We start from the raw sequence: 69924 nt of genomic DNA on the forward strand, positions 1-69924 counted from the left end.
GCCTTGGGCTGTTCTGGCAGTCTCTGACCGGTCGGACCAGTCAGAGAGGACCGGTCTGACCGGTCCAAGCGCGTGCTGGCTAGTGTGGACCGGTCTGACCGGTCCCAGGGACCGGTCTGACCGGTCTGTGGCAGCAGCACTGCTCTTGTGTTTGCTTGAGTGTGTTACATGACATAGTGCATCACCGATTTATTTATGATGATCACACACACTTGTTACACCCCACGGATGCTAAAATTTAGGGGGAGTCTCATTTGTGCTCAATATGTGTAATTTGGCATGTGAGGCCAACTTGTGTTGAATTTGATTCATATGCACATATTGAGGGGGAGCACCAACTAAATCTGAGAATTCAAAAATTTTATTAAATATCTTTTTGTAAGCTTTAATCGGGTTGTCATCAATCACCAAAAAGGGGGAGATTGAAAGAGCATCTAGGCCCCTAGTGGGTTTTGGAGTATTGATTGACAACACGATTAAAGGACTAACTTGTTCGCATGAGATCATGAGCAGGTATTTAATTAAGTAATGGATACTAAATGAGATGGCTCATGTGTTGCAAGCAAGTGTGTTTATCCCATTGGTAAAATCTGTATGTGACAAGCAAAACAAGAAAAGGAAAATAGAGCAAGGTATTCATGGTTGATATAAAAGCTCTAATATGCGAAGGCTTGTTTCAGTTTAAAATGGGATTTAAAGTGACAAATAAAGGTTTTGTGAATGAGATGTGATATGTTTATGTATAATCTCAAATATGGAAGATCTTGTCACATGTGATAAATGGTTATAAACTAAAGAAGCAAACAAGGCAAAAGAGAATGAGACATGAGTTGATGCATATATGATGTCTCAAATTGGAAAGCTTGCATATAAGATTGAATTGAGAATTCGAATTGACAATGAAGATTTCATGCATGGCACAAATCAATATGAGTTCAAGATGGACAGCTAGGATAAAAGTAGAGGACCGAGAGGCGTGTTTCAAGAGGCTACGCAAGTGACAGCTTGGGTGGAGCAAAGAAACCGATACGGGTCAAAGGCCGGAGATCCTAGAGTCATGGAAGAGCTCTATGTTGAAGAGTGTCATTATTCAAGTAAAGAAAGTGACTTGTGAATCAAGTTGGATTTCACTCCTATACAAATCAAAGATTCAAAGTCACTAGCCCAAAGCGGGTATGCTCAAAGAATGAAGATGTTGTTGCCCTCAAAATATTGAAGAAAGGACGGCATGATCAAAATGTGAAGCTCAAGATGTGATTGTGGAAATTGTATATTTCATTTATACACTTGAGTATAGGTATGTCGTACTATCAAGAGGGATACAACATCAGTAGGTTTAGATAATACTAAAAGTGCTCAAATAGTCCCTAGAGAGAATAGCCAAAGTGAGAGAGTGATAACTGCATAAAACAGTGAGGGACCGGTCTGAGCAGAGTGAGCCTCCAACGGCTAGTTTTCAAAACAGACCGGTCTGACCGGTCTAGGGGACCGGTCTGACCGGTCTAACACTGACAGGGCAACGGCTAGTTTTGTGAGAAGGGGTATTTATACCCCATGACTTCACCCATTCGTGGGCGCTGATGCTAGAACTTTTCAGAACATCTTGAGAGCCTTGTGAGCACTTGGAGAGTCCTCCCCAACCTCTCTTTGTGAGAGTTGCTTGATTCAAGGTGAATTTTTGAGTTGGGTTGAGTGAATTCATTTCTTGAGATCCATTTGAGCAAGAGAGAAACATCCCGAGCTTTGAGCACATGAAGTTGCATCACCAACTCGATTGAAGCATTTGTTACTCTTGGAGCATCGGCTCCTAGACGGCTAGGCGTCGCCGGCTAGCTCCCAAGGTTGTGGTGAGCAGCGGCAAGTTTGTTGCGGCCTCGATCGTGTGCCAAGAGGGCGCATGGTCATATAGTGGAGAAGAGGACATAGCTTGACCTTGAGGTCACTACGAGCTTCCTCAATGGAGAGTAGGATTCACACGTGGGTGCACGGGGTGAATCCGAACTTCGGTCAAACAAATCACCGTGTCTTCATTGCATCATCTCTATTTCGGTTTGATTTACTTACCTTGCATTTATAGTTTTCAGTTTGAATTGTGCTTCCGCTCAATCTACTTGGGTGTCCTCTACTTGTGTGTAGGGACTTGTTTATATTGTTAGAAATACTCTGCAAGACACATATCCCAAGTTTCTTATAGGTTCAAGCTCGAGAGGGGACTTGTTCCTGCTGACTGAGCTGTATGCCTGCTTAGACCGGTCTGACCGGTCCAGGCAGTCCCAGCAGGGATTAAGCACCAAATTTTGAAGAAACGCCTATTCACCCCCCCCCCCTCTAGGCTACAACATTGTGTAATCAAGATTCTTTCACTATCATTCTAAAATAAGTTTTGCAACCTAGAACCAATCCTAGTAAGATACTATATTAAGAAAGTAAAGGTACATAAGTTGCAAGTAAGAAATACATAAACGTATAGGAGATGATGAAGGGGAAGCAAACTCTCAACATGAAGATTTATCCCGTGGCATCGATAGACACTAAACCACCCCTAGTACACGTTGTTCAAACATTCACTGAGAGTATTGCTTCCCGGTCAATAAGTCTCTGTTGTCAGTCGAAACCCACCGGCGAGCAGCGACAGGCAACACGAAGAGACGGGAGGTTGCTGGGGCGCTGGCAGGCACTGCTCCCTCATCGACGGCCCGCAATTCCAGCGCGTGCCGCGGCTTATGAAGACGCAGGGCGTGCCACCTGACCTATACCCGATCAGGAAGGTGCGAACGTGCTTGCAACGATTAGCCTGCATACACAAACACGTGGAAACGTAAGTCCGAGCCGTGGTCGGCTCCCCGGCACGACTCTTGCATCGGCTTTAAAGAGCCGATCGAGTCCCGGTGTCAGATTGGATCTGTATCTATCCAGATATGACAAATAAAGCAAATAACTGTAAAGCTGTTTCAATTAAATCTAACTAATCTATTCCACGATGGTAAAATCTTCACTGCTAGATCGGAACATCCTACACGTGACTGGGCCTAATGAACATAACAGATAACTAAACCATAACCCAAAACAGAGGCCTAAGAACTAGCAAGAGCCGATTCCCGGAACAATCCCTATTAAGGCTAAGATAAAGCATCTAGTACACCACCGGATCATCCAACCCGTTTGCAAGGCCTAATCCAACAGATATTACGCAAACTCTTAAAGGTAAGAGCAAACCATAACAGATTAGATCTACTAGACATAAAAGAAGCAGGGTGTTGCCTTTACGCAACTAACTCTATGCAACGAGAGCTAGTATAAGATGATGACATGATCGCGTAAAGACAACATGATATTCGTAGATGATAAGCAATAAAGCACAACAGATCTACTAAAAGCCATGCTACGAACATCGAGATAACTAGTACTACTCGCCATAAAAAACGCTTCAGTACGAGTAATACCAAGGTAAAAGTAAGAACAACGCTGCCCTGATCGCAAGACGCGATCAGGGTAGCATGGCGCTTACTTGGATGAAACCCTAAGATTAGAGGTGGCGATGCGCCGAGATTGTTGTTTGTGAGACGTGATGACATTCTTTCTTCATGAATAACATAGGGTACATATTTATAGTCCGGAGACATGGGAAACAATCTAAACTAATCTTGTCCCGATCGGACTCTATCTCTAATCTTGAACTAATTCTATAAATACATGGCCCATGTGGCCCAAATGCTCACGCAGTAGCCGATTTACAAGTCTTCTTAATCTTCTAATTTAATCTCATCTTGCTTTCGGCCCATAAATTAATCTTGTTAATTTATGGTGATAACACATACCTCCCGTGTTTTGGCAATGATAGTTCCAAAACCACTCCGTCGCTTCATCTTCCCGTTAATGCTCATTGAACACACTGCAACCACCAAGGAAGACGCAACGTCTCTGCAACTGGCTCCTCGTAGAACGTGAAACTGCCGATCCGTCTTCCATATTTTCGCTATTTAATCTCACCCCGAATTGGCTCTTCTTCACGGCAAAACTCATTCTTCCTCTCAAAGCCAGTAGCGCAGGAAAAAACCCCAATCCTCCAGCACCAGTAGCCATGGCGATCTCTTCCTCCTCCGACTCCAACTCCTTCGGAGACTCTTCCTCCTCCTCTTCTCCTTCTTCTTCCCCCCTCCCTGCTTCTTCCATCGACTCCATTCCGGAGAGTCGGGAGCTGATGCCGGAGTGGGACCCAACCGCAGTGTACGAAACGCTGGCTCCTCTGCACTGGGATGCAGAGGAGTTCGACTTCGGGGTCATCTCCGAGGAGGACGAGCCCGAAACTGAAGGAGAAGACCTCAGGCTCCTGTTCTAGGAGGAGTCGGAGAGCGGCGATGAGGAAGACCCCTCTTCGGACGGAGTCGACTCCTCCTCGGAAGAGGAGATCGACTCCCCCTCCGACGACGACGAGCCGATGGGCGGAAAGCCCTTTCGGTACCTCGGGTCCTCCGAGGAGGACAGCGAGGAAGAGAACAGCGGCGGCGGTGACGGCTGGAGCGACCTCGGGTCCGAAGGCGGCAGCAGTGCCTTCAGCAGCGACGACGACGACGACAGTGACGACGGCAGTGATGCGCCGGCCCGGAGTCCCAAGCGCCGTAGGTACTAGGTACCTACGAGCAGTAGAAATAGGTAGTATCGTAGGGGTAGGATCACAAAGCCGAAGGATTAATTCCTTTGTAACAATCGGCTTTTCCTTGTAATGATCTTTCTTTTTAATGAAATCGACTTCCCCTTTAATTTTGTGTGTCTGATTTCTTTCCAAAAAAGCCGATGGCAACGCAACAGGCTTCTATAAATATCCAAGAGCCGACGAAATTCAATCTAGAAGCAACCCGCATAAGAATAGAGTATCACTTCCACCTTGAACCGAACTCGAAACAAGCTCTTAAATCCAAACATAATTCGAAAACCAAGCTCTACAAATTCGAGCAAGAACTCTCCAAGCACCCGAAATTCGAATCAGAACCCACAGCAACCAAACCCCAAGTCAACGGATCTGTGCCATGGCAGATTTTGTAGCTCAGACGACAAGCTCTGCAATCGATGATGCGGTAATCTGCGGCCTGAAGGTAATATTCGGCCTAATCATTTAGTTTTCTTCAGCTTACTAAGCCCCTGAAACACTAAACTCTGAAACATGACACCATATGCATACTTCTGAATTTCTGAACTTCAGGTGTCAGACATTCTTCTGGCACATCCTTCCAATCCAAAATCTTTCTGTCTTGGCCCACGAACTTTCGAAAACCCCATAGATTTGATCTCTTGTGAAGCAAATAGGATCCCTTTCGTGAGTCAAAACATCGATCTGAACCTCTGGGTCGACTGCTTAAGAGCCTGGCCTAATCCCCCTGAGAGCTGGATTACATGGTACAGCAGAGTAGTAAAAACTTATATGCCCTTGTGGCAGGATTTGAACATAGCCGATGCACTTAGCTTATCACTATCACCCCTTGACAAAGATGAAAATCTTCTGAAAACCATCGGCTATTTCTGGTCTGATGCTCTGAACTGTTTCCTCTTTGGTCATGGACCCATGACCCCTACTCTGCTGGATGTCACCATGATCACTGGCCTAGACATTAGTTCTCCTAATCCTGCTGCTCACAAAATGACAGAAGTCCCCTTCAAACTTTCTTCCAAGGCAAACTGCACAAACTGGGGCACTTATATGAATCAGCACATGAAAACAAAAGGTCCAGTGACTGAGAAGGAACACACAGCCTTCTTAAATCTTTGGTTAAAACACTTCATCTTCTGTGGTCCTTCTTTAGCTCCAACTAAGAACTATCTTCCCTTGGCCTATCACCTGGCCCATGGCAATCACACCGGCCTAGGAAAACTTTTCCTTGGAGAAACATACAGATATCTCCATTTGATGACTTCTAACCTGCTTAACCAAAAGAAACTGAGAACTAGAGGCCCTTGGTGGTTTATTCAGTTGTGGGCACAACTGTACTTTCAGCACCAGATTCCGAACTTCCAAGGCCTGACCAAGAACTCTTTTCCTGATGAGAGTGGCAAACCAATTAGATGTACTAGCTATGGCCAAGCTTTATTCAGTCTCCCTGGCAGTAAACTGAATTCAGTAGATGCAGCAAACTGGTTTAAAGTTTTCTACACAGGATTGGATAATCCACTCTATTTCCCATTTACTGAATCTGAATCCTTTGAGAACCCAACTGCCTTCAGATTAGACAATTTTGCCGAGGATGACAGCACTCGGCATTTATACTCTTTAATGATCCGACCTGGCTTCCTTCCTGTTGGCATTAGCACCTCTAATAGAATTATCAAGCCAGGTTATGAATCTTACCAACTAGTCATAGCAGCTCGGCAATTTGTCCTAGGACAGGTCCCTCCCCACTTCCATATTCACCACTTGGTGGAGAGCAGAGCTGATCTGCCTGATGGTCTCACCAGCTCAAGATGCTACAGCATGTTCGATGACCTCCACATTCCAATACCAGCCGATCTATCCTTTGATCCTTCATCGATCGATTTTAGCACATGGTGGGGAATGTGGAAAACACATGTATTCAGGAAAGCTCTAGGTCCTCGACTGCAGCAAATTGATCCTGAATATGTAATCCCCGAGGAAGAGGTACTGAATTTATGCACTTTATTCTTTCTAGATCATCCATTCCTCTACTTGACTAATCCTGCTCACCCTGTTAGCAGCAACAGGATGGTCCAGAACCTATGACCAGCAACGGGGAGCCATTCCACTTTCTTCCAACTGCCCCTGACGTACTCTTCTGCAAGGGATCACCACCAATGAAGAAAGTGATAATGACCATTCAGCCAGACTTACTTCAGTCGGCTTCCAAACGAAGACAAACTTCTGCAAGTGTTGCCCCCCGAGTCTTGACCAAGAAAAGGAAGATGATTACGAGGCGAGTCATCAAGAAACCAGCACCAACTTCCCCGAGCCCATCAGAGTCCAACACCAACCGAGTGATTCATCTTTTCTGAAACTTCATCCTTATGCACATATATCCTGGTTGACCGTAATTTTAATTTCAGAACATGGCTGAAGACACCCCCAATGCAGAAAGCCCAGTACAACATGAGATGACTGCAAATCCTAATGTACTGATAGAGGCAAGCGAGGGGCAAGCCAACACAGTCAATGTTCTTGATGTTGACACAAGCTCTATTAGGACGATCGCTCTTGAATCGCCCAACGCTTCTTCTTCAGAATAGGTAATGTTACAAGAACCAATTCTGAATCAGCCGATAGCTTCACAAATGCATCTTGCTCTAACTTTAGATATGCCCATAGAGCTTTGATATTTCAGGTTTGCTTTCCTTTGACCCGGCATTAATGGATCTGACTATTCCTGGAGCAGAAACACAATCTCTGCAGCAATCGGCTAATTTGTCACATCAGCTTCAACTCATCAAGGATCTACTATCTGCTCCGATCACTGCTCTGGTTGATGATTCCAGCAAGATAAAAGAAATTCTCGGGCAGATAGAAACCCAGCTTCCAGAATCACTTCAAGTCAAACTTTGGCCAGCCGGCCATCTCCTTTTCTTCCGAGTAGAGGTGAAGGCAGCTCAACAAAGAATAGAAGCACGTCGTTCTCAAGCTTCTCTGAAGACTGACATAGCTCAAAAGTGCAAAGCCCTCAACCAAAAGAAAGCAACTCTGGATGCTAAAGCTGATATCTCCGAGAACACAAGACAACTCAACCTCTTCGAAAACGAACTGATGGAACTTGAAGAAAAGGTCCGCAATACCCAAAGACTAATCCAAGAGGAGAAAGCTTCGATCGCAAACTCTAAGCAGGAAGCCCAAGAAATGACTGAACAGATACGGGAAGACTTTGCAGAGATAAGCACCTTGAGTCGGCAGATAATATCAGGCGATGACAAGGACGATGAAGAAATCATTGCAAGAGCTGATGATGTACGTGCAGACGCCATCCATGCCCTAGAAAAATTCCTGAACTAGTAGAACTGTTCAGAAAACATTTGACGTGGCCTATTAAACCTGAAACTTGTACTCATTTAAAAACACCATAAGTCGATGGTCACACATCGGCTGTCTTGCTTCTCATATGTATTTTTACTAGCCAACTCAAAGTGTTGGCTTCTCATTCATTTTTTTTTTACCGGCCAACTCAACGTGTTGGCCTATCTCTCTTTTTTTTACTGGCCAACTCAACGTGTTGGCCTTTTCATGATTACAGCCAGATGGATCTCATCGGCTCTTGTTACTCGCTTTCCCACATGCTCGGGAAATACTTCTTGAGGTGTTGACCATTGACAGCAACAGGAAACTTGACGCCGTCCAATTCCTCGAGCACGTATGCATTCCCAGGCAAAACCTGATCAACCTTGTACGGCCCGTGCCAAGTTGGAGACCACTTGCCATACTTTTTATCTTTAGTTCCCAATGGTAAAACTGCCTCCCAAACCAAGTCCCCAACCTGGAAATTCTTTGGATTGAGCTTCTTGTTGTACGCACGAGCAACTTTAGCCTTGTTTTCCTTAATCTTCTCCAATGACCAAAGCCTTAGCTCTGTCAGATCCTCCACATTATCGTTCATCAAGGCTGCATACTGTTCAGCAGATAGATCATTCTGAAACTCAACACGCCTTGATCCGGCCGTGATTTCCCATGGTAACACAGCGTCTTGGCCGTAGACTAAATGGTACGGCGATGTCTTGGTGGACCCATGACATGAAATACGATATGCCCACAAAGCTTCTGACAACACCTCATGCCAGCGCCTAGGATATTCATCGATCTTTCTCTTTATGAGCTTGATGAGGCTCTGGTTGGATGCTTCGGCCTGTCCATTAGCTTGGGCATAATATGGAGATGATCTGATCAGCTTAATTCCCATGTCATCGGCGAACTTCCTGAACTCCTCTGATATAAAGACCGATCCTCCATCGGTCGTAATGGTCTGAGGGATCCCAAATCTGTGAATGATGTGCTCTTTGACAAAGCTGATCACATCTTTTGATGCTACTGACCTCATGGGCACTGCCTCTACCCACTTTGTGAAATAATCTGTAGCAGCTAAGACACATTGGTGACCCTTGCTAGATGACGGGTTGATCTGACCAATCATGTCCATGGCCCAACCCCTGAATGGCCACGGCTTGATGATAGGATTCATTACTGATGCTGGCACTATCTGAATTTTGCCAAACCTCTGACATGCCTGACATCCTTTGTAATATTTGAAGCAATCTTCAAGCATAGTGGGCCAGTAATAACCCGATCGCCTAATCAGCCATTTCATCTTATGAGCCGATTGATGAGTACCGCAGGCTCCTTCATGAACCTCATGCAAGAGCCGATTCGACTATGAAGGTCCCAGACATTTGAGCAGTAGTCCTTCCAAGATCCTGTAGAACATGTCATCCCCTATCAGAACATACTTCATAGCTTTGAGTCTTGTCCTCCTGGGTGCCCCCCGAGCCGAATCCTTCAAATAATTGAAGATATCGGCTCTCCAGTCTCCGGGTTCCAGAAACTGAACCACCACATCGACTCCATCGGCCGTTTCCTTGTACCCAGAAGCCATTTGTGCCAAATCATTGGCTTCATTGTTCAGAGTTCTACGTACCCAGTGGAAATTGATGTACCTGAATCGTGACATCAACTCACGGCACTGCATCCATATCGGAAAAAGAGCCTCGCTCTCACATCTATATTACTCCGTGAGCTGAGAAATCACCAGCTTTGAATCTCCAAAAATTTCCACCACTTCTGCACCAGCTTCGATGAGTAGTTCCATCCCCTTGCGAACGGCTTCATATTCCAATAAATTATTGGTGCATGGGGCAGTCATCCTGATGGAGAAGGAGTAAGTCGCCCCTCGAGGCGACACCAATAGAATTCCCACACCACATCCATCATCACAAGCCGATTCATCAAAAAACATAGCCCAAGCACGAATAAATAATGCAGCAATATCAGTGTTGATCCTGTCTGCAACAAGATCCGCCAGTGCTTGTCCTTTGACTGCTTTTGCAGGCTGATACCGAATATCGAACTCTGACAATGCAAACATCCATTTTCCAAGCCGGCCTTTCAGGACAGGAGCCAACAACATGTGCTTTATGACATCCGATTTGCATATGACAATTGTTTCCGCCGAGAGCAAAATATGACGAAGCTTTGTACATGTAAAGTATAAGCAAAGGCAAAGCTTCTCGATTTTAGGATACCTGGTCTCGGCATCTAACATGCGCCTGCTGAGGTAGAAAACCACCCTCTCCTGGCCGTCGTGCTTCTGGAGTAACACCGAAGCAATAGAAGTGTCACCCAGGGATAGGTACACGTAGAACGGCCTATCTAGCTGAGGAGGAACCAACACTGGAGGCTTTGACAAATACTCTTTGATTTCATCGAAAGCTTGCTGTTGTTCTGCCCCCCAATGAAACTCATCATCGGATTTGATCTTCACTAAACCCATGAATGGTTCAATGCACCCAGACAGATTAGAAATAAATCGTCTGACAAAGTTAATTTTACCGATGAGCTTCTGCAACTCTTTCTTCGTAGTAGGTGGTTTCATCATCTTCACAGCTTCTTGACTCTTCAGGCCGATCTCGATTCCCCGTTCATGCACCAAGAATCCCAAAAATTGACCGGCCGATAAGCCAAAAGCGCATTTCTTTGGGTTCATCTTGAGCCCAAACCTTCGAGTCCGCTCCAAGACTTGACGCAGATCTTCTAGATGCCCCCCCAGCTGATTTGGATTTGACCACGACATCATCAATGTAGATTTCTACCAGTTTGTCGATGAGATCATGAAAAATGTAATTCATGGCACGTTGGTATGTTGCACCGGCATTTTTCAGTCCAAAGGTCATAACCAAATTTTTGAACAAGGCGACCGCGCCTGGTACTCTGAACGCGGTCTTGTTCACGTCTTCTGGGGCCATGAAGATCTGGTTGTAGCCAGCATTACCGTCCATAAAACTCATCATTTTGTGGCCGGCAGCCGCGTTGATCAATGTCTCTGCAACAGGCATCGGGTATTCGTCATTTGGCGTCGCTCTGTTGAGATCTCTAAAATCGACGCAGACACGCCATCAGCCATCCTTCTTTTGCACCGGTACCACGCTAGAGATCCATTCTGCATACCGTCATGGCTTGATGAACCCAGCATCCAACATCTTCTCCACTTCTTTCTTGACTTCTTCTAGGACTTCGGCCTTCATCTGACGTGCTCGTTGCTGAAACGGCCGAAACCCTTTCTTGAGCGGGAGCCGATGCTCGACGATGCTTTTATCTAGATCGGGCATCTCAGTGTAGTCCCATGCGAAACAATCCCAGTACTCTTTCAGCAGTGCAATCATCTCCTCACGCAAGACTGGATCCAACTTTTTGCTGATAAATGTCGGCCGTGGCTTATCCCCAGGACCGATGTCAACTTCCTCCAAATCGTCAGCTGATGTGAACTCGTATCCTAGCTTGCCGTTGTCTGAAAAACCAGCTGCGAACGCAGGCGAGTCTTCATTATCGACAAGATCGGCGGCAAGCACAGGGAGATGACAAGAAAAATTATTTGGCCAACCGCACGGACTGGCCGCTTTTATAATTCCATTTTCATTCGGAACCAAATAGTCGATGAGTGGCCAACTGCCAGAGCAGGCCATCGTACGTACATGATGTAACAATTCCGACCCCCAAACAGGATTTTTCTATTTTTTGGGGCCGGTCGCTAGGACCGGCCTCTCTATCTCCATTACATCCTGTGGCATGCCAGGATGTGTCTACTCTGTGAGGCCAGTGGATAAGACCAGCCTCAGTCCGTTTTTTGTCGCTTCGATCCGATCACAATCTTCCAGGGCGATCCCTGAGATCGGCTCTTGTCCTTCCGCATCCCAAGCGTTCCTGTCTGCGAGTGAGACCTCGCTGGAGTCATCTGCACGGACCACCTCTACTTCATCGCCATCCCATTGGACGAGATACTGATGCATTGTGGAAGGGATACAACAGTTGGCGTGAATCCAATCCCTCCCAAGCAATACCATGTATGTACTCTTGCTGTTGACGATGAAGAACGCAGTCGGGATCGTCTTGCGGCCCACTGTCAACTCCACATTAAGAACCCCCATTGCCTCTGATGGTTGTCCGTTGAAGTCGTTGAGCATCACATTGGTCTTGATTAGGTCGGCAGAAGAACGCCCCAACCGGTGCAGCACTGAGTACGGCATCAGATTGACTGCAGCACCGGTGTCAACCAACATCCTGTTGACGGGTTTGCCGTTGATGAAGCCCTTGAGATACAGCCCCTTCAAATGTTTGTAGCTTTTCTCCTTGGGCTTCTCGAAGATGATCGGCTGTGGGCCCAGATCCAGCTGTGCAACAGGCAAATCCTCCGGTTGGGGTGCCCAAAACTCTGATGGGAGCACGAACACCATGTTCACATCAGCCGATGGCTTCTCATCGGCTTTTGTCTGCTTGGGGTGCCACTCTTTTCTTGGAGGGCACCTTTCCTCCCTTCGCGGTCGCCTGACTGGCTCCGCGAGATCCGGACGTGCCTTCCTCAGCACGTCGAGGTACTTTGCTTCCGCTTCTTCGAGATTGCGCAGGCGCTGCACTCTGCGCTTCTGCGAGCGATTAAGCCTGTCAGGACACCACCGTGGGCGATGGTACCTGTCTTCTTCTACTGACTCGGAATCACCCCTGATCGACCGCTCAACATGTTCGTCGTGACACACCTTGGGTCCCAAGCGTCGAAACACCGAAGTACCGCCTGACTGGCGTTTCCGAGGCCTGCACTCCAAACAATCGTCTATAGTGGGCAATTGGCTCATGCCAGAATTCCACAAGTACCTGAAGAACAGGCAATGCCAGTGGTCGCATACAGCCTGGCGCCTTCCCAGCGTCCTCCCTGTGCGGCACTCGTACTCCTCTTCTTCCGATTCGTATTGGCGGCGCAACTTGTACTGGTACTGGTACTTTTCCAGAAGCCGATTAGAAGCTGGAAGCTGGTTACAGATGTGACGTACTTGCTCTTCAGTCACATGTTGCTGTTCCAGCTTGTGTTCATCCTGCGGCCGTTTGCTAGAAGCGGCCTCTCTCCTCTGCTTGTCATGGCGGCGCATGGGTCCCACCATGTTGATCTGGAATGCCAAATTCTGGCCCTCGGATGCGAAATCTGACAGCTCCACCACGTTAGCTTGTGGGAAGGGCTTCGTGTCAACCTTCATCATGTGTTGGGCCAGGATTAATCGGCCTTGCTCGATAGCCGATTGAATCTGACGACGCAACTCCTTGCATTCACCTGTGGCATGAGTGAACGAATGATGCTATTGACAGTATAGTCTCCCCTGCAGCTCTTGTGCCGTCGGTAGCTTGTGATTCTCTGGGAGCTTCAACTGCTTCTCCTTGAGGAGCAGATCAAATATCTGCTCTGCTTTGGTCACGTCGAAGTCGAAGCCCTTCACAAGCCCCTGCTGTTTGACCCACTTGCACGGGACAGGGTTTGCCCCCCGAGTCCACTCTGCCATGGCCACTTCTTGCTCCTCGCCAGAGTCATCAGATTCATCCGCCTGGGCCACGTTTACATGGTGCTTGAACTTGTCCTGGTACAGCTCAGGATGGTAAAGTTCATATGCCGTAAGCTTCTGCACCATGTGTGCCAGTGAGGTGAACTCCAACTGAAAAGCCAGATCCTTGATCGGCTTAGCGAGTCCCAGGACAGCCAAATCGACTGCCTCCTTCTCTGTGATGCGCGATGAGTAGCACCGATTCTTGACCTCTCTGAAGTGTTGTATGTACTCCGACACAGTCTCTCCTCGCTTTTGCCTGACTTGGGAGAGGTCGGCAATCCCAGCTTCAGCAGCCTCTGAGTGGTACTGGGTATGGAACTGATCTTCCAGCTGCCTCCAAGTTCGGATTGAATCTGGGGCTAATGACGCGTACCACCCAAAAGCCGGGCCTGTAAGAAATTGGCCGAAGAACCGGACCCTCAGAGCATCCGATACTGAGATCATCCCAAGCTGCGTTAAGTATCGGCTCACATGCTCTATGGAGCTGGCTCCCTCTGACCTGTTGAACTTTGTGAACTCAGGGAGCCAATACTTGGGTGGCAATGGGATCAAGTCATAGTCACTTGGGTACGGCTTGGAATAGCCGATCGCTTTTCTCTTGGGCAGGATGCCAAACTGGTCCCTCAGTATTGCACTGACCTGCTCCACAGTAAGAACTCCTGGGGCCGATGGCTCAGCACTCGGCCCAGTAGCGTACTTTGCCAGCCACGCTTGTTTCTCTGCGTCTGCTCCAGAAGCTCCTGGGTTTACCATCTGCACCGAGCATGTTGGATTGACGCTGTCAGGGATGTAGGCGCACGTATAGCCGTGCGGGATCTTCTTGGGTGGCTCGGTGAGGAATTGGCCTTCTCCAGGATCACCGCCGATCTTGTGGACGACGTAGATCGGCGAATTTTGTGGTTCTGGAGCCGCAAATGAGAACGGCAATAGCGGCCTAGAATGCAGTGCAGCTTCCTCTGTGTGACTCCCCAGGGTTGGTCCCGATGGAGAGTACTGGTTCTTGATTATCTCCTAGATGATGCGATGTGCCACATGCTCGAGCTCGTTCATCAGGCTCTGAGAGTGCCGATGAAGCGTATGGGCCACCATTGTAGTTCATCTCCTGAAGCAGGGCCCTGGTGTGCTCCTCTGATGGTATAGACAAATCTACGTTGTCGAGAGCGCCTTCAGGTGAGAACCCCTTCCACTTAATGCCGTGGTTGCGGGTCCTCTCAAAAGAGCCGATGAGATCGGCTTCCAACAGAGCTTTGATCTCATCGTACTTCTTCATGTGTTCAGGAGGGAGCTCTTCATACGTGATGGGCTTGCGAGCGGATTCTTGATCTTGAGCTCCAGACATTGTCCCAGGGCACGTTGTTGTCGAGAAGTGTCCCACCGGGCGTGCCAGAATGTGTTGTCGGTCGAAACCCACCGGCGAGCAGCGACAGGCAACACGAAGAGCCGGGAGGTTGCTGGGGCGCTGGCAGGCACTGCTCCCTCGTCGACAGCCCGCAATTCCAGCGCGCGCCGCGGCTTATGAAGACGCAGGACGTGCCACCTGACCTATACCCGATCAGGAATGTGCGAACGTGCTTGCAACGATTAGCCTGCATACACAAACACGTGGAAACGTAAGTCCAAGCCGTGGTCGGCTCCCCGGGACGACTCTTGCATTGGCTTTAAAGAGCCGATCGAGTCCCGGTGTCAGATTGGATCTGTATCTATCCAGATATGACAAATAAAGCAAATAACTGTAAAGCTGCTTCAATTAAATCTAACTAATCTAATCCACGATGGTAAAAGCTTCACTGCTAGATCGGAACATCCTACACGTGACTGGGCCTAATGAACGTAACAGATAACTAAACCATAACCCAAAACAGAGGGCTAAGAACTAGCAAGAGCCGATTCCAGGAACAATCCCTATTAAGGCTAAGATAAAGCATCTAGTACACCACTGGATCATCCAACCCGTTTGCAAGGCCTAATCCAACAGATATTACGCAAACTCTTAGAGGTAAGAGCAAACCATAACAGATTAGATCTACTAGACATAAAAGAAGCAGGGTGTTGCCTTTACGCAACTAACTCTATGCAACGAGAGCTAGTATAAGATGAGAACATGATCGCGTAAAGACAACATGATATTCGTAGATGATAAGCAACAAAGCACAACAGATCTACTAAAAGCCATGCTACGAACATCGAGATAACTAGTACTACTCGCCATAAAAAACGCTTCAGTACGAGTAATACCAAGGTAAAAGCAAGAACAACGCTGCCCTGATCGCAAGACGCGATCAGGGCAGCATGACGCTTACTTGGATGAAACCCTAAGATTAGGGGTGGCGATGCGCCGAGATTATTGTTTGTGAGACGTGATGATGTTCTTTCTTCATGAATAACATAGGGTACATATTTATAGTCCAGAGACTTGGGAAACAATCTAAACTAATCTTGTCCCGGTCAGACTCTATCTCTAATCTTGAACTAATTCTATAAATACATGGCCCATGTGGCCCAAATGCTCACGCAGGAGCCGATTTACAAGCCTTCTTAATCTTCTGCTTTAAGCTCATCTTGCTTTCGGCCCATAAATTAATCCTATTAATTTATGGCGATAACAGTCTCATAAAGGCTAGGCCACTAAGACTCATGCCAAGTTCTTGGTCACCTTGATGTCGTATCCACTAAGGAGCTTCTCCACCAAGGGTGGGGTCTCGATGTCTCCCGCACAAAGCCGTCGTCGCCGCTCCACACCAATGCAAGTCGGGGAGGGGGGGGGGGTCGATAACTTGCCGACGAGCCACCAAGACTCCGAGGGCCAACACACCAAGATTACAGTAGTTGTTCACTGTAGAACCAACCATAAGGCAGCAACACCTTGCTCTCTCACTCTCTCTAGACTTAACCTAGCACTAATACTCTCAAATCTTATGCTAAAAGTCTTTAGATATGATCAATTAGCACTCTAGTGGATTGGAGATTCTCTTCAGTATCTGTATGGTTCTCCTGAACTCTAGCAACCTCAAATGGCTCGAGGGAACTCCTTGTATAGGCTAGAGATCGTCTCATAGCTGTTATCTGCCATTCTGCCAAAAAGCTTAAAGCATTGGATAATCCAGTCAGGACCACCGATTCATTCGGTCACACTAAGCATGCACACTAGCCGTTGAGTCCCCTGGCCATGCTGCCAGGCGAGCCGTGCTGCCCGGCAAGCCGCTCGCGCGTGTCCGCGCCCGGCCATCTCCGAGCGGCGACTTAGCCGCCCGAGCCCACCCTGAACGCGCCCTGGCCGAGCCTCCCTCCCGCTGTTGCGCTCCTCTAGGCCGCGCCCCCCAGGCCCGCCGCTGCCACCGTCGCTAGGGCACCAGCTTCCAGACGCGAGAGAAAACAAGAGGAAGAGAGAGGTCTAGCTCGATCTGGTTCGTGGAGAAAAGATAACGGATAAGGGGTATGTTTGTCTTTTCGTAGGGTTTTTGTTATTTTTCTAATTGTTTTATTCGGGATGCAGCTATCGGTGTTAAAAATAGAGGTAAACAGAGGCTTCGTTTCTAAATAGTTTGGGTAAAAATGCAAAGTGAAAGAAAGTGGGGGTCCAATCACAATTGGGGTTCAAAGTAGGGCCAAAAACATCGTGGTCCCTTGTTTAATCTATGTATATAGTTTCTTTGTGATTTCCATATATGTCCTAATTTTAGCCATGGAAGGCATTGTGCACTTCAGTTGGCATCATCAAAATAGAATATAGGATAGTTGGCTTTGGAAAAAGAAGTGACTTGATGACAATCTGTCCTTGAAACTTTCACTCAAAAGAAAAACCTTGTTCTTGAAAACCATCTCAAAATAGAATATAGGATAGTTGGCATCATCAAGACGAAACTTAGATAAGACCTATTCCCATCTGTTGAACCAAAAGTATATAAATAGTGGTATACGGGTCGGGCATGCCCATTCTTATCACTTCCATCTCTTGCATGCCAGAAACTCGTACCGAAGACTTTGCACAAGCACTGCTTTTCAGCACGAGTCATAACTGCAGAGTAAGGCAAGAATCCGTTCTCTGACCATGTACATCCATCGAGATTTCTCAGAAGCACAATGAGTCCCATTGATGCATGGCTCTGCAGGTTGGCTATACATCGAGCAAGGCGTTGTTCAGGGGGATAAAATGGCGTCAGGGCATGAAGATGGTCCTGGCTCCGGCCAGGAGGAGATCAAGAAGCCATCTGCTTCCACCTTCCACCCCACTCTCTGGGGTGACTTCTTCCTTTCTCACAAGCCGCCGACTTTGCCAAAGGTATATTTCTGCCTATGCTGAGCAGTTAGACAGTTACTTTGCTGTTCCCTCAAAAAAAAGTACTGCTTTTCTGTGGCACATTAATTAGTAAACTTAAGATGGGTATATTTCTGCCTATGTTGATATGTTGTACCTTAAGATGGGTTAAGTTGTAAAATTGTTAAATTAATGTTACTTAACCCCTTATCATGTACGTGAATATCTTCATACTCCCTGGTTAAGCTTAATAGAGGGAAAAAATGTGTTAGTTACATCAGTCCATCACATTACGTGGAGCTTAATGAAAGGACATTCACAAGGACATGCCAAGGGGCGTTAGATCAGCTGGTCAAAGCACTTCCAAGGCACCTCATAGGTGGGGGGTTCAAATCCCCAGTGGGGCGGATTTACCCTACCTGTGGGGAAAAAAACCCCTCGCTGTGCTCCCTAGCTTGGGATGGCGATCCGGCACGGGGTAATGGTTTCCCGACGGCCCGTGGCTGAGATGCGGTTCCGGCCTAGTAGCAACGAATATCGCCAGGCCCAAGCTCGGTAAGAGCCGGGGTTTCGGGGGGGGGGGGTGTTGGTCGGGTCTTAGGACCTCCTCCTTAATAGAAAACTGTGGGGTGGTCTTCCCCCACCGACCGAGTTTTTTTTACATTTGCAAGGACATTGGCACCATACTTTGATAGCCAATTTTTTATTGACAAAGAGCATTGCGAAGTTATAATATTATGGAACTACTATGAATATGCTAGGTAAAACCATTTTCAAAAGCTCAATCTAGCTAGATATATTCAAACAGATATCAGCATCCAAATTTTAAACATACTGACCACACGCAATCCAAAAGTCCAAAATTCAAAGCAAGTGAGTGTATATATGTATAGCTAGATCACTACTCATGTATCAGAAAAAAATATTTTTTACTATTTATTGCTGTATTATTACAAAATGAGAAGAAGTATCATTTTAATTAATTATCATGTCAATTTTCAAATTGACTGTTTAATAACTGAACAGCTTGTCCATAGCATGATGTATTACATCTCTGTCCAAGAAGACATGAATAACACACGGTTTTTAATTAGAAACTTTCAACAACTGTAGTTATCAATAATTACTATGTCTTAGAAAAAAAATTGTGGATTTCATATCAATTCTAACCATATTGCAGGAAATTCAAATGAGGGAAAGGGCTGCAGTGCTAAGGGAAGAAGTGAGGAAGATAATCAAAGGCTCAAATGATTTGCCAGCGATGTTGGACCTTATAATCACGCTGCAGAGACTTAGTCTTGACTACCACTACGAGGATGAAATCAACAAGTTGCTGCACATTGTTTACAACTCTAATCACTACGATGGTGATCTAAATATAGTCTCTCGTCGATTTTATCTTCTGCGTAAAAGCGGTTATAATGTGCCATCTGGTGAGGTTTATCATATCTAATTAAGCTGTCTAATATAAATTTCATAGATATGGTCAACTGATTGTAACTGTTATACAACTATATGCAGATGTATTTCTAAATTTTAAAGATAAACAAGGGAATTTTGTTGATGCTGATATTAGAAGCTTGTTAAGCTTATACAATGCAGCATATCTGAGGACTCATGGAGAACCATTGCTTGATGAGGCAATTTCTTTCACCAGAAGATGCCTTCAAGGTGGACTAGAAAATCTGGAATCGCCACTTGCTGAGGAAGTGTCATGTGCCCTTGACACTCCTCTTTTTCGAAGGGTCGGGATTTTGGAAACGAGAAACTATATACCCATTTATGAAAAGGAGGCTACACAAAAGGAAGCAATATTAGAGTTTGCAAAATTAAACTTTAACCTTTTGCAGCTTCTTTACTGTGAGGAGCTAAAAGACGTCACAGCGTGAGTTTATAGAAATATCTTGCTGAACATAGGCTGGTCTCACAGATTAAATCATTGTGAAAATCCGTTTATTCTTATGTATATTCTAGGTGGTGGAAGAATCTCAACGTTGAAGCCAACTTTCATTTTGTAAGAAATAGGATAGTGGAAATGTATTTTTGGATGAATGGAGCATGTCATGAGCCTCAATATTCTCACTCCCGAATTATACTTGCAAAGATGATGGGCTTTATTACTATATTAGATGATTTCATTGACACATATGCTACCACTGAAGAGAGCATGCAACTTGCCGAAGCTGTTTTCAGGTCAGACTGCCCTCACCTACTCAAATATTTTCTTTATTCGTTTAATTATATTAGTTTTCTGAGTGTATAATTAGCCCAATTATTTGGTTCAACAGGATGCAAACATCACTGTTGTTCATGTATAAAACTAAAATGTGTTGATTTAATTAATGGGAACTAGAAGTTGAACAGGATGTAAAAGCACAAAAGTAAATTTAGTACTCCAATTTTCTTTCGTACGTATAAGCTATTAGCATGGGATTAAAATATTTTATAAATTAAAATATAAACACAAAGGCAAGAATATTGTAACTAGTATTCCTAAAAACTAATGTGTGTTCTCTTAGAGACAACCATGTATCTGTCATTGCATCTACTACCATTTTAATAGAATGTGCCTGTTTTGTTTTGTTTTTTTTTGAAAAAAATATATTTTACTCCCCTCACAAATTCGCTTTGTCCGCTTAACCCCCTGAATAAAGTTTAGGCTCAATTTACTTCCCCTAGTTATTTGAATTGGTCTAATCTGCTCCCTAATAAGATTCATCTTTTTAGTTTATCCATGTACAAGTGGAATTTTAATTTCAAATTTTGCACGGTGACTTATAATATGATGCCCTATGCTAGAAAAATACAATATGAATTTTTCATGATTATTTGACATGCAGAATTGTATTTCTAAGATCAATTTTGTATTAAAATTCCCTAATCTATTAAAATAAACAAGAAAAATTCTTAATATATTTCTTTAACATAAGGCATTGTGCTTTATATCCACTAAAAAAATTTGAACTTAAAAATTCAATTTGTACACAGAGAAAAAAAAAGAGAAATCTCATTAGGGAATAGATTGGACCAATTAAAATTGTTCTGTGGAGTAAATTGAGTCTAAATTTTGCTTAGAGGGTTAAGCGGACAATGTTTCTAGGAAGTTAAGTCATAAGTGTTAACATTTTGCTAAAATGCAGGTGGGACAAGGATGCCATAACTTTGCTTCCAGAATACACAAGGGATTTCTACCTGTTCTTATTGAAGACATTCTGTTCATTTGAGGAGGAACTAGGAACTGGAAAGAGCTACCGTGTGTTTTATTTAAAAAAGGCGGTCAGTATTGATATTGTATATGATGGTCGATGGTATCAAAAATAAAATAACATAATGTTTCTTGGGTTCATTTTATTGGAAAAATATGTCTGTGCTTGTTTCTTGAAGTCAACAGGGGTCTAATAAGAAAGCCCACCCGAACGATTTCATTTCCTCAAAGGCTCAAAGCATGATTACAAGATCAGGCAAACATCCTCGTTGCCAAGGAGGGTGATTGAGATACAATTTTGATAGAAAGGGGTAGGGGGCACAAAGGATTATGATCGAGCACACACACCAAAAGAACACAAAAGATATTGTTTGTCTTTGTTAGATAGGGCAGTCATTATTTGTTATTTCTCCTTATACATATTCATTTGGTATTAAAAAAATTTCATCCTTTTTTTGAAGTAATATCAACATGCAAAATGACCTGGAACACGTGTATATTTTGGCACAGTTAAAGCAACTAGTGCAAGCATACATTGAGGAACTTAAATGGCGCGATGAAAATTATATACCGGAAACATTGAGTGAACATCTTGGACTTTCAATGAGAAGCAGCGGGGGCTCTCCAATACTATGTGCTTCGTTGGTCGGAATGGGTGAAATAGTAACAAGAGAGGCACTTGACTGGTTTCTAAGCTATCCTCAGCTTGTCAGGTCGTTTGATACATTTGTACGACTTTCAGATGACATGGCATCAACTGAGGTACTTCTACATCTTTTATGCATTTCGGTGTTCATTTGCATTATCTTTATATTATTGTTGCATTTATCTCATGCATATTATTGCTATTTTGTTTTGTGTCATTATTTATCAAGAAGACACCTCTCTAATTTTTATTTTTGGTTTGTGTGATATTTATCCACTTGAACATCAAGTTGCAACCCTAGATAATAACACCATAATTCCCATGGCATTTAACCCCAGTTGACTCAATCTTGAACTGTATTTCCCTCGGACAATATTCATCAATAATACTAAGCCAGTTCCACAGAAAGTGAGAGGAATAATTTTCAACATACTAATCCAGCGCTAATTGAGCAGTGGACCATCATTTATTCTTCTACCACGTTTTGCAGCGTGAGCAAAAAGGGGATCACAGTGTCTCCACTGTCCAGTGCTACATGAAGGAGCATGGAGCAACGATGCACGAAGCGTGCAAAAGATTAAAAGAACTCACCGAAGATCTATGGAAGGGCATGGTACAGCATCACCTTGCAAGCACCGAGCAAACAGAGATCGTGTCATGTATGGTGCTTAACTTGGCACGAACTGGAAACTACATGTACCAGAACAACGTCGACAAATTCACCTCTTCGCACACTATCAAAGAGGCGATAAGGCGACTCTTTGTGGAGCCAATACCAGTGTGAATGTACCTTGTTATGTTAAGACTAGAAGAGACCAAATAATGAACTCTCGTACCAGATATTTGTACCGTTTGGATTTTCCTTAATCTAAAAAATATATTTGTACCGTTGTCCGTTGGTCAAAACATACAATGATTTATTTCTTGGGCTATTGATATTGTTTGGGTCTCGCCGCTGTAGATTTGGTTCCAACAAGCCTACAAGGATGGTTTCTGGGCTAAGTGAGTTGTTGGGCTCAGTACTTGACACCCCTGCCTCCGTCCAAAAAGCCGAATAATGCCAGGCCCAACAATGGCTTCTCGTTTCCCTTGCCACAACTCATTTCACCTGATGTTCATGCGACCAATTCACCTGCACTTTCTCCCGTTTGTCTGTACTGACCTACGGTGTGATCGTCAATGAACTGTTTACCTGCACCCTTATGGCTGCTCAATTAGTTCAGCTATGGACCTATATATATGGTGAGAAATTTTATGGTGCTTGGAAATTTTAAAAACTGTTGAAGGGTCAAGATCTAAGGGTTAAAAAGTGAGAGGAACCCGCTACGTAGATCCTAATAATATAAGATGTGGACTGGAATCTATAATTTTATGAGCTAGGAACCACCTCAAAAAATAATGCTAAGAATATTTTTGGTGGATTGATTTTGTTTTTTCAGCCAAATGTATATCGTCAAATGCAGTCATTGCCTCGTATGCCATCTCAGCTCCCTCCGCTTCATCTCATCCTGGCCTGCAATGGCGGCAGCGCCCCTGACACGACAAGAGATAAGGTGGCAGGGTGTGTTTGTTATTGTGCTTAGAGGAATAGGTATTAGACTTGTAAACAATTACTAAACTACCACGTTTATTAATCGTCATGTTTTACGGTGCTAATTCTAAATCAACGGTCCACGTTATTTTAGAGAGGAGGAACGACCTAAGGTTCCTTCCAAGCACCGTAACAAGTCTCAAATTTAAATAGACAATGGCATACGGCATACTGAGTTACCTATGAATTGTTGTTTCTAGCATTCCTCTTCTTTGATGAAGAGTGGCTGGGGCTGGGCTCAGTCGTTTGGAGGATCATCAACCACGGCATCATGCCCCAAATTCATCCAGCGCAACTGCTCTAGCTTCAGTCTTGATTCCTCCAAGGAAGTATCTTCTGGATTCCCAGTTGCTGTTAGGGCCTGCTTTGTACTCCATTGAAAACCTTGACAAATGCCGAATGTTGGAGCGGACATAAACCAAATTATCTGCTGTTTTTGAATTAAGCCTATTTCTTTTCACATTGTGGATGTATGAATAAGTGCCCCAGTTTCTCTCAGCTGAAAAACTACTGATTGGCTGAGACAGAACCTAGCTTGATGGCAAGTGATGCCAAAAGTGGAATCTCTGAGCCGTAGTTGGCCCACCAGTCAATGGCTCCCATAGTGGTTGCATCAGTTTGCACAGCCGGGAATGCAAACATTCCTTTCTTCATGTGAAATGCGGTAAACACTTCTCGGTAAGTCTTTCTCTCAGCAACACATTCTGCTATTCTACGGAAAGCTTCAACCACCCCACGCATGACCTCCTTTTAATGAAAAATATGCTTAGACACGGTCGCAAAAAAAAAACCCCACGCATGACCTCTTTGACTTGATTTGGAGCTTTTCTTGGTTCACCTCCAGGAGCAGGTGTTTGCAAGTACTCAAGGTCATAGTTTTAAATTTACATGAAGTTTTGTACTGATTGAATATTGTTTGCACTTTGCACTTCAACAGGAGCGCAGAAGGTAGGGAGGACAGAAGGAGTGCTGCAAGAGCAGGAGCGCGGACAGCGGGAGCAAGGAACGTGGCGGCCGTCCGTCGTCAGTCGTCTTGCTTTTTATCCAATATAAAATATTTAGTTTTGGGATTCAGATTTCAGTGTGTCAGAGTCAGACTACTTGTTGATTTCGAATTTTGCATTATTGGAGTGTAATGTGTGATTTGGAATTTTAGATTTCATACTCACGGTTCATGCACCATACGCCGATCCAATATAAGTTAGATCATGATCCAACAATATCTATATCGTCCTGAGGTCATTGTCCCATAAACATTGGGGACGTGACTCTCGACCCCAAGCACCGTCCATAGACCACGGAGTCACGTGCCAAATTTAGGATTCTCATTCGTAATAGGTATACTCCAAATTTAGGATTCTCATTCCTAATAGGTATACCCCTCGTACCATAATTCTATAAAGTACCGATCTTCGACCCGGTCGACCCAGGAACTTTGTGACTATGGATGCAACGATGGCGTCCAGTGGTGTCTACAGGCGGCTGAAGCAGTCCCACGTGCAGAGGCTGGGGATGGCGCGGCGGAGGCTGTGACGCTAGCGCAGGAGACGCGGAGCTCGCCGCTTAGCCACGTGCTGCGGTGAGGAGCGTGGGATTGTTGACGAGCGGGTACACGTGGATGGGTAAGTTAACTCTGCGGTGAGAAAGAATCGCTTTTCGGCAGAAACATTTTTCAACATGTGATTTTTATAGGTCGGTATGCCTCCTATCTCCCTCGATCCTGATAGATGGACCTAGCGTGAGGGGTACGACCGACTCAATATGGGTGAGAAATATTTTCGATTATTTTCGACTTTTATAATATATAAGTTTATAGTATAGATAGATGCATGCATGTCAACAACGGTGTGATGTCACTCCCCGTAGAAGGCCTTCTCGAAGCACTTTATGTGCTCGGGCTCCATAGCGAGGAGCACGGTGATGCCGTCGTCGCCGTTGGCGCACGGAGTTACCAATGCCTGGCCGGGCGAGAACATGTGCGCAGGCGCAACGAGCCCTGGTGCGCCGGAGCCGAAGTCGGCGCTGTACATGGGCATGCCCAGCCAGCTCACGACCCACAGGTCCCACGCCGGCACGCGTTGCTCGCTCTCGCTCGCCACCGCCTGGCCGCTGGCGGCGTCCCCCAGCTCCAGCTCCAGGTAGTCCACCAACGACCGCGCGTACGCGTCGTCCACGCCGTCCACCGCCCTCCTGATCGCCGCCGCCACGGACCCGAGCGAGCCGTCCAGCACGTCGCCGACCGGGGCGGTGACGAGGCCGCGCACGAGGGCGTTGCCGAAGTAGCCATCCGGGAGCGGCGGCCTCAGGCGGCGGCGGACATTGACCGGCAGCCCGAGGTGGGTAGTGTCCGACCCCGCCGGGGCGGCGGCGGCCCCGCGCGCGACGCACACGCAGCGCCAGAGGTGCGCGGCGACGGCGGCGAACGCGGACACGCCGGACCCGCAGCGGGACCTGAGGTCGGCGAGGAGCTTGGGGGAGACGGGGTAGACGCGGGTGGGGGAGGGACGCAGGCGGCGGGTGGGGAAGGCCGGGGAGTAGTCGAGGTGGTCGGAGGTCGGGCATGGTGGGCGCCGAGCACGGAGGAGGGTCCGGTCGTGGACCGGCAGCGGCCCGCACGCCGCCGCCTCGGCGCCGACGGCGAGGCCGCGGGCCAGCCCCGCCCATGTCTGGATGAACTGGAAGGAGCTCACGCCGTCCGACACCACGTGGTGGATGGCGGTGCCCAGCACCACGCCGCCGCACCTGAGGAGAGTCACCTGAAACATGGCCACTGGGCAGGACGCCGCGTCGTCGTCATCAACCGGCTCTGACGACGGCACAAAAGCTCTCCGGATCTCCGGTGAGGGCGCGTAGCCCTCGAAGATCTCGTCGCCGGCGAGGTGCTCCGCCCTGGCGACGACGAAGAGCGCGCCCTCGCCGTTGCAGTCGATCTGCAGCCGGCCGTCGGGGGCAGCACCACCGAGCCGCCCGGCCAGCGGGTAGAACGGCACCAGCGCGCCGGCCAGCGCGGCCTTGAGCCGGTCCGGCGCCAAGGAGGCGCCGCCCTGCCCCTGCGCGGATGCCGGGTAGTAGTAGACGAGCGGCGTGTGCCTCCTCGGTACGACCAGGTCGAGGTTGGACAGCCACAGCGGCTGCCGTGGCGTCTCCTCGCTCGGCGCCACCAGCGCCGTGTCCACCACCTCCACGGGCATCATCGTCTTCATCTTCGTCTCCATCCCACCGCACCTACGGTGACACGCACTGTGCAAGCTACAGTGAAGAATTCTTTTTACGCCTCTGTGTGTGGGTGGGGATCAGTGAGCGAGGAGCCCACGCCAAAATTAAAGCAGCCAGCGTACGTGTATCCCGCGAGGAGGTGATGCGTCCACCTGACTACAATCCCATCCCACTGCCCCTAACCCGCCGCCAGCTGTTTTGGCAAAGAGAGTTACATTCTGTTACAGATATATCCTACAGTGCATTTTGCAAAACAGGACCCGAGCGTAGGGAGTGAAAATATCAGACGCAGGCCCACGCTACATCCTCCACCATTTCTCATCCACTCATTCCCATCATCTTTATCCACTCGTTACCCAAGCTGCGACAGCAGCCGGACTGCACCCTGCAGGTCGTGAGTTTGAATTTTGGTTGGGCCAAATTTCAATTTGCGGGTAATAAAATCCTCTCGCTATGCTCGTGCGGGTCATGACCCTCTCGGATATGGGTCAAAGTTCGGGGATTTTTTCGCAGTGGAAAAAAGCCGGGTTGCTTCCTCTTAATGAAAAACGGTGGGGTCCGTTCAAACCACCCCCACTCCCGGCAACATTTTTTTTTCATCCACACCAATCTCCCCCTCCCTCCCTCTCTCTCACTCATACGCTTGAGTCCCAACCTGTAACCTCCCGGGGGTGCCCCGCGCCGACCACTATACAAGCTCGAGCCGGGCGCACCCTGTGCTGGCCGCGCGCTCCCGGCGGTGAGGGTGAGCCGCAAAGGCCGCCGCTCCTCCCGCGACTTCCCCCGTACCAGCTACCGGAGGAGCTCTTGGCAGCAGCCATGGCAAGAAGCAAGTGGGGGCGCACGTGATGGGGCCAGGCTACCGCTCCCCCACACCTACCCCCTCCCCCCCAACCCTGGTCACCGCTCCCCTGCAAGGGGTGGGCCACACCGGCCTCTAGAGGAGCTCTGGGGGGCAGCCATGGCGGGCATCTCTGGAGGTTGAAGAGGATCGAAGGTTGTGGCGAGCACAGGTGGTCATGTGGAAATAGGTATCTTATGATGTTGCAGTAGATATTTTAAAATGTTGCAAGTATTTTATGCGAATATTGCAAAAATAGATTTGGATGTTGCGATATTGCGCACATTTGACATGGATGTTGTCTATCCGGGTGTTGCATTTTCATTGAGATTTAGAATATTCTATATAACATGAAACAGATATTGCGGCAGATTTTTTTTTGCTCATTATTGATGGATGGATAATAAAAAAATTTAACATATTTTGATGTTGCAAACGCTAATTTTTTATTGAGATTTAGAATGTTCCATACAACATGAAACAGATGTTGCGGCGGATTATTTTTGCTCATCATTGATGGATGGATAATAAAATTTTTCAATATATTTTGGTGTTGCAAACACTGATTTTTGATGGTGCATATGTTGATTTTCTAGTTGTAAATGCTATTTTTGGATGTTGCGTGGACCGTCCGATGGGGGATGCTTCCATCGGACATCCGGACGCTAGCAATGTCGTTTGCAAAATAGCTACTGAGCATAATCGCGTTACACTTAAAAATAATGCAGAATATATTTAGTTTGAAGCTTTATAAAAATTAGCAAACATGTATTAAGCCAGTTAGCGTGTTCAGTAGTACCTAAGAGCATCTCTGTCAATGGCCCTCAAAAGAGATCCTCTACTTCTTGAATATTTTTTTAGGACTAGTTTTTAACCTCAACTTTGGCAGTTAACCTCAATTTTAGCAGTGGCCATCTCACCCTCATCTTTTAGTTTAAAAGTTAGAATCTATTTGTCAGTTGATGAGGGACTCCCTAGAGACCCTTCAGGAGGAAGAGATTTGGAGGCCTTCTCAAAATTGAGGTTTTAGTTGAGAGTTTGCTGGAGTGTGATTTTTTATTCCACCCTCCAAATTTAAGATGGAGGGCTTATTTAAAAAAATTGCTGGAGTTACTCTCCCTTAATAAATAAGCCAGCAGGCTGGCACCATCAAATAGTTATGCATATCTATCATTGATCGTTCAAATAATTGACTTGACTGGTGGTGCAATTTATGAGCTGAAGCAACTTGTGGAGAGTAGTTTCATGTCCATTCCTTTGTGTACGCTCTCCTAGATCATGTAACAAAGTTTCCCATGTACTAGAATTGCAAAGGAGAAAGAGTGTTGGAGACAAGTTTTAGTAAGAATTGTTTCTGCTGTCAAGTTCCTTGCTAAACATAATTTGGCTTTTCAAGAGAAAAATGAGAAACTATATCAAGATAACAATGGTAACTTTTTTAGCATAGTTGAAATGGTGGGTGAATTTGATCCCGTGATGCAAGACCATATTAGACGGATTCAAACCAGTGAGATTCATCATCATTATCTTGGGCATAAAATTCAGAATGAGATTATTTTCCTTTTTTCAGATTGTGTGAAACAAGCTGTATTAAAGATTATCAAGGATTCGAAGTATTTTTTTCTATGATTTTAGATTGTACTCTAGACGTGAGCCATGAAGAACAAATGACTCTAATTATTCTTGTGTCAATATGTCGAGGAATGTTCCAAAGGTAGAGGAGTTCATCCTAGAGTTCTTGAAGCTAGATGCCACATCAGGATTGGGTCTTTTTAATGAATTAAAGAATGATTTTAGAGGACAAGGCTATGATAATGGTTCAAATATGAAGGGCAAACTCAAAGGTGTTTAGAAGCGGTGCTTGAAATTAATCGAAGAGCACTATACATGTCGTGTGCATGTCATAGTCTAAATCTTACTCTATGTGATACGCGAAACTCTTGCAGGTAAACACCGTAAACTATTATTTCTATTATACACTGATTTAGGAAAAGTATGATACTCACTATTTGTTAATCTTGCAGGCACGCTATTCTTTTTTTTGTATCTCCAACAGATATACACATTGTTTGCAAAGTCTACCAAAAGGTGGAAGATTTTGGTGGACAATGTCCTAGGATTGACAGTTAAGTCATGGTCTAATACACGCTAGGAAAGCCAAATAAAAAACGTTCAAGCCATCAGATTCCAAACTACTCAAATAAAATCAGCTTTAATAGCTCTAGAGAAGGCTTCAACTGATGACTGTGACTCAATGACAATTAGTGAATGCCAATCTTTGGTGAGTGCACTTGAGAATTTTGAATTTTAGTTGGTTTGGTTATTTGGCACTACATTTTATTATCTATAAATAAGGTGATCAAGAAGTTACAATCTAAAATTGTGAGCATAAATGCTAAACATATTGAAGGTGGCATATCATATTTCAAGATGTATAGAGATGAAGGTTTCACTTCTAGCATGGATACAGCAAAACACATTACATCTGAAATGGATATACAGCCAAAATTTTGTACAAAACCTCAAGGAAAGAGAAAGAAACATTTTGATGAACAAAATGATCAAGATGAGGAAATACAATAATCTGTTGTGGACTCAATTAGAGTGGAGTACTTCAATGTTATGATTGATGCTGCAATTTCTTCATCAACTACTAGATTTGGACAGATGAAAGAATTTGATAATATTTTTGGGTTCTTGTTCATCTCAGAAAATTTGAAATCTTTGGATGAAACTGATCTTTAGTTGCACTGCAAGATTTTTGTGGAAACATTTTCTTATAATAACTCATCCGATGTTGAGATCAATGATTTTTTTTCAAGAATTAAAGGTGCTGCAAGTGACTTTGCCAGATTCTTTGATGTTAGTGCTTAAGATTATAGAGTTTGTTATGGTTTTCTATCGAATCCTCTTAACTGTACTTATGACTGTAGTTTCGGGTGAAAGAAGTTTCTCAAAACTGAAGTTGTTGAAGAACTATTTGAGATCAACAATATCACAACAACTGCTTTGGCTCCACGGCAGCCGGGGACTGGGGACCGGTTCCTGGAGGTCCCCACAGGGGCACCCAAGGCAGCGTCACTGGTGCCGAATGGCTTCTGCCGAGCCTGGAGAGGGCGTGGCGCTACCGATGGTGGAGGAGATGATTGTCGGTGGCCCCGACAGTGGCGAGGTGCTGGTGCTGACAGTGAATCGATGCTGCGGAGGGAGGTAGAGTCGTGGGTGCATAGCACAGTGCGGCCCGTTGCCGCAGTAGCCTTGCGTTTCCAACGGTCTTCATTTCTTCCTTTGTCTTTTTGTTCAAGAGAGTGAATCAGGCGCTGCATTCATGGAGATTTCTTTTGATGGGGTTCGTCGTGATTTCGAATGCAGATCTTATATGGCCCTATGTAGTCTGTAATGATTGACCCTTTTCCCCTTCTTCATCCATGTCTAACGAACTTGTGGCCGTTGTTGCCAACTCTGCATCTGTGCTGACTTTGCAAGAGGTGGATGTTTTTATCCTCGGAGGAGGATGAGAAGGAGGAGTTGATCCCATCATCGGAAGAACGGTCCAGGGGCATAGCTACAGGGGTGAAGCTAGAGCTAATGGGTGGGGGTGCCGTGTGCACACAACTTCATCAAGATATAGTGACTCATACTCTCATAGTATAACTAATCCGCAATTTTTAACATCAAAATTGAACTTCAATAATGGCAATATCATTTTAATCACTAGTCAATACATTATACATACACAAATAGGTAGAGGATAGGGCAACAACACTTACCAACAGTCGCCATATATAGCAAAATAAATAAAGAAACACGACATTGATCACTTTAGCCAAAAGCCCGAAACATTGACAAAAGAATTTCCATATAGCAAAATATATGATCCAACCTAAAGGAAAAAAAGAACAAATAGGTCAATTATTTAGCGAACAAATATGCTTTATGTTTTTTCTCACTATATTCAAGCCAATGGCCAAACTCATCAAACCATTCTCCAATAAATCTTCTTTGCTTCTCTTTGTCTCCAACCTTTTGCAAAGGGAAATCTATTGTGCGAGGTTGACAAGGTCCATTCTCTAAATATTTTTTTCTCACCTTTTCTCTAAGGTTAGGATGATTAGAATCAATTTCTTTCCTTAAAACCGGGGTCATCCCAATTGATTTCATCTTCAGCCGAACAGCTAGCTTTCCGTCTAAAATACCTCTCCATAATAACCTATAATATATTCATTTGCATAACCAAAATGGATTCACATGATACAGATCAAAAATGATAAAATGGATACCTAATTACCTAAACAATAAACTAAATAGTCAATACGAAATACATATGCTGCTACGCTACGCACCTAGAGTCTGGAGAAAGACACGGACAGCAGTCAACAAACAGAGAGCAGAGACGACGGTTCTTGAGGTGCCTCTGATGGTCTCTGCTTAACTGACATCGGAAGAGGTGCTTAACTGATGTCGCCTTTCACAATCCAGAGAGATGGTCACTGGAGACGCCAGACGTCGTCAGTTAAACAGAGAGCAGACGACGAGATCGAGAGTTCAAGACGGGCCGCAGACGCCGGGAGACAGGGACAGGGGTGGCCGGCGGCGGCGCGGGCGCGTGGTCGCTCGAGTCGTGGAATCACAAGCGTCTAGGCGATGGGCGATGGCGTCTGGCAGGCGAGGCGATGGTAGGCTCGATCGTTTCAATTAGCGAAAACAAAAGGGCGGGCGACGGGAGGCACAGAGTCGCGGCCTCGCGGGCGCGAGGGCGGCGGCGTGAGTGTTCCGTCGAAAGCTAACGTGTTGGCGTAGCGTGGGATGGTAGTGGGCCTTTGACTTTCTGGACCTGAGGATGGAGGGCATGGGGGGTGCCTCGTGTTGGGCCGGAGGGGTGCCAATACGGCCGAGATCTACATACTATAAAGGATTTCAAGAATTCTGGGGGTGCCTGTCTGGGCACCCACGGGCCAATATTGGGCTTCGCCCCTACATAGCTAGCACCATTGATGGCTCCTTGAGCTCCTTTTAATCAAGCAAGGAGGAGCTTGTGGTAATGACAAGCATATCCGTGACAGCAAAAGCACTCAGGGAGGTTCGGAGGAGCGTGGAGAGGTGGGAGGCGGAGGTCGAGGGCTATAGTGCTGCAGCGCTAATAGCGGTTTCAGATCCGTGCCGCTAAATCATATAGCTCGCTATTTAAAACATTATTATGGTGATTGGCCGATCAAGCCTTCGATCGTCACTATAGGCATGGAGGTGTGTGAGTATGGTTCATGTTTTGTGAATTCTAGAGAACTAGTCACAAAATGATTAAATGCCATAGGGTCATGGTGTCACACAAATCCAATCACGCGAGCGAGTATGAGCGAGCATCCGGCCGCGTGGCGCGTGCAATCATTTCTGCCCTCTCGCTCGTGGCCCTACAACTACTTTTCTTTCCCGAGGTTTTTCTTTTCCGCATGAAGTGTCTCTTCCCTCAAATCCAATTACAGCGGGTGTTGACAGTTTTGTAAGGCGCAAGCTATGTACATACGAATGTTTGTCGTGCACATATAGGTTATATAAAAGCCTTTTTGTCTATTTAGAATCCATATGCTCATACCAGTTGCACACGTGAGGGTCTTAGCCACAAACTTCTATGTGCGTGCGTTGTGAATGTCTGCGTTGTGTTGTGTAATCTCAAAAAAAAACTCTATCATCAATACGGTTAATTAATATCAGCACACACCAATGTGATTTGCCTGGTATCAATTACTTTCCTTTTCTTCCTTTCTATTTTTTTCCTTTACATTTTGTGATACATGGTATTCGCTTTCATTTTCTTTTTCAGTCTTTTTTCGTTTACCTTCTTTACGTTGTGCTTTCAAGATGTTCTTCTGACAAATATTTTGTACAAAGTATGCTAAATAGTTATATCGAGAAGTAGTATTTTTTACGCACGCATGCCGAACTTATGCATCAAAGTTGTGTGAAACTTTTTTCATAAAATTTACATGTAAGTTATGTTCAACATTATCCTTTAATAAGTAGGCTGAAATGTTGTGGAAGTTATGTTAAAAAATTATTTTATAAAATATTGATTGGCAAAGGTTATGGGTAAGAGTTATGCATATCGTAGAAGATGTGCCGAGAAATTATCATCTAAGAAGTTATGCTGAAAAAATTTATAAGTAAAAGTTGTACGTGTCATGAAAATTATGTTAAAAAATCATTTTATAAAAATTTGATTGGAAAAGATTATGTGTAAGAGTTCAATTTTTTTACAATGGTTGGGGAAAAAATGGATGGTTCAGGAGGCTCGATCCGACGGTTCAGAATTGATAAGCATCAAGAGGCACAAAAAGAGAGGCACCTATAGGCATCTGATGCATACTTAATAGTGGGCCCATAAGCACCATATGCCTATTAAATTGGTGGGCCCAACTTTTAAAAAATAGCTGTGATAATTTTATTTTCCAAATTATTTTATTTAATCAAGGGTAAGATAGTAAATCAATATAAGTTGGAAGAATATATGGAGTAGTATAGTTGAAGGAGATGATTTAGTGAATTATAGTCTCTGGTTTCGATTTGTCGTTCATCCAGCCGGCGCCGCTCGCGTTGACTCGTTCGTTTCCGCGGTCGGTGGCGAGGATGATCCCCGGTCCAGCTCCAAGGGGCCCTCGCCGTCGCCGCCCGCCACCTCCTCGATCTCATCCTGCAGCGCCTCCTGCCACTCCGGGTGCGCCGCCAGCATCAGCAGCGTCCACGACAGGCCCAACGCCGTCATCTCGTGCCCGCCGAAGAAGAAGGTCTTTCACTCGTCCACCACCTCCCGCCGCGTCATAACCTGCCGCGACAGCAGGTCTTCCTTCTTGCTGTTGCCACTCTGACTCCTCGCATCGGTTATCTCCATGAGCAGCGCGCCGATCTCCCGGCCGAGCTTCCACGCCTCGTACGTCCCGCGCATGTGCAGCAGGTGCGCCAGCGGAACGCTCACCAGGCGGTTGGACTGAACAGCATGGCCTGTAGCTTCTGGGACACCCGCGCGACGGCCTCATCGCCGTCGTCCAGGCCGAAGCTGGCCTTGGCGCCTTGCTTGGCAACGATCTCGGCGGCGTTCCGGTTGGTGCCCAGCCAGTAGACGAACACCTTGCCGAAGGCTTGGCGCCGCCGGGCGAAGTAGGGGAACACGGCGGCGTGGACGTCGCAGACGCTGATGCTGATGCCCGAGGGATCTTGATTTTTGACGCGACGGGCTGGAGGCGGTGGGGTGTGGCGCCCGTGGGCTTTTGGGAGGCCAAATTACTGTAGCGCCCTTCATCAAATAAATTTAATTAAAACAACTAATTTGGATAAGCACTCATAGGCATTAAAAGGCACCCACAACCACCGTAAAAGAGCTCGTAAGAGTTATGCATATCGTAGAAGATGTACTGAGAAATTATCATCTAAAAAATTATGCTCGAAAAAATATCATTTGATAGTTATCTGTAGGTACATGTCTGAAATGGAGCGCTCATAACCCCAATTAGCAGAGCCGAGCCGGGGTGGTTAACGGAAAGCTTTGCAACAATTAGCGGGACTCAGGTCAATGAGCTCGAAACCACAATGGCGCAGGTGCACTTCCCTAGCACCAAAACAAAACGAGAATGGTCCGTACGTGCGCGGGTGATTGAAAAGGGAAAGCTAATATTATCAGAAATTGATCGCTAGTTTTCAACAGCGAATTAGCAGACCTCAAGGGTATGTGGGGGAGGCACGGAGTGCGACCGTCCAAATTAACGCGTGCGCGCCTGAACGGAAGTACACCTTGATTACCGGTGGCGGTGGGAAAGGAAAGGGCTACCGGAAAATTACCCGCTACCACTGGTCTTGGCGCCCGCTCACGAATTAGCTGGCCCCGTGGTGTCAGTGTCACCATGTATTCGCGTGGCTAAAGATGTTAATGGATGGAGGCTTCTACGGAAATAATAGACTGAAATGGAGTTCTTCTGTTCGCCAATAAATCTGTTTATGTATACAAATAATGTATCATTCCATTGTCGTCTAGTCCGGTTAGGATACCTGACTTTCACCCAGGCGCGGGTTCAAATCCCGGGAATGGAACATTTTTTGTTAATTTTTCTTTACGTGATCATCTTTCTTAGGTAATCATCAAACTCCCTGCGCTGACAATTACTCCATCCCCGACTGTTCTCTGAATGTCACGATCGGTCGATCATGCAGCAGCAGCTGACCTGTGCAGAAAAGTAGAAAATTGGCCTTGTTTGGTTCCATTCCAAGATTCTAGCACGCGATTTCCGAAAAAAAATCTTATATGCATGGAATACTAAATGGAGTCTATTTACAAAACTTTTTTCAGGGATGGGTGTAACTTTTTGTGACGAATCTAATAACGGTAATTAATTGATGATTGACTATAATAATGCTACAGTACCATCCTCTAATTACGCGGTAAATTTCTAGCGCAGGAGTTCTGAAATTGATTTTAAAAATTACCTTAATTCAATATCTCTAATTAGCGGTCAAAGTTGATACAAATCCTACCATAACACAAACTAAACAGAGCCATTGTATGCATGCTCAACGCCGGGCACAGGGATAAGAAGAACCTGCAAGCTCAAGCCGTGTACGAGCCCAACTCCAGCAGGCAGCAGCAGATCAACTTGTGGTTCCTCGCACTCCAAACACTCGTGAACATGACGAAAGGTTAGAAAACAATAATAATATTTTTTATTTAACAGAAGAAAAGTGATTTCCCAATCTAAAAAAGAAAATAAAAATGATTTCCCTGTCAGTCTTCGATTTTTGCTGAGCTTTTCGGGGCTACATGGGCTGCTTTCAAAATTGGGCCGGCCAAGAAAGTTGCCCGCGAACTCCTCCGTGTTCTGGGCCGGCCCAACATGTCGGCCCACGGCCCGCCCCACCCGCACCTCCGCTTGCCGTGCCGGGCCACGTCACGCCAGCCAGCCACCCACCTCAAACGAATCCAGCTGCTGCTTCTTCCTCCTCGCGCCGTCCTCCTCCCCCTCCCCAATCCGCTCGTTCCCGGAGGGGAGGACGCCCCGTCGTGCCCCGGAATCGATCTGTTCCCTCGGTGAGGCGCGCCACCACGCCCCGGCGTTTTCTTTTCTTCCGCCGCAAGTCAACGAGCCCTGTTCTGCAATGATACAGGTAGGATTTCTTCTTCGTAATCTTTTCGCGGCTCGCCGTGAGCGACGGATCCAATCTGAACCTTCGCTCCTGCCCGCCAGTTCGTCCCGGATTCGGTTGCTTCACGGCGGGGCGTTTGCTAGTCCGATCCGTACGCCTGTCCGCGTCCCTGGTCCCGCCGATTGAAATAGGAATCCGTCTCCTCCGTCCCCTGTGCGGCGGCGCAAGGTCGATCGATCGAGCTGTTCCTCTCCGGTGCGCGGAGCGGCGCGGAGAGTTCTGGTCGTGCGTTGTTCCTGGCAGGGGGGAGGATGGAGTCCGGGAGGAAGCCTCGGAGCCTGCTGGACATGTGCGTCCAGAAGCTCATCGACAACCTCCGCTACGTGGTCAGGGTCGACGGCATCGAGATGGAGCTGCTCAAGCGCATCCTGCCGCACTGCACGCTGGAGCAGCTCACCCGCATCGAGAACCGCACCGAGGTAGGCAGCCCTGCAAATGCCCTCCTCTCTTTCTTGTGGAGATTATGTAGATCGTCGTTTTGTGTGATTCTGTGGCTTGCTTGCTGGAACAGATGGATATTAGCCCGGTAACCGATTCGCTGTGGAAGCGATTCTATCAGCGGGAATTCGGCGAGGAGCATACGAACATGGTCATCAAGAGGATGAAAGAGAGTGGAGGAAGAGCGCGTTACACATGGAGGGAGCTCTTCAAGGTAAAACGCTGCCTCTTTCTTTATTTGCCTGTACATTTGGTTGCCTTGGAGGACCTGAAAATAGTCAGCAAGGGAATTAGAATTAGGAAACAGATGTATGTAGGTGTCTATACTCTTTTTAGTAAAGGTTATCAATACGATTGGCAACAGATCCTCTCAAAAGAGGGAAAAGTGAGTAAAGCTTAGAAGCTACACTGGATATGTGTACATAATTGGTTATTGGGGGGTTTTATATGTTTAATACTGTGATTGAATTCATCCAGTAGTAACTTGTACCTGTAACTTTCAGGCGAAAACAGAGAAGCAAAAGGAAGTTGAAGATAAGATGCTTGAGAAAATTGCAAAGAAGTTTCAGGCAGAGAAAGCTGGTAAGTAGACTTATCATGGTCAGTTTTTAAAAGGTGTCACCTAGCGCCTAGGCGTCCAGGCAGACAGGCAGACCCAGCTCGCCTTTGGCAATAGCCACGCCTTGTCGCCTAGGCGTCCAAGCGGACCCAGCTCGTCTTGACGCCTGTAAAGCACTGTCATGGTGTTAAATTTAGTTGTACTTGCCCATTGGCAGTACAATAAAAGTATCACTAATGCTTTTCTCCTCTATAAATTTCATGCAGAGAAACAGAGCAAGCAAATTAAACTTTGTACAAAGGTGCCACCAAGCAGCAAAAGAAGTTTCTTTGGAGGTGATTTCCAGTTTCTGTTTCTGCTGGATATTGGCCTGCAACTCTATTCTTTCCAGTGTTAACCTAAGATCTTTGTTTTGTAGGGAGTGGACCTAGCAGTCTATCCAATTCCAATTACAAGAGCCCTATACTGAAAAAAGCCAGGATAGAGGTTAACAGGTAATTCTTGTTACTCCTGAGATTATGACCATAAATTGAAATTGCTATTTTTTAATGCATGTTTAATTCTGATTTGCAGCCATGCAAGATTGCAATGTGCTATGCAAAAGAATAATTTTGGGAGGTTTGTACCATCATTGTCTCAACGTACTACATAACGATTTTCAGAAAATGCACTTTCAGGTCTGACAATTCTGTAATTTCAACCTCTCGTGTTACAGGCCATCTCAGCCAATAAGGACAAACTCTGGACAGACAATGCGAACGACAACGATTCATAGACCCAATTCAACCATCACCATCACCAAACCGATTGGTTCAAACAGGCAAATTCAGAACAGCATACCCAAATTCTAGAGAGGTTTTGCTGCAAATGGCGTGCTCGACTCCAGTGCTTGGCTTCTGCAGAAAGAATCTCCTTTCTACGAGCTGTGCTACTTGCCATTTCACGAAGCTCTTGTGCCCAAAGAAACGGTGTCTTAGTTTTTGCCCAGCTGAGAACTTGCATTTGTATCTTAAGGTGCAGCCATTTGGCAAAAGAGAAACGCACCAACTGTAACATATAAGGGCAGTATCAATACTTGTAAGTCATTTTCTTATTAAAGAAAGAAACATGTTTCTTGGTGTCTCTGTTTAGCAGACTGGTTCATGAATTTACAGAGAATGTCTAAAGTTGATAACGAGAGAAACCCTCACATTAGCCTTCATTTCTACATCCAATGCACTACAAAACACTGATGCGTGAAATGTCAGACAGTTCATTGAGCTTGGAGGCATCAAGTGAAGAATCTGTAGAATGGTAAGTTTATATTGAACTATTAAAGAAACAATTACAGTCTTGCAATAACAATGAAGAAAATATATTTTTACATGAGCAAAATTCATCTGATAAGAAAATATGGGTCAAAATTTGAGGCCACTTGGTTCTCTTGTTTATCTGAGCATCTGAACCTCTCATGTGACAGTTTTACAAGCACATAAAGGTTAGATATCAGAGGGTTCTTGAGGAAGGGTGTGATAAACCCATTAAGGTTTGAAAATTCTTGCAAATAAGTTACAGGACTGTCCTGTTGCTCCAGAGAACCTGATGGTGCGAGCACATATAATCCTAACAGATCTGCATAAACTGATATGAACACATCCTTATGGTTGCCTATGCCGCCAATCCAATCAGTTTTCCCCTCTTTCTCAATATAGCCACTGGTCAGTGATGTGAGCTGATTCAAAAAGATCTCCCGCCAGTTCTGCAGGAACAATTCAATTTTTCCTCCTGTTTCCATCTGACATTTGGACTGCAGAAGCTTCTGTATATTAAAACAGCAGATTTGACATATCAACAGCTTTTCCTCGTGATGATTATCTATTTCTTTATCAAATATCTGACGGACCAAATCCCCATGGGAGTTCAAAGTGTTTCCAGTATCCAAGACTATCCTTAACAAGCACTCGATGTATTTCAGCCAGTGGCCAAACAAGGAAGTAAGATAGTCAAAGCTCAATTCAATAACTCTATCAACTTGCAGTGGTGTGGAATCATCGCAGAAGGAACTAGCTGAACCATTTGCGATTATTTTCTGTACATTATTTGCAAGGTTTTGTCTCAGATAGGTATCTTCATCCTCCAACAACTTAATGCATATCAACCACAAGTCAATAATCTTGCATGCATAAAGACTCATAAATTCAGAAACACTAGCTTCAATGCATTTCTCTTTGATATGCCCTTCATCACATTCAGAAGGGAAGCACGAGTTGGACACAGATGAAGCAACAAAGTTCGCTTCTTCAAGAAGACCCGAAGCAACAATTGCCTCAGCAGCAGCACGCCGAGCATTCACAGTTTCCGATGGTGCACTTTGGTTCTTGACAAGAGTGACAAAGAAGTTTACTCTAAGCAAGGCATCAGACAATATATTCCCTTCATTGATTCTGACAAATAATGTAGAGAGCTCACTAGTCTTAAGACCATTCATTTGAAGAGCATTCCTGAGTAATTCAGCAAACCATTTCATGCACATACCCATGCAACATAGAATTATTTCTCTGGTTTTTGCATGTGACATGGTGTTGTTCAAATGAACTAGTCTGTTCCAGAAGGATAAAATTGTGCAGGAATCTTCTCCTTTGTTGAATGGGGATTCCATGTTCCACAAAAAGATGATCTTTAGATTATAATAAAGGCACTTGGGGTGGTCTTCCGCAAATAACCGTTCCATTAAGACAGGCTGCAGATTAGCTCCTGCCCGTTGGTGTAAAATGCTTTTACTATGGCCATGTCTGATTGATTTTGTGAGCTGAAGAATCCTTTTCAGCACTGTAATTCTAACATCATATGTCGGATTAGCAAGACATGACATAATCTCCTTGTGTAGTTCAGGTAGGGAGACTTCCTCCCTAGGCATCACTGAAATGATTGAAGTGGGTTCACCAAGTATGTGGAACTGAACATCTTCCTCAGAAGTTTCATCATTTCTTTTAGAAAGACCAACACAGCTGAAAAATGATTCAGTTGCTTGCTGTTGAAGTTCAATCCGGGTTGGATCATGGAATGCATACCGGGTTAATATTGCACTGCTCAAGCACTGGGAGCTCAACTCTAACAGTAATGTCTGGATGACTTCAATATGTCTGCTGTTCCCTGTCCTTGCAATATCAAGCATGAGATCCAATACCCGCAAGTAAGATGTACTTACAACAGGGCATGAGCATAATTTGGTGCTGCCAAGCCAAGAACATCTTGAGAGAACATCAATTAGTTGGCCAATAATCTGATCTTTCTTGCAACTGTCTGTCAGACCTCTAAAGTTGTTATTCAGAAGAGAAGACAGCTGCAGCAAAAGGCCATGGATTGAATTAAATGAAAAAGACCTAGAAGCCTGAAGTAAATTTCCATTTTCCATATTAACTAATATGGGAGGGTCAGAAGACTGAACACTGTGGGAAACCACTTCACGATTTGCACTAGCCAAATTATCCAGTAGATCGCTAACAACTTGCTGCAGCCTCTCATTAGATACCAAACCAATTAATGCCCTTGATGCAAGGACACGAACCCGGTAGTTACTCTGGGTAGCGCTTCTTTGGATGAAAGGCAAAAGCGAAAAAGGGTCTAAAGAATCGTCAGTTCCACAGCTTATAGACGATGGCTTCAGCCTTGATAGAAGAATAAGAATTGGACAAAGGCTAGGGTGTATGGCTTTCACAATATGTGACTCCAAATTGTTAGAAACTCCATCAGCTAGCAGTTCAGTTGCAGTTTTTAGTTCACTAGAAAGGAAAGGATGAAGTGCTGGGTACCTACATAAGAAAGCAAGGCATACATTTCAATAAACAGATGATAGACATACTGAACTACAAATTAGTTCGATCACTTTGACAGAAAGAAATAATGGAGATAATGCCAAGTTCTTTTTCTGTTGATTCATTAATATACTCCCTCCAGTTCAAAATACATGTCATTTGAGAATTGTGCAAAAGGATTGAGAAAGTGGATCAAATGACATTCTTGCCCAACATTTATACTACATTGGAAAGAGAGATGTCATTTATTTGTGAGAGTGATAGCATTTATTTAGCAAAGGTAAGAAAGGAAGAAAATAGGGGAAAGTGCCTAGAAGGATGACATGTATTTTGAGAAGCTGAGAAGGCCAAAACATGTATTTACTATTTAGTATCATGTAGAAAACACTGAAGTGCTGAACCAGCAAAAAGGTTACCCAACATATCAAAGTTCTGTTTTTCACAAAATATAAGTAATGCAGTACACATCAAATGACCACAACCACATAGATGTATTCAACTTGCCTGTGGAAGAATTCAAGGCCAGTTAATGATCGTCGTGCTGATTCACGTTTCTGCACATTCAGAAACCCAACCATGCGACGAACCAGTGCAGTGTATGCAAGGCAAGCTGCGTTGCGCACTTCCCAGTAGGGAGATGAAAATGCCCGGATTGCAACTATTGTTGCCTCAGCACTGAAACCCGAAGTGTCGGTTGCCAAATTTGCATCATTAAAGGCAGCTCTAAGCACATTGAACACATGCACCGTGGGAACAACGCCCTCATCTCGGCTTTTAGATAGATTCCCATTAGAATGAGCACTTGCAGCAGTTCCTGATAGTGATTCACATAGCTCTCCAAGACCATCTTTCGTTATTCCAGACTTCTGGTTGCTATCTTTCTGAAAAATAGCTAAAGATGTCTTAGCAAATTCTATCAACCATTCTAGTGCCCTTGGAAGTAGCTTCTTTGGTGTTCCTTCTGGCTCTGCAAGGAACAGAGCGATAAACGCAGCAGGTATTCCTGCACTCCTTCTTAGCAAATCATCTACAGTTTGCCCTTTGGCTATTGTCCTATCCATCAGTAGCACCATCCAAGATTCTGTCATTTGGCATAGCCTATATACGAAGACAAAAAAGAATCCTCAGAAAGAAGGATACAAGTCACTAGAAGGTTATATTACACATAATAGGCAACTGTATATTCTAGTTTAGGCAAATATAATTCAACTCCAGTACTAAACACATGCAAATCTATAAACAGGTATTCAGGTTCAATAGAAATCACACTGAAGTACCAACATTTATTAGGCCATGGCTCCATTACCAAAATATGCCATTCATAGTGACTCAAACATCTGTTTGAAAGCAAGGTTTTACAGACAATTAAGAATTTCAGCCTTCGCAATGTGGCAAAATTATTGGTGTCCAGGGTCAATGTAATATGCACCGGCATACAACTCAATTTATTCAGGAGGTATGATTGTACAACAGTGATGAAACATTTGGAAGGTGCATAGTCCCATTCTCACAAAAACAGGATTGAATAATTTGAATATAATAAACAAGAACTCTAGCATCAGGTTTATGCACATGAAGTCTCATTCTTTAGGTGAAGAGATGCAGCAAATGGCCTCAGTGAGCATTAAACATACCTTGAATCATTTGAGCAAAGGAGACGATTGCAAAGGGCAGTAAGCCCAGCCCTTGTCTTATCTATTGCACCATTATGCTTCATTTTAAGAAGAACTTGTAAAAAATGGTCACCCATTTTCTCTAGCTGCTCCACATCAAGAATTTCTTCTGACATGCTTGTCTCCTCAGTACTGTCAAGTAAGCCATCCTGAGATGAATTTGAATGAGAGCAGCCAGGCAACGGAATTTTCCTGATGATGGTTCCAAAAAGTAGGCTAACCTGAAATGGAAAATGGAAAAGTTACATCATAGAGAAGACATTTAAGCACAATAAGAGAACTAAATTGCAACAGTAATATGAAACTGAAATAAAGTGTGCAGCTTCTTGAAAACACGAAGTCGCCAGTCTATGAACTAATCAAAATTGTGGCCTCAAGCCGGACGAGAAGCCTTTCAATAAATGCAACATACCAGTGGCCAGAAGCATATTTTCTGATAACATTCCTACTAGAAAATTAGAATTTGTAACATACTTGCATTACAATTATAGTTATATAGTATATCATAGCTCATAGAATTTGTCTGGTTGCTTGACTTATCTGGAAAAGGAACAAGAAAAATGGATTTGCTGAAAAGTAAAGGTGAATATGTGGTAAAGAATCAATTCATCACCTCCTTCATAGCAAGCCAACAACCAACCATAACAACCTGATCGGCTGGTTTGCCATTACTCCCTGGTTTTGCATTCTGCTCTTCTTTTTCTGCACCAGTAGTAGGTTGATCCTCCTCATATATATCTGAGAGGAAGGAACCATCATCAATCACGTCATCCATATCGTATGGCATATACCATGCATCAGAAGAAACCACCCAGAGAGCCAGCGAAGTTATACGCATTATGAGTTGAAGAAGCCTTTCTATCAGGCACCTCATTTCAGAAACACACGATTGCACTACCTCAGAGTTCCAATCCAGCTCATCGAATGTGTAACGCAGGGTGAGGAGAACTCCATGAACAAAGCTTTTCTTGCATGCTTTGGAAAGATCCTTCTCACCCTCTTCAACAACAGTACAGAGCCATTGAATGAGTGAAGAAATATACTGTGCAACTGGGTTTTGACTAATAACAACTTCTGTATCTCCGTCCGTAGATTGTGTGTAACATTCAAGGCAATCACTCTCTTTAGAAAACACAAGAATGACTCCAAGCTCCAAAACATACTTCCTAAATATAAGACGGAAGGTTAACGCACCGGCATCACTTTCCCGGACTCGTGGGCTTAGTACAAGTGTTTTTGCCCATCTGATAACATTATTTATGGATAAACTAGAGGAAATTCCAGGGAGTGGTGTTGGAAACTGCAGCAGAATGCGAAAGGAGTTTTCTCTGAGCCTGTCCCAGCTATCAATTATAGACCCTACAAATGAAATTGTTGAATCTGGCAATATTATGCTGTCATTGTAAGGATAAAGATTGTTCTTCCCTTCAGAATGGCAAATAGGCCATACATCTAATAGTGTAAGAATAAGCTCCATTGCAATTGTTTTCCTTTCGTAAGGGCCAGATGGGTAACAAGAATTAAACAGAAAGGAGCTCAGCCACTTCATGAATTGGAATAGATCTTCAGCCCTCTGGATAACAGCAACCTTAGGAGCATCAACAGAATCAGCTCCTTCAATACTAGAGGTTGAAGATGGAATCCATGATCCCTGTTTTACCTGTCTGTCAAGTGCTGTTCGTACCCTAGCAAAAAACTTCCGAAATAAACTTGTCCATTTCATTTGAAATGCTGTTGAGCTACAACGCATATTCAATGGGACTGCCTCTTTAAGCAAGCTCAGTTCCAAGGAGGATGGAAGACTTGATGTCTTCGGATTTAGAAAGAGAGATTCAGCAGCATCTATACGGAGACTTTCATCACTGTGTGTCAGTGCCAATGCAAACCAATTAATAGGCAGTGTAACATTAATTCCTCTAACAGATATAACTGCAGTCCCCCTGTTATCCTCTTTCTGAGGCTGTGACAATTTATCAGGATCCAAATCAATGTCCCCTTCAACAAGAGCTAGGTTTCGAGAGACTTTGAGCAGTGAAACCAGTGCAGCTATACACTGATCATTTTTCAAAACAACATCTAGTTCAGTTGCTTTTGCACTCGGGCCAACTGAGATGAACCCAAGCATTGTGAATATGCTATCTGCATCAACTTCAATAAGAGCAGGTAAAGCATAAGTATTTAAGTTGGAACGCAGTTTTGAGTTTCCAGATACAAGTCCCCGCATCAAAGGAGGCAAGCACAAAACTCTGAAGGCATCATACCCTTGATCGACACCATCATCATTCCAACATTCATCTCTTAAAGTCTCCAGGAAGGATTTTAAAAATGTTGTCGCAGCACAACAAACATCATCATCTATGTATGCATAAGCAGTTTCTGAAAGCAGGTTTGGTTTCAAACTTAGAAGAGATTTGGCACCCAATCGCTTTGTCAAAGAAGCCAAAGGGACATATCTCCCTTTACATCGTGGGCCCAAGCGAAGTAAATCATTTGCAATGTTGCTCAGGAACAATTTGTTGTTGAGTCCACGGTCTTCAGATGGAATACATGATTCAATATCCAATAGGAGATCAAAGATCAAATGCACCTGTTTTACTGTCTGACTCAAAGGATCTTCCAGGTTGCGCCATATGATTCTCAATATACGGTTGATAACATTTCTTGAGAAAGGTTTATAGTCTCCAGAGAAGTCAGTGGAATCAGTTAAAACAGAAGTCTTTATCTGCTGCAAACATATTTGTGTCACTGTAAGAGCATGGAAATTGAAGTGGCTGTCAATAGGGTTCTCACAATGCTTGCAAAGCTCAGGTAAAATCCCATCATACAATACAGTCCATAAAGATCCACTGGAATCAAGTTGGCGTACGTTGAGTACTGTCCTTGGAATAGAAGTCAAAATCCCTCTTAGCAAACAAAGTCTACTCAAAATGGAAAGATCTCTGATTTCTTCACACAGATTAAAGTCAGAAAGCACATCATGCATGGATAGATCTTTTCTATCTTCATGATCTGCACATACGCCAAATAGACCGTGAGAAATAAACCAGGAAATCTCCTCTGCGCTCATGAAAACCTGAACTGCAGCACAGAAACTCACTCCAGAGGCCACCAGGCAATCCCTTGAAAAGGCAGATGACTTGAGAACAGATAGTATTGTCCTAACAGAACTATTGAATACACTTGACGCTTTGTCAAGGCCAGTAAACTTAGACGGGTACCGTTGCAGCAAGTAGTACATGCAAGACATGGCCTCCTGGCATTGCTCCATCACGACTGGAGATGGCCGTGACCCTTCACCAATGTCTCTAGTCACTCCATCAAGCCCATCAACAATATCCAGTGCCATGATCTCTGCACACCTCTCAACAGCCTCATCCAAAAATCCCAACTTTGGGTACCCAATCAGTGACAAGGCTGCCCGGGACACCAAAAATCTCTTCTTTGTCTTACTACCAGAGCCACCATACTCCTCACAGAGCAAGGCAAAGCACCCACTGATAACTGGAGAGAATTTCTTGCACTTGGCAAGGACCGATATGAGCGTCCGGTGGAGAGGGAGGGAGTTCTCAAGGAAGAGGATTTCCAGATAAAGTTTTGTGGCGGCAAGCACTGCATCATCCGATGTCCCTGGAGCAGACAGAAACTGCACGTATGCTGAGGCAAGGTCTTTGACCACAACCACTTGAGAGTAGGTGGAGGTCAAGGAGATCAAGTTGTTCAATTGCAGAAAGAAATCGGATGAAGTTATATCAGCCGGTACAAGAGCTAATGCCTCATGGTAGTGCTTGGGGAACACAATCGAGGTATAGGTGTACCGGTGCCGATGCTGCAGCGACCGCCACTTTGCCGACATTCTTCCCCCAAATTAGCCCCTCTCTCAATCTGAAGGATAACAATGAAAAAAAAATTGAAGCTTGCAGCAAGATGAAATTGGACTTAAACAGGCATACAAGAGAAGAGCAAGCCGATTGATTCACCTGAAATCAGTACAGCTCCACCAAAAACCTTCCTCCACAAATTGGAATACAAGTAAAAAAAACTTGCCCCACCACAAATCTTCCTCCCTAATAAACGACAGCAAAGCTCATTCAGTTAACTTTCATCCACAAAAACACAACCAAGAACTACTTGTGCTGAATTAGAACACGCCTCCCACCACTACTAGAATGAACAAGCAATCATTAGCTTCTCAAACACAGGGAGAATCGGCAAGTGAATAACCTTTAGCTTCGTAGACGGCCGTGTCGCTCCTTCTGTAGGGCGGCGGCGCCCGGCGAGTGCAGCAGCTGGGGAGCCCGACGAAGGGAAAGCGGGATTCGGCGGCCACCGAGCACAGGAAGCGGCGACGCCGTGCGAGCTCCCCGCTGCCTAGCTGGCTGCTGCAGCGAGAGGAGGCGGGCGCGGGGGTTTAGGGTTTGGGCCTTTCGATCTCTCTCTCTCTCTCTCTCTCTCTCTCCTCTACCCCTCTCCTCGATCTGACCAAAATGCCCCTGCCCCTCCGCTCCCTGCCCGTGCTTTGAGATTCGCGCCGCGCACTCCCCGTGCCGTTTGACCTCGTATCGCTCGCGGACTCGCCGTCGAGCGCCTCTTTGGAGATGCCGCCCGCCGCCGCGGCGAGCTGCCCCCTCCTCCGGCGAGCTCCGGCGGCCCCGTTCGCGGCCCTCGGTGGCGCTCTATCCCGCTCGGGAATGGCGCGGCGTCTGGTGGCAGGGAGCGCTGGGGGCGGCGGGCGGGCGCCGGCGTACGGGGGGCTGCTGCTCGACGCCGGCGGCACGCTGCTGCAGGTGGCGCGGCCGGTCGCCGAGACCTACGCCTCCATCGGCCGCCGCTACGGTTCGTACGCCTCCAGAGGACCCACCGTTCTCGCTCTTGGGTCCCTCTTGGTTGTCTCGCTTTCTCCGCCATTTCGTCGAGCACTTGGCGTTCCTGACGTTGGTCGCTCTCCAGGTGTGACGAAGCCTGAGAAGGGCATCATGGAGGGGTTCAAGCGGGCCTTCTCGGCGCCATGGCCGAAGACGCTGAGGTACCAGGTAACGGACATTAGACGCCCAGGAATTGCCTGCGTGTGGTTGCTCTCTGAGGTGATGTTGTGTTTGACTTGGAATGTTATTGCAGGGAGATGGGAGACCATTCTGGAGAATTGTAGTAGCGGAAGCAACCAATTGCACTGATGATTTACTTCGAAGAAGTGTATCAGGTATCACCCCAGTAGGCCAGTACTGTTCTCAGTCTTCTGTGAATGTGTAGTCTTATTTTGTAGCTATGGTTGTTTGGATGAATGCTGTGTTTGTGTATGATGGTTGATCGGATTATCTAAGTATGTATTCAAGTGTTCTTTGCCTTCTTAAAGAAATCTGTGATCTCACATACTACTATGTTGAACTTGAGCAAGTAATCACTAATCAGGCAATAAAGTTCACCACTCAAATACCATTCAATTTTTCAGTTGAAGGAAACACTCCATTGTATTGGGGTCTTGAATGTTCAAACCCAGACCGTGTGGCTAATGAATGGATTATTTCTATCTTTTAGCATTATGCACATGGAGATGCTTGGCGTTTGCCTGATGGAGCAGACACAACACTGCGTGAGCTGAAGGATGCTGGAGGTCACGCCCGTGTACTTATTCTGTTTTCAGTTCCTGATCTTCAATTTAGTTTCTGGCTTTCCACATTGGGACCCTTATCTTATTCTAGTCTATCAGCAGTACAAATGGTTGACATTAATGTGTCTCAATTTCAGTTAAGCTAGCTGTTGTATCTAACTTTGATACAAGGCTACGGAAATTACTTAAGGACCTCAATGTCTCAGATATGTAAGTACCTATGAGTTGTGCTGTCAAGTTCAGTAATTCACTTGGGCTTGAATATGATTTATATTTTACATATATACATATATTATTTGCAAGTAATGGTTATATGTTAACAGATCTTGAGCTCTCCAGGTTTGATGCCATTGTGGTATCATCAGAGGTTGGATATGAGAAACCTGCTCCCGAAATCTTTAAGATAGCACTAGGTAGAGACAAAATAGAATTTGGTCTGTGAAAGATAATAGAAATTTTCTGTAGATCTAAGAATGCTCTTATTTTTTGTTTGCCAGATCAAATTGGTGTGGAAGCCACCAATGCAGTGCACGTTGGAGATGATGAGACTGCAGACAAGGCAGGTGCTAATGCTATAGGACTTCAGTGCTGGTATGCTGATATCATATTTCAATCATGTTAAGTCTTTTGATTCGTTAAAATGTGATCTGCTCACGGATTACTGTGCCGTTTTTTTGCCGCAACTATTTTTAGGCTGTGGGGTGCTGATGTGAAGACATTTTCAGAGATAAGGGACCAAATTCTAACAACAGATGATCCTCAATGAGTGAAGAGTTGGCATGTCACGGACTTGTCACGGCAGCGCCCCTCCCTCCCTTCCCAAAACAAAAAAGTCCTCTTTATTTGAGATTTGCATTCTGCTTTTATGAAATAAGCTTATTCCATGAGTAAAAAGTACTGTCATACTTTCCGACTTTCTCGGCGAAAAAGATTGATTTGATGAGCAAATGTGTGAGTGAGTCATCAGTCAGTCATGAGTGCTGACTGTGTAACAAGTAAATATTATTCTTAAGCAAGAACTGGTGAAACACACACATGTGAAAATGGATGTAAAACACCGCTGCTGCGTGAGCACATGGACCTCCATGCAGACAGCAGACATGGAATATACATGGAGCAGATTATTATCACAAGACTTGCACATGGATCAACAGACTCCTGGTGGTATCGTGGACACAGACACTACACCAGCCGGCTGGAGATCAGTCAGAAGATGATGTCCTCGTCCCTGTCGCCGTTATCGAGCATGCCCGCCGCAGTGCCCATGGAAACGCCACGCTTGAGCGCGACCGCGGAATCCAATTCCGCAGTCGCGCGTTGGGGTGCTTCCTGGCATGCGATTCTGGAGCCGCGACCGCGGAATCCAATTCCGCAGTCGCGCGTTGGGGTGCTTCCTGGCATGCGATTCCGGAGCCGCGACGCAACGACGGAGCTATCGGCCCCACCCACGTGACAGACAGGTATTAATTTGTTTTCTCTTTTTATTTTCTGTTTTTTCCCTTTATATTACATAATAGGAAGTGTTATCTTTTATTTTTTTCATTTTTTCTTTTACTTTCCGATATATTTATTCCCATGCACATGTATTAGTAACATTTGTTTTCTTTTCTTTTTCTAAGGTGCTGTTAAACTAAGTTCCTTTTTTCAGTATTTTCATGGGAAGTTGGATAGTGAACTTATGCATAAAAGTTGTGCGAGAAGTTTTTCTAATAATATTATCGTGGGAGTTATGCTAAAAAATATCATCCGACAAGTTTTCTAAAAAAGTTATGCATGTAAGTTGTATATCGTGAAATATCTTCTGAAAAGTTGATTGAAAGAAGTTATGAGTAAAAGTTTTGTGTATCACGAAAGTTTGCTGCAAAATATTCCCTGACCAGTTGTTTGGAAAAAAAATTATATGTAAAATTTTTGTACATAAATTATAAGGTTTCAAAACTAGAAAATTGTGCATGAAAAAAGTTTTCTGAAAATGAAACTTAGTGGGCTGTCGGAAATCGGGCGCTAGCAGGCTTCCTGGCACACATTCCAATCTGGCCATCGCGCGCTACTTATCTTTCCAACAATCGATCCGACAGCCGCGGCGACCCCACAGCCGCGGGCCGGGATCCGGAAATCCAATTTCACGTGCGAGCGCTAGGGAGCGTTCTGGCGCTCGATTCCTGATCGACAGTTCGCCTTCGCGTGGGTTAGCCCATCAACGATTTTTGCGTCATCTCTCTTCTCTTTATCCATTTCCGTTCACTCTCTTTCCATTCCTCTCTCATCTCTTTTCGGATCACACCATTCCTCTCTCATCTCTTTTCGGATCACAGGGGAGCTGATCCCGGCGAGGTTTCGGGCGTCAGTTTTTCAAAAAAGTTGTTCAGAAAAAGTTATAAATATAACTTAGATAACTTTGTCTAGTAGCAAAACTTTTCTAACCTTTTCTTTTCGCTCAAGTTTTTCATCTTTTCTGCATAAGTTATATAAACAATTTTTTTTGTTCAGTGTTGCATTTGCACAACTTTTTCTCCAATTTTACTTGTTATACTTTTTTTCTCAGAAAAGTTAATTATACATTTTATTTCTATAAAAGTTATGTATGTAAGCTTGCTATATAAATATGTTTAGTATTATTATTTTTACACAAGTTTGTTGTATAAATACTTTTTATTATAATATTTGTGCATATTTTTTATTTATAAATTTATGTATATAAATTATATATACAATTTAGATAGGCACGGTGGATGATCAGTCACAGAGGAACCACGCTGGGCGCGGAAAGGAAATGCAGGTGCTGCGGTCTGCGAGCGGAAAGCCAGAAAAGGAAATGATACTTAAGTCACATATACGTGTGGTTAACTAAAAAAGGAAATATATACTTTGTCCAAAATCGTTTGCTACTTTGGCTGCTGGCGCGTGTATTAGCCGGCCCCAGCGCAACCTCCCCGGCGGCCTTGTCCTCAGCATAGCGCGCGGCGGCCTCCTGGCGCTCGAGCTCCCGCTGCTTGTACCCCTGGATCTTCTTGAGGCGGAAGAACTCCTCCCGCTCGTGCTCGTCGAGCTCGCCGCGGATGTAGGCGATGGTGCTCTCCAGGCGCGGCTTCACCACGTTCTCCAGCGCGTTGACGCGGCGGTTGGTGGTCTTGATCGCCGCGTCCAGCGTCAGGAACGACGTCTGCAGCGAGGCCAGCACCTCCAGCGCGCGCGCGTGCGCCGCCCGGCACGCCGCCACCTGCTGCCCGCCGCCGGCGAGCCCCGCGAGCGGCGCCGCCTACGAGGTGACCGCGTCGCCGGCTGCCGGGAAGGTCTCGAAGCGCGGGAGGTGGACGCCAGCGATGTTGTCCTGGTGCGCGCGCACGCGCAACCTGGCGGGGCCCGAGACGGACTGCTGCACGGCGTGGCGGAGCGGCGCGCCGGCGACGTAGAGCGCCTCGGCGAGGGAGAGCGAGGCGGCGCGCATGGCGTCGCGCATGGCGTCCTTGGCCGACACGATGCGCTTGAGGATGGCGCTGAACTGCACGGTGAGCGCGTCCGACTTCTTCTTGAGCAGCGCGTGGCCGCGGGTGGCGCCGGCCAGCCGCGCCTTCACCACGCCCAGCGTCGTCACCGTCGGCACCACGTTCAGGCGCTGCCCCTGCCCCGCCATCCCGCCGCACTTACACCGTTCAGGCTCGCCGGAAGCGATCACACGCTTGTTCTTCTAGAGCTCTGCTGTGTCGTCCACCGTGTCCATCGTGCCCATGTGTGTGTACAGGCAGGCCTACCTGAGCATTGTTTGATTGGATCGCGTCATGGTTCAAGAAAAACTGAAAGCGATGGGGTCACGGCCTCACGGGATATAGTAGTATATACTCCTATATAGTACATACACACACACCTCTCTGAATGAATATTTGTCATGCTAGGGGTACATTAGAATCAAACAAACGAAATCAAAATAAAAACGGGTGTCTCTTGGTGTTGCAAAATGTGGTCACTTTTCATGGCAAATCGGCATAAGTTTTCAATTATTAATCAAATAGAGGACAAGCCAAAACAGTATTACAGGTTCAAAAGTGTTACACAGATGTTGCAGTATGACATGTAGGCTGCAACACACTTCTGGAACCTGCAAACCGCTGGCTATGGACAGGACTTGCCACTTCATCACATTGCAAAGTGGATAAAATAATTTAGTAGAATATCATCCAGACATCACTTCGGTAAGGTCCAATCATCCATCATACCAGAAAAAAGTAGGCCACGACAGCGATCGGACCGCCATTCTGAAGCAACAAACATCAGATGAACAGTCAGCAACATATCTATCACCATTAACATGTAAACCGGCGCAACATGTCATGTCACATAGAGAAGCTAACTAGCTACCACCTGGACAAACGCAACAAAATTCAGTTTAAACTATACTTGTCCGGGGAAGCAGAGAGAGACCCATTTCCTTCTTGCATAAGTACATGGATCAAGGTCTGTTTATATGATACCGGGTAGCATAAAATGAAAATCAGAATGCAAGGGGGGGTGGTTCTAGGCAAGATAGCGGTACATCTTCCTGTCCGTCTTGTCCCGCTCCAGGAACTCGCGCTCAATGAGGGACTCAATCCGCTTCTTGATCACCACAGGGTTGGGCAGGAACCTGGGCTGCAGCTGCTTCGTCACCTCAGTCATGATGCTGTTGTGGTCAAGAACCCGCCTCGACTTCATGATCCGCACAATGGCCGCCTCGATCTGTGGCTTCCTGTCCTCCTCGACCCGCTGACGGGTCTCCAGCTTCTCAGGGTCCGTCTCCTTCTGCGCCGCCACAGTGCCAATCTTCACCTTGAATAGCTTGCTGGTGAACTTGTCATTCACACAGAAGCTGTCATTGTCGGCAATGTCCCTGCTCATGGGCTCCTTGCGCAGGACCTGTTTACCCTTAACAAGAGCCAGTGACTGGAGGCATCGCTTCAGGTCAACAGCTGGTATTGCTGTAGACTGCTCAATTTCACGGTAAGTCAGGACATCTGATGAGTTAAATAGCATGAGAACGCACATCTGGTAGGTTGAGACATTCAGTTCATGCTTGCTGCCATTTCCAAATGTTGCTTTGATGTCAGCATTCCCCATGTTAGTTTGCCATGTCAGCCTCCTGCCATTGTGGGTGCCAAGGTAATATGCCCGAAACTTCTCAGAGACAGCAACTATCTCAGGGGGCAGGTTGCAGGTATTGCAGGTTTGTGTTGGCCATGAACCAGTGGTGAGTATCTGGACAGATATCGTGGGGTAATCTGCCAGATCCGAAGTAGATGCATAAAACCCTTGCGTAGTATCCTGAGAGGTCTTCAAATCAGTGAACATGCCCTCCAACTTCGAAGTAAACTGGTATCCACATTCTGTCTTCAGCTTCACAAGCATGCTCCTCTCAGAATCATCAGAAGCAGTCTTCCCAGATAGAAGACGCTTTGCTAAGTGTTGCTTGTAATACTTCTCAAATAGATCCTTTTCTTGCAAGTACCTAAACAGCATCATCACCTTGTCCAGGACAGTCTCAAGATCCTCCTCATTGGCCTCTTTCACCCCCTTCCGCAGTTTGTCATCAACAAACAGTGATATGAACTCAGGGGATCTATTGTTTAAGTTGATGAAGTGCTCAAATGAGGAATTCAGAGCATTCAGGAAACTCTTGTCACTGTTAAATGACACATTGATGATATTGTCATACTTATCCTTCTCATTTAGAAGCCGCTGGACAAAATCAACTGGATCTTTCAGTCTCTCTGGGTCTGTTACCAGACTCTTTCCAGTATCCTTAATGTGAGACATCATCACAGATCTAATCGTTGTGAGTCCATCAGGAACATGATTAAACAGAGTGTACATCCTGGTCAGGTCTTCATACCTGTCTTCCATAAGCATATTCACAAGCCCTGAGTTCTCCATAAGAATCAACCTTTGCATGTGATTTGCTAGCATCTCTTTGACCACAACAGCAGTAATCTTCTCATTTGTTTTCACATCCATGTACTGTGAAACACGCTCTGATTCTTCACTGAGGCGTCTCTCAGCCAGCTTCAGATAATCACCACAAGAATAGCAATCAATGAATTGCTGTGACTCACCACTATAGAAACTAGCAGACACCTCAAGAAATGGCCTTTCAAAATCATCCTGATAAACAGAAGACCCAAGATTCATCAGCATTTTAGTCGTAGTCCTCATCAAGCATCTATTTATCACTTCACCGGTCCTTTCTCTATGTATGAGTTCGAGAAGTGTGTCAAGCAACCTTCCCTGAATCATTGGAGACCGAACTATGGTATCCCTCCAAAGCTCCAATCCAAGATCAAAGACAGGTGTCTTTTTATTAGTGGGAATATATGTCCTGTCCATGTACATCAGGATGTCTCTAATCATTGTCAATGCCTTATTATGGTCATTCCATTTTCTCTCTAATTCTTCCAGGAACAAACCACCTTGAGCTGCCTCTACACATGTACGCATCTCTTCAAGATGCCCTTTCATATTTTCTGTGAGTTTTTCATAAAGCTTAGGACCAAACTTGTGCAGTACCATGTTATAAGCAGTCCTGTCATAATATAAGAAAAATGTTATATTCACCATTTAAAGACATAATATTAACAACATGAGCAACAAAGGATATTTTGAAAAACAAATATTTGGGAGAGAACTGAGAAGACTTGGGGTTGTGTCTTGGGGTTGTGAGATCTTGGTGATTTCATGCAATTGCTATGTTACATTTCTTGGAATCATAAGCTGATGCAAGGTTCATACCAAGCACCCAAACATAGCAGCAGATTCTTTTTTAAAGCATAATTATTTTGGAAAATGATATCAGCAGATTATCCTGACAAGAAAAGGTTCTACAGACCACACATACAGGAAATTCACTTCTCTGTTTAGACAGCAAACTTACAGAAGAAATTTGAATACTGTTTAGCCAAGACTTTGCATTTAATAACAGGTGCAACAAAGAAACAAAAGTTAACAGGGAACAAGGATCAATCATGGGCATGAACTTCCGAGGACCAGTATGTGAGGTATGATTGTTGAGTTGTCACAATTTGCTGTATGCACAGGCTTATCTATAGCACCACTAATGCATGCACAGACTTATATATAGCACCACTGATGTATTTGCACACCTTTTGCACAGTTCAAAGGCTGTGCAACATGCTGAAAACAAAGGCCATAAAGTTGGCCATTAAACGGTAAATTGAATCAGAGATACACACAGCTTACAAATCCTATTCACCAAAAAAAGAAAGAATTGCTAATGAGAGAAGGTTTCAGAGACAAATGTCAACTATCCAAAAGCATCAACCTTCCAAACTAAACAGACAGGACCAGTTGCCAAAAGTTAACTAAACAAGTTCCTTTTAATAACATTCATAGTTGCATGCATCTGGTGCTGAGAAACTAGCTCTTCATAGACCTCCACTAGTCCTCATGTGCTGCAAAGGTATCATATGTATGCACATTCTGATCAATTCCTAAATTATATGATTTTTTTATTTCCCTCAAGATTCATGTTTCTTAGCATCTACGTTCAATAGCCTGTGGCCATCATCCTCTGGTGCTAAAATTAAACATTCACAACTTAAGAGAGTTAGGAAATAAGATGAGGACCAAAAGGGCATGTGTTTTCCTATTACATTGCTGAGTACATGATCCTAAATTGAAAGACTAACTTCATAGATGGAACTAGCATCAACCCATGTTTCTATGCCGACTCTTTGTCAGCAAGATCTGGGTCTGTTCTGTATGGTTTTGGGTGTGGCAGCAATCTGTTTTTAGAAGAAAAAAAAAACAATATGACTGCACATAACTGAATGCAAAAGTCATCCCAACTAGTTGTGGGATTGCTATTGCAAATATAGATCAGTTTCATCTTAGCAAGCATGTATATGAAGTCATAAAGCCTAGTTGCCATGGGGAACTAGCAAGACTCAAAGCAACACGCACCAGAACTCCTAGGCACCTATGCAGTGGCCAGCATTTGAAACAAAATAACAAGTAGCACGTTGTAAGGCTGGAAATTAAACAAATATTTATATAACAACAGCAATCCAGCATATCACACCAGGCCATGCATGGATGGCAGAACGACTAGCAGAGTGTGGTGGGCTGGTGGCACACCATAGCATCATCTTCAGAGTTCAGCAAACAAAGTAATGACGCAACCCGGCCACGTGTACTACTAGGCGCCAACTGGATGGGGGTAACGAAACTCGGATATAATAGATGCATATAACTAGAAGATAACAAACTAGGAAGTCCAGGAACACAAGCACAGGATTATTATGGAAGTTCTCTAGTGTAGACAATAAATAACATTAACGCAAGTCTAGATGGCAGTTCCCATTGGTTCAGCACTATTGTAGCCAAAGGCTAAAAATGGATACATCTAGCTTTTACCAAAATTTAACAGTAAATGTGCATACGGCTTTGAAAAAGGTTGAATTGATAAAAGATGCTAATATCATAACGACAAATTATGGTTACAGGACAAGCCTTAGAACATCAGTAACTATGTAACGACAGATTATGGTTACAGTACAAGCCTTAGAACATCAGTAACTAAGGCCCACTGATTGAGATTACTATTAAGAAACATTCACATATCATCACCTCACATGCATACCACAGATAAAAGGATCAATTATTATAGAATAATAAATCAGGGATCGCCAATCAGCACAGCAATCAATCGAACTTTTGCCACAATCCAATTCACCCGCAATTATACAGCACGACCAACCAAATCGCAGGGGGGACTAGATCCAACAGAACAGGAAGAACAATTCAGGGTGGGGCTGGCACACAATGTTAACATCAACCCATGCTTACATTCTACAATGAGGACCAAAAAGGCATGTGTTCTCCTACTACAGCACTAAGTACATGATCCTAAACTGAAAGACTAACTTCATAGATGGAACTAAAATCAGCCTACGTTTACATGCTATAATGGGAACCAAAATGGCATAGTGGCACCACGGACCAGAACTCCTCAGCTCCTAGGCATGTACGTAGTGGCTAGCATAGGAAACAGAATAACAAGCAGAACCTTGTAAGGCAGGAGATTAAAAGTAATAAACATATTATAACAGCAATCCAGCATATCACACCAAGCCATGCCCGGATCATAGAATCCAGGGTTTGGTAAACAAAGCAATGACGCAACCTGCCTACTGGACTCCTAGGAGCCAACTGGGTGGGGCAACAACAATCACATAATGGATGTATATAACTAGAAGGTAGCAAATTAGGAAGTTCAGGAACATGAGCCCAGGATTGTAACGGAAGTTCTCTAGTCTATCTAGACTAATAAATAACATTAATGCCAGTCTTGATGGCAGTTCTCATTGGTTCAGCTGTATTGTAGCCCACGGGCTAAAAATGGGTGCATCTATATTTTACCAAAATTTAACAGCACATGCGCATACAGCTTTGAACAAGCTTGAACCAATAAAAGATCCTAATATCATAACAACAAATTCTGGTTGCAGGACAAGCCTTAGAAAATCAGTAACTAAGGCCCACTAATCAGGATTACTATTAAGAAACATTCACAAATCATCATCTCACATGCATAAAAGCAGATAATGGGATCGACTATTATAATATAATAAACCAGGGATCACCGATCAGCACAGCAATCAATCGAACCTTCACTGCAATCTAATTCACCAGCAATCATACAGCACAACCAACCTAATCGCGGGGGGGCTAAATTCTGAGGGAACATGGGGGACGAAAATTCAGGATGGGGGTGGCACGCAATGTTAACATCAGCCTATGTTTACATTCTACGATGAGGACCAAAAGGGTGTGTTTTCTCTTATTACAATGCTAAGTACATGATCCTAAACTGAGACTACCTTCATAGATGGAACTAACGTCAACCTATGTTTACATTCCACAATGAAGACCAAAATGGCATAGCAGCAACAGAACTCCTCAGCTCTCCTAAGCTCCTAGGCACCTACGTTGTGGCTAGCATTGGGAACAAAATAACAAGTAGCACCTTGAAAGGCTGGAAATTAAAAATAAATATTTATATTACAGCAGCAATCCAGCATATCACACCAAACCACGCATGGATCACAGAATGCCAAGCACAGTGTGGCGGGGCACCATAGTATCCTCTCCAGGGTTCAGCAAACAAAGTAACGGCGCAGCCTGCTGGCCACGTGGACTGCTAGGCGCCAACTGGGTGGGGTCAACGACACTCCGTCATAACGGATGTATATGAGTAGAAGCTAATAAATTAGGAAGTTCAGGAACACGAGCACGGTATTGTAACAGAAGTTCTCTAGTCTAGACAATAAATAACATTAACGCAAGTCTAGATGGCAGTTCTCATTGGTCCAGCTCTAACGTAGCCCGCAAGCTAAAAACTGGTGCAGCTAGTTCTTACCAAAATTTAGCAGCACACGCGCATACAGCTCCGAGCAAGCGGGAACCGATAAAAGATCCTAATATCATGGTGATAAATATTACAGGACAAGCCTTAGAACATCACTGACTGAGTAAGAAAGACCCACTAATCAGGATATATTCAGAAACATTCGCATATCGTCATCTCACATGCATACAAGTACAAGCCCATAAAAGGATAACAAAGGATAAAATCAAAAACAATCAGGGATCGCCGATCAGCACACCAATCAATCGGGCCTCCACCGCAATCCGAATCATCCGCGATCATACAGCGCGACCGACCCAACCCGCCGGGGGGACCAAATCCGACGGAACAGGTGGGGAACGAAAATTTCGGGGGATGGGGGGCGGCGCGCGGCGTTCACCTGTAGAGCTCCTCGAAGGAGAGGCCGCTGGCGTTGTGGTTGTAGATCTCGCGGATGGCGTCGTGGAGCTTCCGCCACGACTTGTCGAAGAACTTGGGGTCGGTCTCGACCTTGTGCCGGAAGGGCTCGATCTTCGGCCCGCCGCGCTTCTTCTGGCCGTTCATCATCTTGCTCCTCTCCCCCGCGGCCTCCGCCGCCGCCGCCTGCTCGGCGCTGGGCTCCCGGCGAGGTGGTGGTGGGGAGGAGGCTAGGGTTTCGCCCGCGGCGCTCGCTTGGGGGCGCGAAGGGAGAGGGAGGAAGGAAGGAAGAGATTCAGAAACGAGGTTCTCGTTGCGATTTCTTTTCTTCTGTAATCGGCTGGTTTGGATTGGCCCCCACCGTTTTAAGCTCTCCAGAGTTTGTGCCTCCACGATCCTGATCTATTTTTGGTGCCCAACAGGTTGCCACGGCCTAAATTGCATTAGCCTTACATGATTATTAGTGTGGTATACGTACTACAGTCTACAAAATATTTGGCAACGACTATAGTTTTTTTTCTTTCTTAAAATAAAATTATAAATTGTTTTCTATGTTAGAGTTAGGTTTTTATAAAAAGGATAAGGTGATGAGGATGTTGCTAGTCTAGTTTAAACCCACTCTATTCCTTGTAGCGCTACTCATTCATAATCATTACGTTTTTACATAATAACATGTTACTCATATTTTCATTTTGCATGGTCATACACATACTATTGGGTTTATAGCCACAATGTACATTAAAGCTTTCAAATCAATCTTGAAAGCTATTTTAAGCATATAACTTTCTAAAAAGGAATAAATATTGTAACGAAATATTTTCATTAAAATGCAAATGGCATGTTGATAGTGTTTGGTCTATGCAACGGTATGGCAACAACGATAAAAGTACTCCAATAAATTAGAAATATTGGTCGGTTGCTGCAATAATGTCGCATGTTTCAAGTGACACAACCACTAACATTAATGTTATAGAGATAAATAAAAGGATGATGTTATCTAGCTTGTCTACCTCCTCATTTTCACCAAATACATTTTTTTTACTTTTTTATTATCAATAGTATATGTATTCTATAAGGTGGCGTTTGGATGTAGATATTGAAGGTTGGAATTTAGAATTAATATTCAATGCATCTAATATCAGCTATTTGGGCATTCTTGTATTGGAAACTTCTTTCAATAACAAGTGGTATTCATCATGTTGTTTCAGTAAACACCACGATTCCGATATCCACCCCTCTATATTCGATTGCATTCTCCCCTCCTCGCACCACTCTCTTCTCCACGGCGCTCAGCTCCCGGCCCACCTCCTTTCACCGTGTGGCCTCAGACCCTGCTCTGCTCCCACCGCCGCCGCTCATCTCTCCCACCCAATTCCCTCGATCGCCACTCTGCTCCCTCGCGCCACGCCCTCCAACCCGCATCCCTGCTCTGCAGCACCGTCCGCACACCACTCCGCCTCACTCCCTCCGCGTCCACGTTGCTCTGCACGCTCAGCGTCATGGAAGCCCTTCAACTTCCCATCCGCCCCCAAACCGCCGGCACCCCGCGAGGTCTCCTCGCAGACCCTTGCTTTAGGTGACGCGGGAGCGATGCTGCTAGTAGCGGAGTCCGCGCGCATTTGTCATGCCTAGCGCGACCAACGCTTGCAAGCTATGGGGAGGCCGCGGCGGCTTCCTCGACGGCCTCGAGCTCTATTACACGAGGGAGAAGAAGAGACACCGTCAAACGAGTCCATCTGCTCGTAGGCTCACCTCCCTTGCAAGGAGGTGGTGGTGGTGTGTGAAGGAGGGGTGGAGAGAAGATGAGATGAGTCAGTTCTTGATTTTACAAATACGCATCTAAATATGAATTGATATTTAAGCCCAGTTGAATTCCATTTAGCAATGTCATATACATCCAAACGATTTGTTTGGTATTGAACCCATTTCAATACTTGGTATGAACTCAATTCAATACCAAGTTTCTCAGTAATATCAACATCCAAATAGAGCTTAAAAATATATAGATTACGCCGAATCATATAATATTCTGTTAAAATAAATTCAAGGGCGAGAAAATTTAGGGCTGTGTTTAGTTCCAAAATTTCTCAATCCAAACTTCACTATTCACCTATTACATCAAATCTTTTACCTCATGCATGGAGCATTAAATGTAGGTAAATAAAAAATTAATTGTATAGTTTTGATGTACACGACGAGACGAAACTTTTGATTCTAGTTAGGTCATGGTAGGACAACAATTATAAAAAACAAACGAAAAATGCTACTACAGTGTCTGATGTGACTCTTTTTATCAATATTTTACGGATCTAAATACAGCGTAGCATGTAAAAAACTTGGGAAATTAGAAGATAATACAGTGACAGCCACTTGGAACATGTTACGGGGAAGGACATGAACTTCACCCATATGGAAACCACTGGACACGGCACACGCATCAAGCAGCAGTCACCCAACCAGACTTTGATGGCCATGGCCCCGAGGCCCCCGAGCAGCTGCTCTGCCCGTCCCAGATCTCCGGGCGCCGCCGTCTGGTTCCTCCCGGCCGCCGCCCTCCTCCTCGTCGTCCTCCTCCGCTGGCAGCGCATGGGCTCCTACCCTCCCGTCTCCCCTCGTAACCGACCCTCCTGAACCTTCCATCCATCGGTTTTCTATCTCCTCCAATAGTATAGTTGTGAAAATCTTGCCCCTTTCTCTTGGTTTTGCCCCAGGCGGCTCCGGCTCCGTGCCGGCCCGGCGCGCGGAGCTGTACTCGAAGATGGCGCGGGACCTCGACGAGCGCGGCGCGGCGTTCCTCAGGGGCGGCGAGACGTCGCAGTCGCTCACGCTGTCGGACCTCTTTGACACCGGAGATGACGGAGCCATCGTGCCCAGGCTCAAGGTGCGGCCTTTCTTCACCCACCCCTGCGCTCTACTGCTCACGCTGCTTGCCATGTGCTTGGCTGTGATGTCGATGCCGAGCTGAAATGTGCTGGGTGCTACCTGGCAGGCCGCCGACCCACCAGTGCGCGCAAATGTGCTCCATCTGGACCCGGAATTCGCCACTGTGATCTCGTGAGTGAGATGAGCTTTGACTGAATTCCTTGCCATTCTGTTTCTCAATTCTGAAATGAAGTTATTTTTTCTTCTCTGCAAGAGAGAAGATATTAAGTTTAGTAGTTAGCCTGTAGTTGGTCAGGTGGGCAATTTAATAATTCCTCGTTCCTTAGGTGACATCAGAGCATTGCTTTATTCAGTATGCTTTGTGCTTGCAGGAAGGCTGTCAAGGAAGTATTTCTTCCTTATTTTGATCAAGGTAAAGTTTTCGTAACGGTGTGGTATTATGTACAGAATTGTAGAGTTTGATCTAGTTATTTGAAGCTACTAACGCTTGAATGCTGCTAAATAGAATTATCAGTTCAGTTGGTTATGTTCTTGATTGCTTGGCTATTTGCATCTAGAGATACAGCTTTGTTGACACATTTGATCTTGAATACTTTATGCGGTTGATTGTTTTGCAGTTATATGGTTCCAAAATACAAGCATGTACCACTTCAGTATGTTTCACGCCTCTCATCACTTGGAGCCCATTGTAGCAACTGATGCCGAGGTGAACACACCCTCTGTTTGATTTCTTTGAGCATGGGAGTAAAGTTCTTACTGACATATGTTATATTTATGTGTTTCCTTGAGATTGAAGCTGAAGTGGAGGCAGTAAAAAGAGTCACCCAGACTGTTTGTCCTCTTAAAATTGTATTGGATCGAGTGGTTTTAACGTCAACTGGTGTTCTTCTTGGCTTGTGGCAGGTTTGGATCTTTAGAACACCCTGTCCTATCTGTCAATTGATTTCATGGATATCTATGTTTTCTCATTGGTGCAAAAAGTTCTAGTAACCTTAGCGCGCATGTTAGGGCCCAGGAGCTGGGCCTAGCTCAGGAGCAGCCGCCAGCCCCGGCCTGGATCACGTACTAGCGCAGGGGGCGGCGCACAAGTGGCTAGGGGCCACAATATTTACTTTCCCTTTTATGTCAATTAATTTCTATAGTTTGAGACTATTGTAAGTTAAATATCTGCACTCTGGATTGGAAAAGGATTAGGCTGAGAATCAATCTCAGTTGGCCAGGCCTTTCCCAACCCTTGCGTCTCTCTCTCTCAGCCCTAACCCAGTCGCCGCCTCTTCTCCCTACGCCCACCAGCAACCACGGCGCCTCCTCGCAGGCGCCAGTTCAAGCCTCCCCCTTCTTCCTCGCACGCTTACCATCTACGCAGCCGCGGTAGGATCTCTGGTCCTATCAACCTGGTATCAGCCATGCCAGGCGATGACAAGTCTGAGCCACCACCGCCGCCGCCAACCATGGAGAGTCTGGCCGCCTTGATGACCAAGCTGCTGGGCCGCATGGGCGACATGGAGACGCGCATGGAGGCGCGCCTTCCACCGCCGCCAACGTCGACCCCCGCGGCGTCCATGCCCTATGGGATGCCAGGGTACGGATCTACAACCCTGGCGAGTTCTTCATCGACGGCCGCCGCCACGCTGTCCACGGCACCCCCAACGTCTTCGCCGACCCTGCCGATCACCAAGATCCCGCTCCCCCACTCGCCATCACCGCTGCCCTTGTTCGACGACATCCCGCAGCCCAACCCGTTGGGCGCGCCTGGCGCACCGGGAGCTGCCGGCGCACACGAGTGCCTGGGGGTTCCGCGCTTCAGCAAGCTCGACTTCCCCACCTACGACGGCGCTGAAGATCCACTGAACTGGCTCCACCGCTGTGGGCAGTTTTTTAGGGGACAGCGCACGCTGGCCTCCGACCGGGTTTGGCTCGCCTCGTACCACATGACTGGCATGGCCCAGACCTGGTACTACGCCCTCGAGCAGGACGAGGGCATGCCATCATGGGAGCGCTTCAAGGAGCTCGCCAATCAGCGCTTTGGGCCGGCCATTCGCTCCAACCGCCTCTCGGAGCTAGCCCGGCTTCCCTGGCACGGCACCGTCCAAGACTTCCAGGAGCGCTTCAACTCTATGGTGTGCCACACCCCGGAGCTCTCGCCAAAGCAGAAGGCGGACCTCTTTGTGGGGGGTCTGCCGGATCACATCCGTGTCGACGTCGAGCTCCGCACACCCCAGATGCTCCAGGATGCCATGCATCTCGCACATGCCTTCGAGCGCCGCACAGCGGCCACGGCGACCGCTTCTCCACAGCGTGCAGGGCGCCTTCCCCAGCGCCTGCCCCTGCCGCCGCCAGCTGCGCCACGCGCAGCCCATCCAGCGCCGGCGCTGCCACCGCCGGCCGCCCCTGCACCGGCCTTACCGGCGCCGCCGCCCAAACCGTTCCGCCGTCTGACTCCGGCTGAGATGGTGGAACGCCGTCACCAGGGCCTCTGCTACAACTGTACAACTGCGACGAGCCCTACGTCCGTGGCCACCAGTGCCAACGCCTCTTCTACCTGGAGGTGGCCGACTACACGTCCAATGGCGAGGACGACGCTGCGGCCGGGGGCACTGGCGCCCAGCTTACTGAGGAGCCGGACCCTGTTGTCTCCCTCCACGCCATCGCCGGCATTCGCACCGAGGACACGATGATGGTCCCTGTCTACATCGGCGGACACCGTCTGACGGCCCTCCTCGACAGCGGCTCGACGCACAACTTCATCCACACGGATCTGATGAGCCGTCTCGGTTTGGCGACATCGAGCGCCAGGCTGCGAGTGACGGTGGCCAACGGCGACCGCGTGCCATGTGGGGCGGTGGCCCGCAACGTGGCCATGCATATCGGCCAGGAGGAGTTCGCCATCAGCTGCTTCGGCATCGACTTGGGCGGATTCGACCTCGTCCTCGGCCTCGACTACTTGCGGACCTTGGGTCCGATCCTGTGGGACTTCGACGACCTCTGCATGGCGTTCTGGTGGCGTGGACGCCGCATCGTCTGGCGCGGGATCGGATCGCCCCGCGTCGACATCTCCGAGCCGCGCCTGCACGCGCTCTCGGCCGACCCCGAGCGCCCACTCCTCGACGTCCTCCTCCAGTAGTACGACGACGTCTTCGCCGAGCCGCGCAGCCTCCCTCCGTCCCGCCCCTACGACCACAGGATCCACCTACGACCACAGGATCCACCTCCTGCCGGGCACGGCACCAGTCGCGGTCAGGCTGTACTGCTACCCACAGCTGCAGAAGGACGAGCTCGAGCGTCAGTGTGCCACGATGCTGACCCAGGGCATCATATGACCCAGCACCTCCCCGTTCTCGGCGCTAGTGCTGCTGGTCAAGAAGGACGACGGCACCTGGCGCTTCTGCATCGACTACCGTGCGCTCAACGACAAGACCTCCAAGGACAAATTCCCGATCCCGGTGGTCGACGAGCTCCTCGACGAGCTGCACGGTGCCATGTACTTCACCAAGCTCGATCTGCGCTCGGGCTACCATCAAGTGCGCATGCACTTGGCTGATGTGGAGAAGACCGCGTTCCGCACCCACCACGGCCACTTCGAGTTCCTCGTCATGCCGTTCGGTCTCTCCAACGCGCCGGCCACGTTCTAGGCCCTGATGAACGACGTCCTGCAGCCATTCCTTCGGCGGTTTGTGCTCGTTTTCTTCGATGATATTTTGATATACAGCTCGTCGTGGTCTGAGCACTTGCAGCATGTCCGCCTCGTCCTCGACGCGCTACGCGCCAACAGCCTCCACCTCAAACGCTCCAAGTGCGCCTTCGGCTCCCGCTCAGTCGCCTACCTCGGCCACGTCATCTCGGCCGAGGGAGTCGCGATGGACACCGCCAAGGTGGAGGCGGTCGCGTCCTGGCCGGAGCCACGCTCAGCCCGAGGCGTGCGCGGCTTTCTGGGCCTCGCGGGCTACTACCGGAAGTTCATCCGGGACTTCGGGGCGATCGCCGCCCCCCTGACGCGCCTCCTGCGCAAGGAGGCCTTCGCCTGGACCGCGGAAGCGGAGGAGGCCTTCACGGCGCTAAAAAAGGCGCTCTCGACGGGTCCGGTATTGCAGATGCCGGACTTCGAGCAGCAGCTTGTGGTGGACTGCGACGCCTTCGGCACCGGTTTCGGCGCGGTGCTGCACCAGGGGTCCGGCCCCCTGGCCTTCTTCAGCCGGCCTTTCGCCGCCCGCCACGTCAAGCTGGCGGCCTATGAGAGGGAGCTCATCGGCCTGGTACAGGCTGTGCGGCATTGGCGGCCCTACCTCTGGGGGCGCCGCTTCCTGGTCCGCACTGACCACTACAGCCTTAAGTACCTCCTCGACCAGCGGCTGTCCACGATCCCGCAGCATCAGTGGCTCAGCAAGCTGTTCGGGTTCGACTTCGCCGTGGAGTATCGCCCGGGGCGCCTCAATGCCGCGGCGGACACCCTCTCCCGCCGCGACAGCGAGTCCAGCTCTGATGACGCGGCGGAGCTCCACGCCATCTACGGGCCGTCCTTCGACGACCTCGACGACATCCGCGCGGCCACATCCACCGACGAGGAGGCCGCACGGCTCCTGGACGGGGGCCTCGATGCGCCCTGGCACACCGACGCAGGGCTCCTTCTCCACGGCAAGCGCATCTTCGTGCCCGCTCAGCACGACCTACGCCAGCGAGTGCTCTCGGTGGTACACTCAGCTTGCCACGAGGGCGTCCAGAAGACCCTGCAACGTCTCTGCTCCGACTTCTACATTCCCCGTGACAAGAAGCTGGTGCAGGACTATGTCCGCGCTTGCCCGACGTGCCAGCGCAACAAGACGCCGACCCAGCGACCGGCGGGGCTGCTCCAGCCCCTTGAGGTTCCCTCGCAGGTGTGGGCAGACATCTCCATGGACTTTGTTGAAGGCCTTCCTAAGGTCCACGGGAAGTCGGTCATCCTCACGGTGGTTGATCCCTTCTCGAAGTACGCCCACTTCATCGCCCTCAGTCACCCATACACGGCGTCTTTGGTCGCCCGCGCCTTCTTTGACGGCATCGTTCAGCTTCACGGCTTCCCGACGTCCATCGTCAGCGACCGCGATCCAGTCTTCACCAGCCACATGTGGCGCGACCTGTTCAGGATGGCGGGCGTTCAGCTTCGCTTCAGCACCGCCTTCCACCCCCAGACAAACGGGCAATCTGAGGGCGTCAACAAGGTGCTGGCCATGTACCTGCGGTGCGCTACAGGAGATCGCCCACGCGCCAGGGTCGACTGGCTGGCTTGGGCGGAGTACTGCTACAACACCTCCTTCCACACGGCTCTCCGTGCGACTCCCTTCGAGGTCGCCTACGGTCGGCCGCCGCCGGCGCTGCTTCCACATACCCGGGCACGGCTCAGACGGAGTCGGTCGACACGCTCCGTGATCACGACACCTTCCTCGCCGACGTCCGCGAGCGTCTTCTCCAAGCCCGGCAGCACGCTAAGCACTACTACGACGAGCACCACCGCGAGCTGGAGTTTGCGGTCGGCGATTGGGTCTGGCTCCGCCTCCTCCACAGGCCGACCCACTCGCTGGAGCACCGGCCCGAGGGGAAGCTGGGTCCTCGCTACGCAGGGCCATTTCAGGTGGTCGAGCGCATTGGGCAGGTGGCCTATCGCTTGCGCCTTCCTGAGGGCTCACGCCTCCACGACGTCTTCCATGTGGGGCCGTTGAAGCCCTTCCATGGCGACCCTCCGACGACAACGCCACCCTTGCCGCCTGTACATGATGGACGGGTGGTCTTGACTCCCGCTCGGGTGCGACGGGCACGCTCCCAGCAGGACGCCTGGGAGGTCCTCGTGGAGTGGGAGGGTCTCTCTCCGGATGATGCCACCTGGGAGCCACAGGAGTCCTTCGCCGAGCGCTACCCCGACTTCCAGCTCGAGGACGAGCTGTTTCCCGAGGAGCGGAGAGATGTTAGGGCCCAGGAGCCGGGCCCAGCTCAGGAGCAGCCACCAGCCCCGGCCTAGATCACGTACCAGCGCAGGGGGCGGCGCACAAGTGGCTAGGGGCCACAATATTTACTTTCCCTTTTATGTCAATTAATTTCTATAGTTTGAGACAATTGTAAGTTAAATACCTGCACTCTGGATTGGAAAAGGATTAGGCTGAGAATCAATCTCAGTTGGCCTCACGGGGCCTTTCCCAACCCTTGCGTCTCTCTCTCTCAGCCCTAACCCAGTCGCCGCCTCTTCTCCCTGCGCCCACCAGCAACCACGGCGCCTCCTCGCAGGCGCCAGTTCAAGCCTCCCCCTTCTTCCTCGCACGCTTACCATCTACGCAGCCGCGGTAGGATCTCTGGTCCTATCAGCGCAATCCTCTATTGTAACATGTACTCAGAGTTTCAGGCTGAAATATAGGTAACTAGGCGTATAGCCCGTGCATTTGTGCGGCTAGTATTGAAAATTCAACAATTTGCATGTCGTTGTGTCCTTACTTAAAGATTATACTATTTTTTTACCATACATCATCCTGTTCATTATCGTAAATTATGTCTTATTGTTGATTAAAACAAATCAATTATGATCTACCTATAATAACAATTTGATTTGTTGAGCTTTAATAATATTATGCAGATAATTATTCTTATTTTCATTTTATTTTGATTGATTGTTGTTAGCTTTAGTTTTTATTAATAGTATATATTTGTAACTGATACATGGCTAAATGGTATTTTATATTTAATTTTTCATAATGACATTGGTGGGTGATTTTTAATTAGGCACAGGGGTATTTTAGGCTAATTTTTATCGTAATGGCAGTGGTGGGTAATTTTTATTTTTCTATTTTTCTCCGATTAACGTGGGAATTTCTAGGCCTTGAGAGCGAACGTGGAGGCTCCATTTGTTGGCCAAATAATAAGATAATAGATTCTGTTTGGTGGTGTGTTTAGGTTGAATCTGGTACTGATCCTGGAGAAATCCGCTCAAGATTGAGAGAAGCTCTCCCGCGAGCACCTCAAAAGCAACTGGTATGCGCTGCTCAGACTAGTCTGATTAAAATGTTGCCCAAGTTACCATCCCCATTGTCAATAAGTAGAATTATTTTGACAAAGGAACATCAACGAAAGCACATTTTTTTTTTCTTAAAATTTGATCTCAGGTCCATGCTAAGTTTAGCATTCAGTATTCAGCATAGTTGTGTTGTCCTAGTTATTGCATAATGATGGCTCTTAACATGGTATTTTGCACATTTTAGTGAATCTGTCACTTAACCTGAATTTTGCATTTGACAGTATGATCCTGTTCTGCTTCACACCTCGTTTGCACGAATCCTGGGACATCCTAAGCTCCCAGAAGAGGTAGGCTACCTATGACTTTATGTTTTACTTCACAGAACATTTACGTATTTGATTCCATTTTGGACGCCAGCAGATGTTATCTGCATTCAAGATGTCGAGCAGCTAGGTTGTTAAATATCAATTATAACCACACAATAAGCCCCCTGACTGGAACAAGAATCTGTTCGGCAGTGATGTGGAGTGTTTTCATCTTTATTTTACTATTTCTGCTTTTATGTACTAAATTAAACTTAGAAAGGGTACTGTCTTCAGCTAACGATACTCTATACTGCTAAATGTCTGAAAGTTTGTGTTGATGTGTTCCTCAGCTTTTTACTTAATCTCATCAGACATTACATTTTCTGTGTC

At 46.4% G+C, this 69924-nt stretch overlaps 7 protein-coding genes and 2 pseudogenes across 7 annotated transcripts in view; 4 read left to right on the forward strand and 5 right to left on the reverse strand.

Moving 5' to 3' along the window:
* The first annotated feature begins 17516 nt into the window (after nt 1-17516).
* On the forward strand, nt 17517-22503 carry LOC120711515 ((S)-beta-macrocarpene synthase-like). The gene is made up of 7 exons (XM_039997074.1): nt 17517-17836; nt 18993-19245; nt 19334-19697; nt 19787-20005; nt 20953-21088; nt 21528-21779; nt 22154-22503. The coding sequence occupies exons 1-7, from the start codon at nt 17651-17653 to the stop codon at nt 22445-22447; spliced, it is 1704 nt and encodes a 567-aa protein (XP_039853008.1). The 5' UTR covers nt 17517-17650; the 3' UTR covers nt 22448-22503.
* A 2404-nt stretch (nt 22504-24907) lies between these two features.
* Nucleotides 24908-26696, reverse strand: LOC120711518 (putrescine hydroxycinnamoyltransferase 1-like). Its single transcript, XM_039997075.1, has one exon. The coding sequence runs from the start codon at nt 26467-26469 to the stop codon at nt 25108-25110; it is 1362 nt and encodes a 453-aa protein (XP_039853009.1). The 5' UTR covers nt 26470-26696; the 3' UTR covers nt 24908-25107.
* A 9561-nt stretch (nt 26697-36257) lies between these two features.
* On the forward strand, nt 36258-38638 carry LOC120711522. The gene is made up of 8 exons (XM_039997079.1): nt 36258-36455; nt 36536-36913; nt 37006-37146; nt 37436-37514; nt 37758-37826; nt 37910-37985; nt 38065-38109; nt 38207-38638. Exons 2-8 carry the CDS (start codon nt 36746-36748, stop codon nt 38340-38342), a joined length of 714 nt encoding a protein of 237 aa, XP_039853013.1. The 5' UTR covers nt 36258-36455; nt 36536-36745; the 3' UTR covers nt 38343-38638.
* A 128-nt stretch (nt 38639-38766) lies between these two features.
* On the reverse strand, nt 38767-47453 carry LOC120711519 (thyroid adenoma-associated protein homolog). Its single transcript, XM_039997077.1, has 6 exons — nt 47180-47453; nt 46936-47022; nt 43572-46840; nt 42920-43179; nt 41790-42383; nt 38767-41282 (listed from the first exon to the last, which is right to left on the reverse strand). Exons 3-6 carry the CDS (start codon nt 46809-46811, stop codon nt 38867-38869), a joined length of 6510 nt encoding a protein of 2169 aa, XP_039853011.1. The 5' UTR covers nt 46812-46840; nt 46936-47022; nt 47180-47453; the 3' UTR covers nt 38767-38866.
* Nucleotides 47454-47471: 18 nt separating this feature from the next.
* LOC120711521 lies at nt 47472-49669 on the forward strand (annotated as a pseudogene).
* Nucleotides 49524-52197, reverse strand: LOC120711523 (annotated as a pseudogene).
* A 634-nt stretch (nt 52198-52831) lies between these two features.
* LOC120711520 (cullin-3A-like) lies at nt 52832-59708 on the reverse strand. The gene is made up of 2 exons (XM_039997078.1): nt 59357-59708; nt 52832-55113 (listed from the first exon to the last, which is right to left on the reverse strand). The coding sequence occupies exons 1-2, from the start codon at nt 59521-59523 to the stop codon at nt 53076-53078; spliced, it is 2205 nt and encodes a 734-aa protein (XP_039853012.1). The 5' UTR covers nt 59524-59708; the 3' UTR covers nt 52832-53075.
* A 2086-nt stretch (nt 59709-61794) lies between these two features.
* LOC120711525 overlaps nt 61795-69924 on the forward strand; it is an 8854-nt gene continuing 724 nt past the window's right edge. Inside the window, exons 1-8 of the mRNA XM_039997082.1 lie at nt 61795-61987; nt 62085-62254; nt 62363-62427; nt 62628-62668; nt 62874-62962; nt 63046-63159; nt 69169-69246; nt 69511-69576. Coding sequence (XP_039853016.1) covers nt 61840-61987; nt 62085-62254; nt 62363-62427; nt 62628-62668; nt 62874-62962; nt 63046-63159; nt 69169-69246; nt 69511-69576 — 771 coding nt within the window. The 5' untranslated portion in view covers nt 61795-61839. The remainder of the gene's footprint in view (nt 61988-62084; nt 62255-62362; nt 62428-62627; nt 62669-62873; nt 62963-63045; nt 63160-69168; nt 69247-69510; nt 69577-69924) is intronic.
* The window catches only part of LOC120711524 (berberine bridge enzyme-like Cyn d 4), a 4224-nt gene continuing 2610 nt past the window's right edge, over nt 68311-69924 (reverse strand). The window contains exon 2 of the mRNA XM_039997080.1: nt 68311-68543. Coding sequence (XP_039853014.1) covers nt 68348-68543 — 196 coding nt within the window. The 3' untranslated portion in view covers nt 68311-68347. The remainder of the gene's footprint in view (nt 68544-69924) is intronic.

This window comes from Panicum virgatum, chromosome 6K (genome assembly GCF_016808335.1).
Source record: "Panicum virgatum strain AP13 chromosome 6K, P.virgatum_v5, whole genome shotgun sequence".
In the NCBI taxonomy this organism is placed as follows: Eukaryota; Viridiplantae; Streptophyta; class Magnoliopsida; order Poales; family Poaceae; genus Panicum; species Panicum virgatum.

Coding starts and splice junctions, on each gene's coding strand:
- LOC120711520 (XM_039997078.1), bottom strand. CDS start 59,523: ATGATGAACGGCCAGAAGAAGCGCGGCGGGCCGAAGATCGAGCCCTTC. Junction 55,114..59,356: donor TCCTTCGAGGAGCTCTACAG/GTGAACGCCGCG, acceptor ATATTATGACAG/GACTGCTTATAACATGGTAC.
- LOC120711515 (XM_039997074.1), top strand. CDS start 17,651: ATGCATGGCTCTGCAGGTTGGCTATACATCGAGCAAGGCGTTGTTCAG. Junction 20,006..20,952: donor CTTGCCGAAGCTGTTTTCAG/GTCAGACTGCCC, acceptor GCTAAAATGCAG/GTGGGACAAGGATGCCATAA. Junction 21,780..22,153: donor ATGACATGGCATCAACTGAG/GTACTTCTACAT, acceptor CACGTTTTGCAG/CGTGAGCAAAAAGGGGATCA.
- LOC120711522 (XM_039997079.1), top strand. CDS start 36,746: ATGGAGTCCGGGAGGAAGCCTCGGAGCCTGCTGGACATGTGCGTCCAG. Junction 36,914..37,005: donor GCATCGAGAACCGCACCGAG/GTAGGCAGCCCT, acceptor TTGCTGGAACAG/ATGGATATTAGCCCGGTAAC. Junction 38,110..38,206: donor CAAAAGAATAATTTTGGGAG/GTTTGTACCATC, acceptor CTCGTGTTACAG/GCCATCTCAGCCAATAAGGA.
- LOC120711518 (XM_039997075.1), bottom strand. CDS start 26,469: ATGGAGACGAAGATGAAGACGATGATGCCCGTGGAGGTGGTGGACACG.
- LOC120711519 (XM_039997077.1), bottom strand. CDS start 46,811: ATGTCGGCAAAGTGGCGGTCGCTGCAGCATCGGCACCGGTACACCTAT. Junction 43,180..43,571: donor GTTGGCTTGCTATGAAGGAG/GTGATGAATTGA, acceptor TTTCCATTTCAG/GTTAGCCTACTTTTTGGAAC. Junction 42,384..42,919: donor CTTTGCTCAAATGATTCAAG/GTATGTTTAATG, acceptor CTTCGTATATAG/GCTATGCCAAATGACAGAAT.